The sequence below is a fragment of the Poecile atricapillus genome, chromosome 1 (genome assembly GCF_030490865.1).
Source record: "Poecile atricapillus isolate bPoeAtr1 chromosome 1, bPoeAtr1.hap1, whole genome shotgun sequence".
NCBI lineage: Eukaryota > Metazoa > Chordata > Aves > Passeriformes > Paridae > Poecile > Poecile atricapillus.
The window spans coordinates 6,870,154-6,937,250 of record NC_081249.1 but is presented as its reverse complement, the minus strand read 5'-3'; the positions used below and the strand labels follow the sequence as shown (position 1 = coordinate 6,937,250).

Genomic DNA, 67,097 nt, shown 5'->3' with positions numbered 1-67,097 from the left:
ATCAAGTTGCTGGATTTGCTTACAGAGAGCACAGCAGCTTTGCCCAAGCGCTGGGGATGGAAAAACACTCCTGTGAGACTCCCTCAGCTTTTCTGGCTCACTCCCCTTGGCTGCAGCTCCTGTCTGTAAAGGCTGACACAGTTGCTCCCCTCTGGGTGCCATCATCCACCCCATGGGGACAGGGACCCTGAAAGAGGATGGGCTGCTGGGTCAGCAGGAGCTGGATGGGCAGGAGGTGCAGAAGAGCCACTGGCTGGTTTTTTAGCACCATCAGCCTAGCAAGGCTTTCCTTCCCTCATTACCTGCCCAGCCCACAACCTCCTGGTTGGAAACTATGTGACAGGTCTGGGGAAGGGCCACCACCCCAAGGAAGCAGTGCCAGGTTGCAGGGGCTCCATGCTTTGGAGCAGGGAATGTGGATGTCCCCCAGGGCACACAGTGGCCCTCCAGTCATGCTCCTTGTGTGAGGCAAGGGGGAGGCCTGACAGACACACCCAGGTTGTTAAAAAGGTACATCCAGCCTCAAAATGCTGAGGGACAGGGTGCCCAGAGGACTCAGGCATGCCCCATTCCCGGAAGTGTTCAAGATTTCCTTGGATGTAACCCCAAGCAGCTTGTTTTTGTCATAGGGGAATTGGAACAACAGGATCTTTAAGGTTCCTTCCAACCCAAAGCATTTTGCTGCCTTCACTTGGTCTCTTTCCTAGTCCTTCACCAGCAGTATTACTCAATTCACATTTCATTCAGCCCCCAGGTTCATACTTGATCTCTTTTTCCAGGATCAAACATACCTCCCAACTACTGGCAAAATTAGTATAATATATTTGAACAAAAATACCGCGCAGGGTGATGTGCCAACACAGTCTGACACATCTCAACATCCAGGTTTCCCACCAGTTGGTTCCCATGTCCCACTGACCAGGACTCTGCCTGACAGCAAAGGCTTTCCTCAGCCAGAAACAATGCTGGGGTCAAGCTGGGAACTGGTTTTATGTTCTCTGCACAGAGTTCAGCTCCCAGCTCCGAACATAGAACAAACCAGACAGTCCTCTACTGTGGAAACATGGCTATAGTCAGTTCTCTTCCTTGTGGGCTGTCTCTCCCCTGCAATAGTTGCTTTTCACACACACACACACAGAAAAAGGAAATTTCATCTTGGTGAAAATCCAGGAGGGGAAATCAAATGCGCTCTTTGTGAGTGAACTGTAACTTTTTATTTTCCCACTCAGCTCCTGCACTTGCCAGCAAATGCCAACAAATGCTTCAGGCTCCAGCTGCAATTCCTGTTCTGCTCTTTGTTTGTAGCACTTGGCTTTCCAGGTTCCCTGTTCCTTGCTCTCTTTCTTTTGGTTTTTTTTCACTCATTTTACACAACAAAGACAGAATAACCCAGGACACACAGAAGGAGCAGGGGAAAAGTTTCCCAAGCGAGAGCCCTTCATGGCTGAGAGGAGAGGGAAGCTTTAGCAGTGGTGCTGGCACCTTGCTGGGTCAGAGAAGTCAGCAGTGCCTTCAAGCCAACAGCTCTTCTTCCAGAGTCCCAGTGATGTGGTTTTCCCTGGTCTATAATGAACAGATCAGACAGGGGCATGAATTTGCACTGCCTCTAACCTTATCAAGCACAAGAAAATATAAGACAGATGCCCTTTGCCATCTGTTTCTTCCCACAGTTCTTCTTTATGAAATGTAGAAGAACTGCCACTCACAGTACAAGAGGACAGCTGCCACTTAAGATGGGGTTGAAAATGGAGCAAAGGATGCAATTATTGTTTGTGTTGGCATTTGGACTTCCATGACCAGACCACACACTTAAAAACTCCTTGGATTATAGCCTGAGCCCCATATTTTCATCAAAACCTTGGTTAAATCCAGAGCACCTGGCTGAATTCCAAAAGGCAGAGGCTGGCATTTCAGGACTTCCGTCAGCAGCCACCAGCTGCAGACAGCTGAGCTGAAGCAAGGCCAGCTCAGCAGCATGGCACAGCAAGGCTCAAGCCTGAAATAAAGGCTGTCATCTTCTGGGCTACCTCATAGCAGCTTTTTATCACTTCATGAAAAAAAAAAAGTGTCAGGAACTTCACACTTTGGCTTGCAGAAAGGTCTCTGTGGGCATTTCTGCACTGGTGTTTACCCTTCCTGTCGAATTCTGGAAGAAAAGCACACTAAAGGAAAATGATGCAAGTCCCCAGCTTTAAGCATAAGTTCTCAGCCTTCTCCAAGCTCTGATGTGCCACACTGGAGGAAGCAGAGAAAGGCAGGCTCCATCCCTGCAGCCTCTGCCTCCTGGCTCTGGCCAGTCCCTGGCAGAAATCAGGGCAGTGAAATGGCTGAGGCACCATGCCCCTGCCAGCACTGCAAACCTTCCTCCAAAGGCAACTCGAGCTGTCCTGCCTGGCAGAATAAAGGAGCTGGAAGAACAGGGTGAGATCAGATCCCCTTCTCAAAAAAGGGAGTTTCTGTGGAGGCAATTTGCTTTGCAGAGATGGATAGAGGTGGTGGATCAAATATGAACGCTCTGAAAAATTCCTCTGGCCAAACTCCATCTCATAAAGAATTATTGGGAAATAATACAGCTTCTAATTAAGTTAAATATTCTTGTTCCACTTTGGACTGAATTGGCAAGTGGAGGCTGGAGTAATGTCTTCCCTTGATTTTGATTAAGTACAAGCATGCATTTCAATTGTTTAAGATAATGACTGCACAGCCTAATGGGACACCTCCCTGCCTCAGACCTGGAATAGAAATTTCCACATCTGAAATTATAATGTAATTTCTGCTAAATGCAACACTGCTGTGCAAAGTGTTTTCTTACAGCTTGGAGCATATGCAAATTTGGCACAGCCTGAGGGCTGACAAGGATGCCTCAGTGCATTATTGATATGTTTCCTTTTCCCTGCTCCTTCCCAGCCAAGCACCAGAGCATATTCAAGTTAAATCCCAGCAGGGAGAGGGGCAAACAGAGCCACTCGACAAACCAAATCATCCAAAGGCTGGTGTTTCTGCTGGGTACCACCTCCTCAAGTGCTTCTTGGAGTCTCTGCTGCTGCAGGGAAATGGCACTCAGAGACACTCCCCCTCTCAAAGGTACTACTAAAATTCAATGACACCGTGTCCTTGAGCAGACGAGGCTGGTCTGTGTTTGCTCAGCCCCTTTCTGCTGTAGGTCAGATGAATGGATCACTTAGAGTTGGATGGGGCTTTTTCTCCCCCAGAAAGCTGGAGGGATGGTGGGAAGAAGTCTGCAGAGCCTGTAGATGTCAAGAGTAAATGGAGCTGGATGCATATGGATTATTTTGTTAGGGTCATTCTGCTAAGAAAGGATTAGAAACATTGCTATCAGAAAATTCACTGTGCACACAGCAAAACCAGCCCTGGAAAAAAGCTAATACCCTTTGCTTCTAAATTAGAAATGGCATCTCACCTTCTGTAAAAACACACAGAGACCAGCTTGGACTCAAAACAACTTGGTTTGCCTCTTTCAGCAGTGCCAGGAAGAGTGGAAAACTGGGATGAGCCAGCATGGCACTGGGTACAGTCCCAGTGGATGAAGCAGTGAGTGTTTCACAGGTATCTGGACAACAGGAAAGACATGGACCTGCTGGAGTGGGTGCAGGGGAGGGTCACTGAGGTGATCACAGGGCTGCAGCACCTCCCCTGTAAGAGCAGGCTGAGAGATTTGGGGCTGTTCAGTCTGGGGAAGAGAAGGCTCTGGGGAGACCTCAGAGAACCTTGCAGTACCTGAAAGACCTGGAAAGGGACCTTTTAGCAGGGCTGCTTGTGATAGAACAAAGGGGTTAAAACTAAAATAAGATAGATTTAGACTAGATATAAGGTGAAACAATGGAACTGGTTGCCCAGAGAAGTTGTAAATTACCTGTTCCTGGAAATGTTCAAGGCCAGGCTGGATGGGGCTCTGAGCACCCTGGTCTAGTTGAAGATGTCCCTGCCCATGGCAGGGGGTTTGGACTAGACAACCTAGTAAAATCCCCTTTCTACACCCCCTCCAACCCAAAATATTCTGTGATTATTTTTTAAATTATTTTTTGAGCTTTTCCTAGCCTAGCTTCAGAACAGCTTATTACTGCTGACTGTACAAGTCATGCACACTAAAATCAGCTTATAAAGTCTCTTACTCAGGTGTACTTTTTTTACAGCTTATCTTGGCATTAAGCTGCTAACTGAAGGCTTTTCTAGAAAACTCTGCTAATATTATGACTAGAAAATCATGGTTCTCTTTCCAATGACAAACAAATCAATCTCTAACCTGCCTGGGTAAGGGACATCTGTGTATTAACACATTAAATGTGTGCAGCTACCTATTAACATGCAACATTAACTTGCAACGTGTTAGATTCATAGAGCCCACATCATCCCTGGTGCATTTCTTCACCCCAAGAAGTACCTAATTGCCATCAGCAGTTGCTGGGAGGTAGAAGCTGCCTGGTTTGGTACCCAAAGATCATCTGTGCCACAGGGCAGGCTGGTTTAGGACATCTTTCCCTTGGGCCTCTGGAAGAGCTGCCTCCTATTGGGACAGCAGCTGGAGGCTGAACAAGGTGCTCTAGAATGTCTGAGAGGCACAAGGCAACTGAGTTTTGGCTCATGAATGGCCTTCCAGGTGGGTAAATATGTGCTCTTTGCAGAAAAAGTGTGATGCAAGAAAATTCCATCCAATAACTGAATTTCAAAATCCCACCCATCCCACTTTTACAACCACACCACAGTGCAGAACCAACCTGAGAAAAAAGTGTCTTTTTTCTAGCAGATACCAAATTGAACTTTGGTCCCACCATCCGAGGCAAATATTTCCTATCATTCTTGGATGCTTTTTTTTTTATTTTTTTCAGGCAATTCCACAGGCTCAGGGAGAATTTATCCTGTCTTAACCCAGAAAGCAAAACTCACCAGTCCCTCCAACATCTTGGGATTTACCCCAGATGAGCAATTGGTATAATTACACAAGACAAGAAGAAAAAATTATCCTCACCTCTTGTAGTAGCACGGAATTATGCATGATGTAGCCAAATAATTTGCACACACATCCTATCCTCTTCTAAACAATGAGTAGGATTTCTAATTGGTTTCTTGGGAAATCATATTTGTATCTTTTATAGATGTTAAACAAAATGGATTTCTTCTGTATTAATCTGTCCACATTAATTTTCTCTACACTGGACTGATGGAAATAATGAAGTATCTCTTGGCTGAGTCTCTCTGAAATGCACAGTGAAAGCTTTTTAAATAACTAAATTAATAATAATACCATTTCAGTTATGTCCTCTGGGATGCTCCAGGATATGTCTGAACAAAGAGTTAAAGAGGTAGGTCAAATCTGACTCCACTTTCCACCCCTAACCTCTGTGAATCACATATTTAACTATGTAAGAATTATCATTAAAATCTACATCCATCATACAACCTGCACTCACATCATTAAAGCCAACCAAACAAAGCAAGACAGAAATTCCCCACACAAAAATCAAAACAACATCATCACAACACAGAACAAAAATTGGCAATTCACACAAAATCCATCCCTTGTGCCTTCACCGCAATTACAGCAGAAATTCATCATGAACATTCAACACTCTAACATTGTTCAGTCCATGTTTTGCTCAAACTTTCCTAACTACCATCCTTATCTCAAAATCATCATGACCCCAGGTTTCAAGACCAAAAATACTGTGATGGGTTGACCCTGGCTGGATGCCAGACACCCACCAAAGTCACTCTGTCACTCCCCTCCTCAGGTGGACAGGGGAGAGAAAATATAACAAATGGTTCATGAGTCAAGATAAGGACAGGGAAGGATCACTCATCAAATACTGTCATGGGCAAAACAGGCTGAACTTGGGGATATTAATTGAATTTATTACTAACAAAATCAGAGCAGGACAATGAGAAGTAAAAATAAATTGTAAAAATAACTTCCTCCCACCCTTTCCTCTTTCCCAGCTCTCCCTCCTCCCCCCCAGTGGCACAGGGAGATGGGCAATGGGGGTTATGGTCAGTTCATCACACCTTGCTCCTGCCACTGCCCAGGGAGAGGAGTCCTTCCCTGCTCCAGTGGGGGATCCCTCCCATGGGAAACTGTTTCCATGAACTTCTCCAGCATGAGTCCATCCCACAGGAAACAGTTCCCCACAGATTGCATCACTGTGGGTCACTCTTCCACAGGCTCAGTCCCTCAGGCACAGCCTGCTCCAGCCTGGGTCCCCCACAGGGTCACAAGTGCTGCCAGGAAAGCTGCTCCAGGGTGGGCTCCTCTCTGCACAGCTCTGCAGCTCCCAGCCAGGACCCTGCTCCAGCACAGGCCTCCCATGGGTTCACAGCCTCCTCTCAGCATCCCCCTGCTCCATTTTGGGGCTCCTCCACGGGCTGCAGGTGGATCTCTGCATCCCTGTGCCCTCCAGGGGCTGCAGGGCACAGCTGCCTCACCCCGGTCTCACCAGGGGCTGCAGGGGAATCTCAGCTCCAGCCCCTGGAGCAGCTCCTGCCACTCCCTCTGCTCTGGCCTTGGTGTCTGCAGGGCTGCTCCTCTCATGTTCTCACCCTGCTCCTCTCTGCCTGCAATTACATCTGCACTGGAACTTGTTTTCCTTCTTGAATTTGTTATCCCAGAGGTGTTACTGCCTTTTCTGACTGGCCCAGCCCTGGCCAGCAGCGGCTCCGTCCTGGAGCCATCAGGGATTGGCTCTGCTGGACATGGGGGAGGCTTCCAGCACCTTCTCACAGAAACCACCCCTGTAGCCCCCCTGCTTCCAAAACCAGGTCATGCAAACCCAACACAGAAGCAATGTTTTAGTCACAACCACTTGCTGGCTGCTTTGAGGGCTGTGAAGTGCATTGCTGCCTCTGACACGTTTCTTAGGGGACAGATGCTTTAGAGAGTGTGTGAAGGATTAGTTGAGGCTCTTTGCTCTCATTGTGTTTGTGCTCCTTTATAACTTGTAATGCTGAAAGTTAAGCCTATACAAAGAGCACTGCATGCTTGATGTTTCTCACATGGATGGTTACACTTTCTCCAGTATTCATGGCCAGCAGTATTGTGCAACTCAGATCCCTTCCCAGGAGCAAATCTGTTCTTCAGCTCCATTATCTCTCTAGTACTGACACTGAGCTAGTGGGTGGAATTAAGTGATCTTGGTCTCCCTTTTCTTCTAAGGTTTTTATGTTTACATCAGCAAACATCAATACCCAGTATTTAATACAAGGTCTGTTTCTTCTTATGTTCAGTTTGAGCCACCTGCCCTACAGTAATAAAAAACTAATTCTTAAGTGTAAGAGAATCAGTCATTATACTACTACCAATGTGGTTTGATTTTTTTTTTTATATAATTGTGTATTTAAGAGGTTGAGTGGGAATTTTTGCACTGTTTTGGGGGGATTGCTTGGGTGGTTTTGTATTTTTTTTTTTCTGTTATACTCTCCTTTTCTTTACAGAGCTTTCTTTACTAAGAAAAACTGAAGTTACCTCACAGGTTTCAGTATGAAATGCAAAATGCTGTGTCAGTAAGTAATACCACTACAACCAAGTCAAAAAGGCTTCTACAAAAGAAAAGTCTCGAACAACACATGTGACATGACAATATTTATTGATTCTAATTAAGATTAAAAAAATTTCACAGCGGTCAGATAAAAATATCTGCAGAGCCTATTGAAAAGGGAGCAGAAGAAGGAAACCAAGGGAGACAGTCACCACAGAGGCACTTTAGAAAATGCTACGGTTATAAAAGGCACAAATTCATCACACACACAGCATATATATATTCCTGCAAAGTGAAATCACTCTTATTTAAATTTTTTTCCAAAACACAGAGGCAGGCACCACGGAGCACTGACCTGCACATGACCACAGCAGACACGCTATAAGCGGCAGTCTATGACTACGCCTAAACAAATTCACCGGAGAGACACTTGGAAAGCCAGGCTGTTTTTCAATCTGTTCTTCAACAGAAGGAAGATCACCTTGATCTTGAGGTGGTGGAGACAGGAGAGGGACTGTTAGATCATCTGAACACAGGTCAGGTTTATTTGTGAACGTTTGTCACCTGTCATTTGAGGGGGTTTGCTTCTTACCCAAGAGCAGTGGCAGATCTGTTATTTAATCTTGACTCCCTAATACTTCTGGAGGTCACCCAAAAATATTACTTTTTCATGTCTCAAAAAAGGTGAAAAAAAAATCTTAAAATTTCTGCACATCTGTAAAGCCTACTTCAGTGAAACAACAGTCCCACTGTGGAAGCAGAAAGATTTCTTTAAGCCTCATAGTTTCTTGTTCAGGCCATGGGTTCCACTGATGAAAAGTGCTCAGAGAGGTACTTAATTACCTGATTAATGTCTTCTTATTGAGAGCAGATGTGCTATTTGGAATCAGATTTTGTGATTTGGAATCAAGATCTGCACTGGGGGAAAAAAATGCACAAATTAAATGGAAGACAAGGGGGCTGCCTCAGATTGCTTACATCCTTGTTATTGTTGAGTAGTTTATACAATTAGATTTCAAGTACTTTGGGGTTAACACAGATTTCTATGCCATGACCTGTCATTCCTTGCAAAGTACAGTGGCTATCAGAAGAGTGTACAAGAAAGTAAATTTCTTTTTTTTTTTTTTGTAAACTCTTAAGAGCATTACAAAATATGGATGGTAACAGTTCAGTTTGTAAGAGACAAATACAATTATTTCCATGGTTGCTCCTACAGTATATTTTACAAAGCTGGTAAACTCTTGGAACTTTCATGATACCAGTTGTTTCATCAAATGGGTTAATAAATGAAGAATACAGCACAACTGGTTATCCATTAAAACAGACTTCATTCCTCTCTTCAAAGGGTTGGCATGGATTTTAATTTCAAAAATGTAAGCCAGTGCTAACAGTTCCCTCTACCCATAGGGAAGCAGCTTGATTCTCTGCCTCAATTCCCTCATCACACTGGCATCCATGTACACAAGGTGCTGTGTATTCCTTTTGTGTGGAAAATGTTGAGAAAACAGTGGCAAATCCTTTCTTTAATCCCATAGTGGTGGCAAGGTCCTCAGCACAATCGCAGCAAGACACGGCTGTAAAGACAGAGAGCTTTCCTAAAGCTTTGGCAGTCTGCAAGGAAGAACACAGAGACTTTAGAGTGTTAATACAAATGTCACAATTCAGACCTCCCACCTCCAACCAGATTTGATTAGAAATCTCAGGGAATCCAAAGTTATTTGGAGATTCCTTGCCTCTCCTACTGTGGCAGAATAAGATGAGAAATGCTCTGTGGGATTGCTTTATCAGTTTTTCCATTTCTCTTTTGCTTTGAAACTAAGAATAAGAAAGGTAAGTATAGAAACTTTTTCAGTTGTTTTTTTTTTTTTTTTTTTAATTGGCCAATCTCATGAAAAGCTTAGGTTATGATTCAGTTCAGTTCTAACTATCTAATTTCTGGTTTTGATTGGAATTTCTCCCCCTGTGGCACACAACATGATTTTGTTAAACTGGGAAAAATTTCTACCAGATTCAGGAGCAAAGAAGAGAGAAATGCATTTTGAATGTTAACAAAACTGATTTATCCTCATTAGTTTTATGAATTTGCTCCCCTTTAGAGAATGTGGAGTATTTCTAGGGCAGAAGCAGGACCTGAATTCCAAGCAGTTTTGGCAGAAAAATCATCTGCAAATGCAACAACTCTTTATATGTAATGTATGCATTCACTATGTAGCACTTAAAAATATTGGGGCCAAGAATTTAAAAATGCCTTCCCGAATTTAGGTTCCTGTGTTTATTTCTGGCCTGAGAATTGTGTGAGTTGCAAAAGCTCTGAACTTCCCATTCAGTTTTCAGTTCCTAATTCATCTAGTAAATAAATCACAGGGAGAGAAAGCCACGCAGAAGCTCTCTGCAGTAGGCAAATGTCCCAGCAAATTAGAGCTCGATGTGATACAACGAGAGAGGCCATATGTACACTGCTGCACTCTTCTTCTGCCTTAAAGATCTTTATGCCTGAAAAGTTCCCCCATGCATTTTAAAAGGCTGTTATGAGGCTATTCATTTGTGATAAAATCCAAGCTGCTGCTACAAGATGATGTTTAACCGGCACATCAAGTTAAAAAGAACAAAACCTAAGGGCCAGAAAGCGAGGTGCTGCTCACAAATATTATAGCTTTCCAAGCAGTTCAGTAAATTTCCATGGGACTACTTGGAGAACAAAGTACTGCTCTACACAAGCAAGATCAGCTGCTAGCCCAAAGAGTCTGCCTGAGACTGGTGATACAGCTCCTCCACCGTCTGCTCACACCAGTTGCTGAATTTATTATTATACTTCCCTCCACGGCTCTTCACTGCAATTCAATATTTTTTACATATAAATTGCTACTCCTTGAAGGGAGAAGTGCAGCAAACAGGCTTTGAAAAATTCCAGACATCTCCAACTTCATGTGCACCAGATCTTGTTCTCAGCCATACCTGTGTCTTCCTGTTTCATTTTGTGCACAGGTAACACATCAGAAATATCTAGAACAAGGTACCAACACGCTGACAAGCAGGCCCTGAGGTTTTGGAAGGTGGAATTTTTTTTATTTTTCCCCCCAGCCCTGCATACTGCCTTCTTTACATCTTCCCTTTTTTTTCCTTCCATTGTCTGAACAGTACCAAGCTATGGAGAGCAGAAGCACTTGCATGTGACTCTGGAATCCACAGTTCTCTTTGATCTCACTACATTAGATCCCTGATTATTTATCAAAAGTGCATCGCCAGTGCAAGCAGCAGGCAGAAGTGGAAGTGCTAATCCCATCAATATGCTTGTTAGGAAAGACCAAAACTCTGAGTCAGCAAATCTGTTCAGCATGAAGGAAGAGTCTGGGGGCAGATAAGTTAGTGTTTTGTTTTGTTTGTTTTTGTTTCATTTAGTTTGTTTAATGTTAACACTACATTTTCAAGCCCATTGTGCCCTAGCAGGCAAGAGACAGCCTCAAGGTGCTCGCAGGGACAGACCCCACTGGACAGGAGCTCTGCTGTGCCAGGCAGCTGTGAACACATCTGGGGAGCCTGAAATTCACCCACATTGCCAAACACTGTCTTTTAGCTCACTGTAGGACATATATGGCACTGGAAATGCCAGCATCCTGTGGTTGCCCTTGCACGGTTCAGATGGATAAATTTAGCCTGGCTTGTCCCTTATGTGCTCCCTGGGCTCTGGACATCTGGGTAAGAAATAAAAACACTAAGAGCTTCTTACCAGTAATTTGCATGAACTATCTGGTTATTCTGTAAGCTATGGATTTCTTTTCTCAGCCTACCACAGAGGAAGGCAGAAATCCTTTGTTTACAACTAGAGATTTTGTTGTACAGTACAGTACAAACAGGGCCTGTGGAGATGTGGAGTTCAGGGTCTGGTTCTGATGTAAAACAACCAGAAATCTCATCAGAATAGGTTTTAGGGAGGTATTTCTTTCACTTCTGTTCTGAGATCTGGAACAAGACCTCAAGGTGATAATGCTTGGTACCCTGGAAATTCAACAACCAAAAAGGTATTGCTAGAAGTAGGCCTGGACTCTAGGGGTTCTTTTTCCCTTTACTATATCCCTTCCCTCCAGCCTATTTTCTCTACTGTTTTCACCTCTTCCTCACATTCTGGAGACAGAAAATACATGACAAAATAAAACCTCTGAAAAAAAATAAAAGAAAATCCCTCAATCGTGAGGCTTTGAGTCGGCACCTTTTTTCAGTTTCGAACCAGAAGTCCCTTTTTGTAGGCAAATAAGCCAGCTGCAGCCACAGAGGTGAAGAAAGAGGAAAATCCAATCAGCTTTAGCAGTCCTGGCACAGATGGCAAGTTCCTCTCCCAGAAGGTTGTAGTGATGGGCAGAGGTGGCACGTCCTGTGGGGAGAGCATCCATTACCCACATAAGATCTCCACTGTGAGAGGACGGATATAAATGGAGAGATTCTTGCAGCAGGAGCAGAACTGGGCTGTTATATCTTATCAAGAAGAAGCATATCCAGATTTTCTGCTCAGTTAAAGGGAAGAACAAACACATGGAAAGGATTCATAGCCCAGTTAAGAAGTGCAGATCTTTCTAATCCTGCCTTACAGATTTGTCAGGTGGGTTTCTAAACTCTTCCTTTTTCAGGGAAGGGTGATTTTGGTGAATAAGGAGAATTTTATTGTGGCTTTGATTTAGTGAACTTATATAAAAATAGACAAAAAACAAAACTATCTCATCATCAAAACAGCAGAAAAAAAAACCAAATCCATTTTATCTTCATAAATACTTACAACTGATTCCGGTTCTGGCTTCCAAATTTCACTGTCTGGGATTTTTCTCATAGCAAACAGTATCTGAAAATAAATGACATTCTCAATAAGTACAACTGATTCTTCAAGACAGAAAAAAACCAACCTGGCTTCAACTGTTGTTTAAAAATGGCATAATGATTGAGCACATAAATCACATTCAAATCACATGTATTCAAATTTTAGAAGAAAACTCAACCGTTTAAAACTTATTTCTGGGGAGGGCTGATATTTAATAAGACCTTCCTCCTAGTGGAACATAGAAACAGTAACAGAAAAATCTCTTCATGCTCAGTTAGTCCATGCAAGATACTGGAATTTGGCCAGTCCCAGGGGAACAGGATAATGTGGTTATGACTAAGAGTTAAGCAGACACTCATGGCAAAGTGAGGCATGAAGACACCAGCTACAAGGAACAGCTTGTTTTTCAAATTTTATCATGATGTAGGAAGAGGAAGAGCACCCTGGGAGGGATGATAGACCACTACTCTCAGACAGAGAAAAGCAAAAAACCAGAACAAAAACCTTCACAATGGGAAAATTACCAAAGTATCAAAGATAGCAGAGATGACTAGCAAAGACTATTTGAAATTGTATTCAGGGAAGACAGCAAGATTAGCTGCTTCTACAGTGAAGTAGAATGGAGATGGTGATAATAATGTTTTTTCTATTCCAGGCACTTGTAGATTTAACATCTTTTACGAGGAGCTTTTAGTGTAGACAAGATTCATGGACCCTGTCAACTCTTCAATGAAGGAGAGTGAGAAGCACCGAATTTTCAACATGTTTTCTTTCATAAGTAAACGAGGAAAGGAAAACATCAAATTTTTTACCAACCAAGTGCACTTATCTACTCCTCTGCTGAGGCCTATGGAGGCTCTGCTGTAATGTCCTTACATTAGAGAAGTCATGAGGCCTCTGGAGCTTTTCACGAGCACCTTAGGTATAACTTTCTCAAATGGGATCATTTATGAACAGTTGATCTCTGTCTCTTGGGGCAGGGGTATGGGCTAGATGAACTCTCCACATTCCTCCCAGGATAATTTGTGTTCCTTGAATAGTTTTTAACCACAAGGTTCCCTTCACCTCATAAAACAAAGATCAAATTTCTTTTGCTGCTCAATAAACTGTAATGTTCCTGAAGATACTCGGGGAATTGGAATTTTCTCAGAAGAAAAATGTCTAAGTCCTTGTTCAGTGACTCTGTGTTAAGGCTGTCTCAGTGGAACATGACTGTTGTGTTGGAAAGTCTGAGGAAGGGCCAGGCTTGCTGTGCAGCACTGAGCTGTTCCCATGCTCCATCAGCCAGGATCTCGCAGCATGATGATTCATAGATATGGGAGAAAAATGACTGGGGTAGAATTTGGGATTTTTGAAGAAATTATTTAATCCTAGAAACAAGGGGAGAGTTTGACAAAATAGCCAGAGCCCTTCTTAACATTCCAAATCTAAGTGCAAAACCTTCATCCTTGTTGAAGTCAATCCCCTTTACAGGGATTTACATCAAGATTCAGAACACCTGAAGCTGTCAACACTTCTCATTTGCCCCCCAACCACAAGATCTTTCCTTTTCCACAGGACATTTTACAGTGTCCCCTGAGCATCTGTACCTCTCTGGCTGCTCTTTCTCCAGCCTGGACAGCCCCTTCCATGTATCCACTCCACTCAGTGGCTGTCTCAGTGCCAGCAAAATAGATCCTGCCAACGGGCTGCCGAATGATCCTGGAGGGGGACAAGCAGAAACTCTCATCAGCTGTATCAGGAAAGAGCTGAAATAGCTGGGTTAATGTTGGTATTAAAGTGTTTTAAATGACAGCAAGCACTTGAAGATAATAGCACAGGCTGAGTGGAGCTGGAGGAGGAGTCTGGGTTGCATTTAATTTCTTACAGTGAACACACCAGTGTTCATATTTTTTAATTGTTTACACTGTTCATAGGTGAAAATAACAACTGTAGGTGAAAAGGACAACTGTTTTGAGATGAGATTTATACTATCCCACAGTTCCAGCCCATGGCATAATACCAATGCCAGGTATTACTGGCACAGTGCAGCATTCTGAAATATATCCCCATAATATTTGAAGTAATAGGTAAATAAACAAAAAAATATTGTTTTAACTCTGTTTTTGCCAGAATCTGCAATAATTATCATTTTAATTACTTCAAATACTGAAGCCTCCATAAGATCTTTGTCACAACTTCTTTATTACTCTAAGTTACTCTTAAATTATAAGAACTTAAACTTTGAAAGTGCAGCTCTCCTACCACATTAAAACTTGTGCATCTAAATCAAATCACCAGTCTGAATTAAGTGTTTTTCTTCTTGGTAAATCTTATTTTCATGCAAAAACTTGAGTGGGAGAGGACTGTATACAACAGCACCCTGATCAGTATATTAAGCTTCCACTGCTAAAAAGAAAGGTCCAAAGAAATTGCTCATTACTATCAATGCTGGCAAGAACTAACTCTCTGTCAGTGTTTTTAAATCAGCAGCTAAAGGCATGCTTGAAATGGTTACACTGATGTCAAACACCCAAAGCCATTTTTGTAAGCAGGCTTGGGAAGCTTCCCAACTCCCTTCCCAGAACCTCCTCAGCTGAACTCACCCAATAACAGGAGTGGATAAAAGCTCTAATGATACTGTACTCATCCATCATAAAGCCCAAAGGAGACAAGTGGAAGGTTATCCCATCTGTTTAAAACATCCCCCAGTGATCTTAAAGGTATAAAGCGAACAGTGACAGAGGATTTATGACCCTTTCTGAGGATATTTATTAACTTGGTCTTATCTTACCACTCCAAAGCCCACTATAAATAGACACTGTACCTTCCATACTGAGTCATTATGCCTGGTGGGAAGTAGGCTGTGTAGCAGCCCCCGGAATACTGCTCTTCACACCAGTTCTTCTCTTCATAATGCACGGGCTGTAAAACAGAGATTAATTCACTCAGGGAAAGGACAAAATCACGAGAAAGTTAATAACAGAACTGAGGAGAGAGCAGAGAAGAACAGCTCATCATTTGTTGCATTTCAGTGTCTGACAAGATGAGCACATTTGACAAGTCTCTTAATGCAGCATGAATGCAACACAATAAGCCCTAATTTTTTAAAAATAGGAATACACTGTCTAAAAAAATAGTTAATCTGGCCATTGTAGAACATAATCCTCTTAATCTGTCAATGTTAATTTATGCTTTGTGCACACATTTATGCTTCAAGCCATGTGAAGCAAAATTAATCTCTGGTGTATATAATTGTCATACTCATAATGTATACATTGGGTACAAATGTACACAGTTAAAAATGCAAAGTGTGACATTGGGTACAAATGTACACAGTTAAAAATGCAAAGTGTGACATTGGGTACAAATGTACACAGTTAAAAATGCAAAGTGTGACATTGGGTACAAATGTACACAGTTAAAAATGCAAAGTGTGACATTGGGTACAAATGTACACAGTTAAAAATGCAAAGTGTGGCACTTGCATGGTTCTGCGTACAGTATCGTTGTGTGGAAAAATCATGTGCTCTCCAGACTGGTGTCTACAACTTTTAACCCTGTAAAATTGTTCTTAAAAGTATAAGTGGCGTTAATCACATAATCCAAGTGTGAGATCACACAAACCCTAACTGTCATTTACATTTACAGGGAAGAGAAGGCAAGAGAAAGGCAAAAGTAAAACAACCCAGCACATGAAGCAGTGGACCTTAACAACTAGTAAGAAAGAAGACACAACACGGACAGAGAGGGAAAGCAAGCCTGTCAAAGTGTGACAGCAGCTGAAGTTTATGGTGGCAGGCACTGAGAATCCCACCCAAGGACCAGGACAAGAATATATCAACAAAAACATCTTTTAATGTTTCATCAACGTTTACAATGTTCATTCTTATCCTCACTGTCAAACACAGCACGAGGCTTGCCATAATCTTCTCTCCACTCCTCTAGTGAGGGCAGCAAGTGCTCCCATAGCAGGTACTTTTTCCAAAGATACCTTTTCCAGAGATTTTGTGCTTACGTGTAAAGCTTCCTCTGATCCCAGCACCTTTGCATAGAGCTCACACAGCCTCCTCTTCCTGCGAGACAAATGCAACAGAAGACTTCAGTGTGAAGAAAGAGAAAACAAATCACTTCTAATATACCCTACTTCTAAGAGGACAAGTATTATATCTGCTAATTTGAGGTTCCAGCTTTTTAGGATCTATCCCAATTCATCAGCCTCTGGATCACTAGAAATAACCAAAGCTCCTGTGCTGCATAAGTGCTTGTTTTCCAGCAGTTTTACAAGCTGTTCTCTTAAGATAACTCCAGCAGCCCAAACCCCCAAATTAGCCAAATGGTCTCCAGGCTGTCAGGAAAAAAGTAGTAAGGCATTGCATTTTTTTTTGTCCTGGCACATAGTCTAATTTACAGTCTGTTCCTGCAAAGATGCAGGTCTTAATATACTGTGGCTCTCAGGGAATCAGGACTTAATTTCTGTTTATATAAAATTTCCTCAGTTTAAAGTTTAGGAGTCTATCAATCACTGAATATACTTCACTCTGTAGCCAACCCAAAGTGCAATTAAGTTTATTCCTACAAGCCCTTGGGTCTTACTCTTAGCCACGCTGCACCAATTCCCAAAAGATCAGGATGAAATAAGCATTATGGAAAACAAACACAGCTCTGGAAAGACATTTACTTGTGGAAGAAAATCCAGTGCTCCACAAAAAGCCATGCTGGGGACAGAAATACAGGAGTCCAAGCTCTGTAACTGTGAGGGGTACCCTTTCAGCTATAAAAGCACATGAGGAAACCATACATAATTGCTGTAAGAAGCAGCCCAGCTCTACAGGAGCCCAGCTATACCCATGAGCAGCTGAGGATGAGGGGAAGCAGGATGACTTGAAGGTCTTTGAAGGTGTCCTCACATGCAGGTTGGAGCTTGAGCAAGAAAGTGAAGGCTGCTACAGTTCAGGAAGAGCCGTGGCCCTGGGGTGGTTTTGCTGCTGGCAAGTGTCAAGCTCAGCAGAAGGGGGAAAAGGAAACGATCCCTTCCTTTTGCCCTGGGGCAGAGGACAAGGGCCAGCCTGCTCCAGGAGCATTCATGGGCTAGGAAGGCTCAGAGAGCTCCAGGATCTGAATATGAACATTCCTCTGCACTCAGGGGTGACACAAATCCAGCAACTGCCATAAGGAAAAGGATGATTTCCCAATTTCTCCCTAAGTGTGGTGAGCACTGTGCCCTGCAGATCATCAGCACCTAACCAGTGCCTGAACAGAACAAAACCATTTCAACAGCAGGATCCAGCCAAGCCCCTGCTGAGGCCTGCCCACAACCTCTCAGAAATGCCACCAATTCCTCCTTTCAGGACAGGACAGAAACACCACAGGGCTCCACAGGAAAGCGAGTTATCCTCACCTTGGGACCCATCTGCTTCTGCTCCTCCCAGCACCATGGCAGGGATGAGAAAGACCCCTCTAGACCTGCCTGTGCCCTGTCCTTTTTTCACAATGACTTGCAGACTCTCCAGGGAGCCTGGAAATGGCTTGCCAGTGACAGGCAGGCATTGTCACTTGTGGCCAACTGCAGGGCTCCACAAAGGTGCAAGTTCACAGCTGTGTGCTGAGTGCATTGCAAACACAGAATACTTAGTTTAAGATAGCTGTGCAAAGGAAAATATTAAGCTTCAAATCAAGGGCATCTTCAGACTCTTAAGAAGTGTAGACATTGGAAGGAATTATTCATCAGTAATGGGGTATTATTTGACAAGAAAAAAACCTAAATGAGCAAACAAAACAAAAACCAAACCAGCAGTTTCTAAAGGATTGAATTGTATCAAGATAAATCAATCACTGAGGACATTACCCCTAGAAAGAGCAATCTTTGCATCTTGCTGGTCTCCCTGCAAGATCTCCACTTTTTTCCAGAGAAGTTTAAAGAAATTCTTATTAATGGACTTATAGTTAATGCTAGCATGGAACATAATAGTACTACATGAAATATACAGTGAGTAAAATCCTCATTTCTTGGCTTTGGGCTCAGCTGTGAAATTGCTACAAGCACTAAATAAGAGGAATGTTATTCCTGGAGCTACCAAAATTGGGTCCTGTCAGGAGTCACACTGTGCCCAGTGTGGAATAAACGCACATGCAGACACAGCTCTTTTCTTGGTCTCTTACTCCACAGCAGTGAGAGGCAGGGCACAATCTCACCACTGGCACCTGGCCTGGGTAGACCAGCTGGAAGGCAGCAGTGAAATTTACTCCCTTCAGCCTGGCTTAGCTGTAAAAAGATTTCCATCCTCTCCCACAACTTCCAATTCATGATTTAGGATAGCTGCCACAGACTCTACATCCTACTCTTCATAGCCAAGGATTACCAAAACCCTCACCCTGTCCTCAGCACAATGAAGGGAGAGCCCAGCTTGTGTTGGTAGGTGAACACAGCACCTCAGCAAGGTACACCCTCTGCAGGGTGTCACAAGAAGCCTGTGCTCAAAAGAGATCCCTCCCTGCACCACAGCCCTCTTCTAAATTACACAAACTGGTTGCACCATGGGGAGAAGGTCTGGGTTCATGTTCTGCCTTCTTCTGGACTCCCAATTCCACTGGAAGGAGAGTTGTGCCCTAGGGGAGCACAGGAGCTGCAGGTTCCTGCCTTTTCTGGCTGTGGCCAAGGCCACTGGAGCCAGAGGCAGCCCTGACCAGGGGACAGCCAGCTATTTCAGAACCATCCTTTACCAAAGCCCCTCCTAGTCTAAGGTTTATTCTGCTAGAGTTTAAAACTCTTGTGTAAAACTTGGCTGTTGGCAGCAGCAGAGTCAGATAATTGTGGCAGTGCTTTCAATGCCCAGGGAAAAGGATGATGCCTTGCAAACAGACAGGACAACCCTAATTTCATAGAAAGAAAAGCTGTTCTCAAAGACTGCAAACACTCAGCTGCATCGAGGGTATTCACATACAGTGTAAGACACCATTTGGTGTTTAGGATGGCTCAAAATGCTGGGCACGCTGGGTTTCAGAATACCTATGTGACTTTTATTACCTGGCACCTGCTGGGCCTCTGTCTCAAAGCTTCAGTTCTTGTCCACTCCTGCCAAAATTAAAAGGGCTCTGTGGTACCAGGCTGTTGTTTGAAAAGACTGGGACATGAACAGCTCCATTTAGAACCATTATCCACAGACTGCCAGACTATCTGAGATGACTGCATCTTTAGTTAGACCAGCTATTACTATAAAAATGTTTACTTGGGCTCAGTGTTCCTTTATCATATCTCAAAATCAAATGCATTTTCTCCCTGTCAAACCAAGGCTCTCCTCACAATCCACAGTTTCTACTTGCAGCTTTGATTTAATCAGATACAGTGAATCAGTGAGATGGAAAATAAAAAAATCATTACTTTATAAATTCTATTTCAGTAATATACCAAAGAGCACTACTCCATGCAGAGATGCATTTCAAGACAGTAAAATGACCTTCATCTGTGCCTGAAGGGCATTTTTTCCCCACACTGAGGGTGCAGAGATGGAGGCAGCTTTCTGATCCCTTCATGATGCTGAAGTTTGCTCATGGCAGCTCCAGGTTCAAGTTGCATTAAGTTACAGATACTCAAAGGGCCCTCCAGGGTGAACAGAAAAGAAAGATAAAATCAAACACAGAGGGCAAACCTTTCCCTTCTGACAAGGTTTCCAAGAGCTCAGGGCACCTGCAGGAAGCCAGGGAGACAGCAGTGGAGGGAGGAGGCTGGTCCTGCACAATTTCCAGCAGAATATCTACACTACTTTCATATTCAGCACCTTAGAGCTGTTCCTTAGCAAGAGCCACATGAACAGAGAAGCCTTGTGGGAAGACAAGAACCAGGACAGAGAGTTTCAAAAGGGCAAGGGCTATGTGGGAATTCCATGGGTTGTTCATCCAAAACCAAGGTATCTTCTTCCTTAGTGTCTGCCTACTGGCACAAGTTACAGACAACTTCCTTCAAATCAGGGCATTTTTTTTCCTGATCTGGTCATTTTAAACAAAATTTTAACTTGAATTCCACACACATCTCCAGGGTTTGTACTTACCTTTCTTCTCTTGTGAGACCTGTCAATCTTCTGCACTTCCGAGCAGGAATGAAGCTGTAAGACCACAAACAATTTATCCCCATTATGCTCCTACATTTCCTGCATTATTTAAAATGCCAATAACTTATGATGAGATGCTGTGATTCACAGTAATAGCTTTAGGTTCTCTAATAAAAACATCCATTTCACCTCTCTGCATAATGCTCTACCTGCTGCTTGCAGGACTCATTTAGGAAGGAACCACTCTGAAATTCATGTTAGAATATTTGCATGAGCTGTTTCCCAATTACTTTAATTTTATCCAGCCTTGGGTGCAGGCATATAGCAATGATGTGAAACCTGGGATTGAGCTGGAAATAATTTTTTAATAAAACTTTTAAGACTGATCATAGTCTCTGGTTGCTAAAATAACCCAAACAAAATAAAATTTAATTCTAGAAAACAAATTTTCATTTAAAGAACTGAAGTACTTGGAGAAAACTTTACATTTTTGCAATCATTCTCTTTTTTCTTCTCTTTCCTTTCCTCTTCTCCAATTTTGTACTTTGCCACACACAGAGGCAAAAGATAACGGTGAAAAAAGGAGAAAGAGAGAATTTAATTTTTTAAACTGGCAATGAAATCACAGAGGAAAATTCTAAAGTAAAACAATCATAAAACATCACCATGCCCTGAGAAACTCAACTTTTAATTATTTTTAAAGTATTTTCTTTCAAAAGTATTGGGTTTTCTACTTCAATTATTTCCTCTAAGACAAAATAAGAAGCATTAACTAGACAAGACATTTTCTTTGTCCTCCCTTACCCTATTATGGCAGGAAAGCTGCCATCAGGCTTAGTGTCATCAAGTGTTAGACTAATTGCGGCATCTTCATCTTCAACGATCATGGTACCACAATACCCTGGCAAGAACAAGGTGGAAAAGCAGTCAGGATCCATGAATCAAAATGCAGGAGCTTACAAGAAGTTGTAAAATACTCAGTCACCTCCTGTCGATCCATCCCAAGACTAATAGCCAGCACATGACAGGATCCAGAACCCTCAAGTTCATTTACAAAGATGGGGGTGGACTATATTTGTAGGCAAACAGATGTGGCCTCATTATAGCCAATAATGAGAAGTGGATGCTACTGCATTGCAGTTTGCCTTGGATTCAGTAAATTCCAAAGAGGAGTCATGATGGAAGCATTCAGCATGTTAGAGCAGCCCAGGACGACTAGGCCAGCTGGGGATGGCTGTGTGAAGACACCTTCAATCAATGCTCACCAGTCCATCCAGAAAGCAGAATTTTTACAGATCTGGCCATCACACATCACTTGTACCTTTACATCCCTGTACAAGTGAGAGAGGCTCATCTCATACCCAGGTGCCACTCAAGGAGAGGACAACAGAACAACCAAGGCAATAAGCAACAGGCATGAACTCTCCCTTCATGACTGCTTCATTGTTTTATTCCCTCATCCACCCTCTCCTCCCAACCAGTCTCTCAAGTTTCTCTCACAGGGGAAGGCAAAAATGGCATAGAAGAATATGAAGTCTCCTTCTAAGGCTTAGCATGCTCTGAACAGAGTCTGTTCTGTTGCCAGGTACTCTCTTCCCTCTCTCTGTCACTACTGTTCCTTTCAATTAAAATGCAATACCCTTCTTCCTCCAGAAAGTTTCCTTGTAGTACACGATGCACTTGATGACTGAGCCCATGGGGAGTCTGTTGATGAGCTGGTTCCTCATTGGGGGCAAAGGTGGGTTGAAATGAATCTTCAGACAAAGAGCTGGGGGAATGGCACTGATCACATATTTGCACTGGAAAAGAAATTATCCATGAGCCAAATACGTTCTCCCCTACTTCAGCACAAGTATGCTGCTCTAATGGTCTTAGCGGACATCTGGGGAGGCTGCAGGGTGTATCTTGTGAAGCAATTTTGGCATTTAGCGTAAGAATTGCAAAACTAAACCCTCAAAAAATCCTGCTCATTAGATAGCAAACAATCATTACATAAACAGCCATCTGTTCCAAAGATGGGCAGCTGCCCTTCCCCCGGTGTTTAAAAGAAAGTGCTGTGCCCTAAGAGTCCACTTGTCTCCCTTCCATCTGGACTCTGTTACAACTTGGAAACGAAGCTTGCAATGTTTTTCACTGAAAGTTTGTTGCTAAATTACATTTTACACCTTACAAATTACCCTCTAATTCAGAAGGTAACTGAACACAAAGAGATGCCAGGAAAGGAAAAGTCTGAATCCACACTTTGCTTTTCCGCATCACTTTAAAGCTCCTACACTACTGTTACTTCAGGACAATGAGAACGTGTGACTTTCTGTCACAGTCACTTAAATCTCTGCTGCATTTTCGTACAGGACTTTGGAGAAGTCAAAAAGGAGAAGCCAAAGGTTTTGTAGCCACCCATTCCACCAGCAATGATTTCTTAGTGGACATGCCATTACCTCATATATCTCATGGTCCAGGGTTTCCACGATGACGCTGTCCCCTGACTGGTCGATGCGCACCACCGGCTTCTTCAGCCTCACCCGCCCCCCCAGGCGCTCCATGATCTTCTCACTGATCTGCCCAGAGCCCCCAACAAACTTCCTCTCCTGAAACACAAAAACAACAGCACAGCAGAGCAGTGCTTATGGAGCATGTACCACGACAAACATTTCTCTTGGCATTCAAAACACACCCCCTTCTTCCATCGTTATCAAAACATACTTGGGAATTTTTGCACTCTCACCTGGAAATGTACCCATTTTACTTTCTCTTTATATCAGCTTCTCACATCCTTCCCATATCTGAGCACCATTTGAACTCTAGTCAAACTAAAAGTAATAGTAACCTCATAAGAAAATCCCTTCTCCAAATGTGGTCTCCAAAAAGATTCTACAGGCCTGTGTGAATCAGCAAGACTTCTGAAAAGTGCTTAAACCTTCAAACCTTTCTCTGAGTTCACTCATCCCTGCAGAGCCCTGTGCAGCAGAAGCACGAAACCTGATCTTCATAATAAATAACAAAATGTAAGAAGTAACATAGCTCACATCAAAAAGTCTGCTGCAGTATGTAATTCAACCCAACTTAAACTCAAATCATCTCTAACATAATACAGAATTCAAATAATATTTAATTAAACATACTTAATTTATCTACAGTAATTGCTTATCTATGCATAATTATGCATTTTCATATGGTTAAAGTATTTGCATTTTTATTTATGATTAAATAATTAGCATTTCTAAAAATATATCTTTTTCTAACACAATTAGTGAAATTTGCACTTCTCAAGTAGAAGACGGTTAACAGTCTTTACTTTCTTCAAATGCAAAAACAGCTCTAATGTACCAGATTGCAAACATTTCAAAGCAATACCATATTTAAGCAGGGGTGTTAATTTTCTTTAGACTGATTTTAAAATCTTAATGGTGTTAATGTTCAGAAATTTGCATCTTAGGAAACTAGCTCTGGGCTACAATTTCAGTATTAACTTGCAGCTGACATTGCCATCTCCATTAAATGCTTCTGCAGTGCTAAGGATGACTTCAGCCCCATGACAGAAATAAGCATAAGTCAAGTTTTCTCTTTTCAACGTGGATAAATATGTTAAGCACATGTTTTAATCTGTATCCAAAAAAAAGCCAGATACAAATCCTCTGATCCCTGGGGACAATGCCTTCAGTAGGCAGCAATCTTCAACACTAGTTTTGCAAGATCCTGGTTAAAGAGGAAATGAATAAAACTAGTTATCAATGTGCTACTGTCTCAAAAGTCATGGATGTCTCTGGACTGAAATAAACCAGCAAAAGGATGAAGTTAAAGCAGGGCCTGCCAAGAGCTGCAGGAGGTGACAGTATGACAGTACCTGTCCCCCGTTGGTTGTTGAGAATATTCTTGCTGTGCCCCCACACTGCTTCACGTACCACAAAAACCAAAGGGCAGAGACCTCATGGGGTTCAGAAGTGACATCCACATTCACAAATAGAGTTGCAAAACTCTTGGCAGCTCTGCAACAAGGACAAGAGAGCTAGTTAATCTAAAAACAGAATAATGCTGACAAGATTGTTCTTGAGTAGGCAGGAGCCTCTCTTTGGCAACCTTCTCTTCCACTGTGGGGGCAAAGGATTCCTTCAGCTGAAGTGAGGAATTATCAATTCCTTTTATGCAACATTTTTCAAGTAATCCTGAAAAAAAATATTAATGAAACACTCCTGTATTCCAGAGAAAACAGGGCATTGAGAGACACAAAAGCCCAAGATTATATCACTTCATTCTATTAATTCAAAGTTAGGCTGTCATCCTAGCCTCAGGATTAAGCACAGCAAGCCCTCCTGTCTTCACTGGACTCCAAAACCACCCTGTCCCCAGTTCCTGGGTCACAAGCCAGACCTACAGCTCTGTCTGCCCCTGCTGAATGCCTGTCCCCTCAAGAACATAGCACAGAGTTATTATTCAAAACCCATCAGAAAAAAAGTTAGAGGTCTTTTCTAAGCTAACTATTATTTAAAAATCTATGGATTAGTCAGCATCTGTTCACTGCCCAATCCTCTGCTGTGCTCAGGGAGAGTTTTGCAGCTGGAACACAACAAGGAAAGAAATATAAGTAGGAAACCATAGCAGAAGAGACATCATTCATGCCAGAGTCCAGAAGAAAAAGGAAGTGAAAGGATAATTTTGGTGGCTCAACTCAGTATTTTAAAGTGTCCAGTGGCAATGAACACAGAAGCAGAAAGTTGATCTGTGTCTGAAAAGGGATCACTGCTTTATGTCCTGCAACATCTTTCATAGCAGCTCTACTGTAAATTACTGTATAAGCCTCTACAAGATTTTGGGGTGCACTAAGACAGAGTTAATTCATGTTCAGGGAAATATTCCTCCTGTTTCAAATAAATACCTCCCTCTGCCTTCACTCTGAGGAGGAGTTTAAAGAGACATGAACAGGACCAGAAGCTGCTCAGTTTAACTGCATTGTAACTGAGATAGGGATGAAGATTCTACAGATAATTCATGTGTAAGGCATCAAAGCCAGTGCAGAATTCACTTCTGGTTGCTTCTTTCTTTTGGTTAAGTCTTCAAACTTTTTTTAAAAAAAAAGTAACTCTAATGTGGTATTTCAAAGAGCTCTAGATCTATACAGAAAAAAGCATCTTCTTTCTTTCCAAAAAATGCAAAGTCCCACTCAAGTACAAAGCCGATCCATTTTCTGAAAAATGGGTGCATTCTGAATTAATTCTTGACAGCCAAAAATAATACAGAAATTTTTTTATGAGTTTTTCATATGTATAAACACATACTGTAAAAAACTCTATGAGATGTTTTGCCTAATGTATGTAAATGTATAATTAATGTATTTATTAATATTTTATAAGCAGATGCTATTACGTTGTGGTTACCTTCTACCAGATTCTGCCACCTTCTCCCACTGCTTTTCAGTTCCTGATGTTTTATCTAGAAATGGCAGTATGATTTCAGCCAAGAGCACTCAGGATATTTCCAGCACACAGCTCTAGCCAAAAGCAAACCTGTACAGTCTGTTAGATAAGAGGAAAGAGTAGAAGATTGCCCTTCTGGATCATTACCTGCCAGGGTGGGAAGTTTCTGCAGCATGTTACCTCAATCTTGAACAAACCAAGCAAATCAAGCCAAGATGCACATATAAAATCTGAAAAGCATCTTCAGCTGTTGCCAATATTCAGGTAAAATGTCAAGTCTTATATTCCATCAGAGCTGGAAAAAACACGACTGGGGTCACATGAGCTATTGGATACTGAGTGAGCACCAGTGGGTGGTGTTTTGCTCCCTTGCACAGTGCTGCACCCTGTCTGAGGCTCAGCACAGCTGTCAGCACACATTTCCATCTGGTTTTAGTCAGAATGCTCCATGGTACAAATGAGAAAGGTTTTCTGTAGGCTTCTGTGCAATTGTCACTCTTGTGGAAGCAAAACTCTGAACCAGAAGATTCCAAGTGTTTGGACAACAGCCTGTCCCACACGAACCACAAAGGCTGTGTTGCTCTCCAGAGGCTGCCTGAAGCCATAAAAATGCCCCATAAAAATGTCACTGGCTGCACCAGCTGTAGTGGGCACTGACAGGTTTCTTCACCCAGCTCCAGCTCCTGGCAGACCTGTGCTGGGTGCTCAGCAATTCTGAAGAGGTTGCTGTAGAAATCAATCTGCTCTACAGCAACCAGAATTAATGGTTTGTTTTTGTTTTTTGGTTTTTTTGGGTTTTTTTCCCCCCCTTCAGTGAGACGAAAAACACTCAAATTGCTCTTGAATGGCAAGTAAAGAAAAATTGCCTTGAAGTATACATAAAAACAGGAAGCATTTTCAGTTTCCCTGGGTGGTATATAGTGCAACAGCTAAACAATAGAATGATGAGTGCTAAAGTGATTTAGTGCTACTGAAAGAAAAAAGGTTATCTTTATAGCACCTTGGTAAAATCAGCTGGCCCAGCACAGAATAAATGTGCATTGTTCCATCAAGAGTTTGATTCAAAAACCTGCTGCAACCATAACATTTTTCTCTTAAAGGCTAAACACACAGTAAAGAGCAGGGAAGTGCACATAACAGATTAGGGTACTACCCATCTCTTCAGAAATAACCCTTCCCAAATATACTTTATTTTTATTGTTATTTTTGTCTAAAAAGTTAAGGAAATGTATCAGAATCTACTGAGTGTGCTGACAGGTGTCGTGGTCCATTATTGCAGCACTTTCTCACCCCTTTTCTTTAAAAGGGCTGTATTTTGGTGATAGCTATACCTGTTTGCAAAGCAGTAATGCTTATTTGGAGCTCTAAGGTATATAAATTAAAGCCATTCTATTTCATATAAAAAAACATTTCTTACTTTGTCCAGCATATTTTATCTATGAAATCTTGCATAGTCATTTTGTCCCATTCTTCTGCACGTGGAGCCTTCCATGGAGCTTCATTTGGAATCTAAGGAGAGATAAAGAAAAGCATTTATCAGTAAGTGAAAGAGTGGCAAAGAAATAGAAATAATCTTGTCTTTAAATGCTAATTCAGCCTGAAGATTTCTGGCAGGTAACGCAGTGAACTTAACAGAAAATGCTTTCAGGGGAGGGGTTTTTTTTGTTTGCTTGTTTTAACATTCTTTTTTTTTAGATTAAAAAATAGAGAACAATTTTAGAGGTAAGAAATGTCTCTAAGTTATTCCATATCTCTCATATTTATCTCGACAAGTAAGAGTCTCAAATTTTGTAGCTCAGTCAATGGAAAATTTGTAACAAACTAGAACAGACAAGTTGAATTTCAGGGTAGAAAAGGGCAAATGTTTAAGTTCTGCAAGCCTCTTAAAACATTAGTTACAAATCATCAGGAAAAGCAGTAAAAAATCCATCACAGGCATAAAACCTTGACATTCCCATAACCAGAAAAAACAAAGGGATGTGTGCAGACAGCCTCAGCAGCACAGGATTCAGAAGAGCTTGCCAGGAGGCCACTCTCACGATGTGCTCTGGCCATCAGTGTGTACTAAAACGTGTGGCTGCTCTTGCCAGCACTGGGTTTGTTTGAGACAGAGCAGCTTTGCCTGTCTGCACCCTAATCCCTTCCCTCTGCCCTCCATGGACACAAGCTGAGCTGATTCAGCTGCAGTGCCTCATGCCATACCTCCTTCCCCATTTCATCCATGGTCCTCCATAGGTTGTTGTAGTCCAGGTAGGCCAAGGGATTCCACATGGGAGGGAATGGGCCTTTAAAGGGGTAAGATTTACCCTACAAGATGAAAAACAAACAAAAAAATCATAACACACCCCCAAAAGATAACCATAACCATGGGTTCCAGGAGTGGGAAGCGGCACCAGAAGGCTAAGTGTTCACAAACAGCACAAATTTAATCAATCCATGTGACAGCTTCTGATGGGCCATGGTGTGAGTATGCAGGACACAGGACAAGGGGCAGAAACTGAAACACAAGACTTCAGAACATCAGGAAACGCTTTTTTACCGTGAGGGTAGCTGAACACTGGCAGTGATTGCCCAGAGAAGCTGTGGGGTCTTCCATCCTCAGAAATACCCAGAGGTTACCTGAACATGATGCTGGGAAACCAGCTCTGTGTGGTTATTCTGATTATTCTGGATGTGCAATTTAGGTGTGATGCACAACTGAATTAGCAAGTCAGACTTTATCAAGTCAGTGCAGAACTGATACTTTGCCTTTGAAGCCTCTTATTCAGCACTTCTGGGCAACCAAACTAACACCCTGCAGAAGAGTCACAAATATCAGAGCAATAAAATGAGATTAAACAGCACTGTTTGACTGATGTCAAAAAAAAAGAGCAAAAGAAATTGTCTATTTGCTACTGAAAAGGAGATATTTATTTATTCATTTATTCATTTATTTATTTCCTTTTCCCTCCAAACTTTTCACGCAAACACTTAACTGTTAATTGCATTTAGCAGTTTTGGGTTTTTTTTTCCTTTTGAAATCAGGCAAAAGTAGTTGTAATAAGCTTTATTGTATGCTAAAAAAAAATAGTTTCAGGTAACCTAAAAATTACTAGCCCTGCAGAAAATGTAGCATTTACTAATTAGACTTATTGTTCCAGCCCAAGACCCCTAGCTGTAAATTAGGGTGGGGCACTGTGATCAATATCAACATCCTAATTACATAATTCCATATTTAATAGTCAGACTTTTTGTATCTAAATCTCCATTACTAGATATTCAGAAAGTCTATCTTAATTAAGAGTGGAAGACAATAGGTAATTTGTAGAGCTGTTTTATTTACATGGGATTTCCCTGGCTGACTATATGGATGGCAGCCTAATAGCTTTAAAAATTCACAAGGAAAGGCTCGTTAGCTTTATGTGGGTACTTTTTTTTTCACAATGCATTGTGGAGTCCATAAGATAGATAACTAATAAAGGCCATATTGCATGCCACAGCTGATTTTTCAAAATTTATATTAAATTATGCATTTAAGTGTGCACTGTGTGAGCATGAATGTCAAACAGTAGAAGTACTAACTTTTAGTAGATATTTGAGGCAGTGCCACACCAGTCCATCATTAAAAAAGTATTTACACTGGCTTAACAAAACCATACTGCACCAAGATTTAATATTTACAACCAAGTAACAACAACAACAGTGTCTTTTTGAAGTATCCAAAGACCACTTACTCAAAGAAATGTCAGGTTTGATTTGGTCTCTTTATTAATACAGGGAAAGAAGGGACAGAGAGCACATTATTCAAATTTTCAGGTGTCTGCAGGGACCAGAAAATACAGGAAAAGGGCACAAAGGGATCCTGAAAGACTCAAAACTTGGTCTGGAAATAACAAAATGAGATATAACTTCTAAAAATGCTGGCTAATACCTTTGAGGACTTTTAATTCAAAGAGAAGGATACTCAGAATCAGTAAGAAAAACATCAAACCTATGAGTAAGAGAAAATTAGTATACAAAATTCCCAAACAGGTCAGAGAAACTGAAGAAGAAACTGTTTTTTCACCTATTCTTTATGGACAGAAGTCTCCAATGGAATCCTTGTCAAAAACACCAAGGCAATGAAAGTTAGGAAGAAAGCAAAATGGAGAGGAAAGTATTTAATTCTTTGGTAAATGGACAAGAAGTAGCTACAAGGCAACAAATGAATTCTGCAGTGCTTTGGAGGATAAATTATGTTTTTCACAATGCCAAAATCAAATTTTTTTAAGTCTTCAATCAGAAGTTCTGTCACAGCTAGAGTACATCTCCAGCCACTTCATGTGCCAGAGGCACCGAAGCTGAAAACCTAGCACTTCCAATTTAAGGATGGGCATTATGGCACATGTTCACCCAGAAAATGGAGGCTTGTCTTTATTTTTTTTTATTCAGCATGAAACCAAAGTGCATTTCTGCATCTTTTGTTCTCAACTGTATGAAAATATTGGAGTCAGGAAAACAAAATCATGAATCGGGAAAATATATCCCTGTAGATGGAGATGAACCGAAAAAGTTTGTTTCACTAGAGGCATTTGGTCCAAGCATGAACATCTGGGTATTATTATGGAATCTCTTCACATGTAATCAATTTATACCAGGGCATACATCAATTCATATGTGGCTGCCAAAGGGCTGTGAGAGAAGAGCAAAACCTCTCCTGCCCCAGGTGATAACGTCTGAACCATGTTGGAAATTGCCTTTTGGGGCACATTAGAATTCCATAACTGGGCCTGTGGCCTCAAGAAGTCAATTTTACTGTGGCTTCTTCTGAACTCTGGAGCCTTCATTATAAATATTCCAAAGCCAGAGCTTAACAGCTTGGCTTCAAGTACCTGCTATTTCCCAAATTTAGGTTTATGAAACAAACATACTGCTGTGCTCAAGAAAACCAGGACAGCATCAGAATGGGTTACTCTAATTATTGATTTTGTTCTGAGCTTCCTGGTCTGCCAGAGGCAATCCTAAGCCAGTTATCCCCTCTGAGTTAACTCAAGTCCTGTGAATTCCCAGCAGTGCTTCCTCATGAGCACATGGCTAAGAGACACACAGACCATATTTCTGTTTTACTGCTCTTCTATTTCACTGCATTTGAGCTGCCAAAAGGAAAACCTTGGGTATGTCTCTTGTGTAGGAATCTGGGGTGGTAAGTCTCATAAAGAACAGGAACAAACTTCTCCCTGAAAAAAAAATAAAAACAGCCATCAAAGGTAGCGAGCTTGCTGTGAAAGTTACATTCAAGAGCTCCTAAGGCATCTCCTAAGGCCTGATCCTTATTTCTTGCACAAACAAAACTCCAGGAGCTGTCAATCAGAATTTTGTTTGAGAAGAGACTGCCAGACTAGGCTCTACACAGAAACAAAAATAGCAGCAGCAAAGAAAGACTACAGATGGCTCTGAGTAGCTAGCAGCAAACCAAAACATTTCAGCTTCACTTGTGCTGAATTTGCATTTTTGCAAACACAAGAACTTTTCTTGTATTTGGGCAAAATTTGCTTATTTCCTAGGAATAGCATTCTCTGTGCCTCCTGGTGGTGTGTAATCTCTAAAGAATAACAAGGCACTTGCATGCCCCAAGATGCACAAAACATTTCCTTTTCAAATATTTTTATACCTAAATCAGAGCTGTATAAAACCGTCAACAATAACCATCCCTTCCAGTCATTTGACATGCTATTTCAACACCAGTCCTATGATGCTCAGAAGTATTTCTTGCCCTTTTTTTATTTGCATATAAAATTTCAGAAATGGTTTCATGATGCCACTTGTACAGCTTCAAAAATCCGCAACAGCAGCATCAGCACTTGCACATCTGCCTGCCACTGCATGGATCACTCACTGCTCACAGAGGCTGCTGCTGCAGTGGGGCTAAAACTCACTGAAGAAGCTGAAACTAAAGAGGGGAAACTTGTGCAACCCAGCTCTCCCAGGAATAAACCAGCAGGGAAATGAAAAACCTGGTGTTTGTCACAAACTTTACAATTCCCCATAGATCTTTTCTCAGCCATCTGTTCCACGTCAACCAACACTTGGCTGAGTTATGATGGACCTGTGCAAGTCGTGTAGAAATAAGATTTCTTTGTACATCAGGTCTGTTTCAGGTCACATAGCTGACATAAGAAATGGGTTATTACAGGGGGAAAAAATCCCACAACATGACAACTGAATATCAGTAGCCCCTTGAATATCAGCCCCAGCACTCAGGAGGGCACAGGGACCAGATCTCATGCACCTTCTCCCATGAATGTGACAGTGAGGAAATGCTTGGCTGAGAAAGGACTGCCAGGAAATATCAGGGTCTCAATGCAGAGTGGGATTCTCAGGAGAAAACCTGCTTTTGCAGGCCCAGGACAACTTCAGGCTCCCCTAAACACTACGTAGCCAGGTAGTGCCAGAGTGAGATGCAGCATTGTGAACTGAAGCCCCTGCTGACAATGATCCATGCATTTTTCATAGCACAGTATAAACATCTTATAAATAAAGTCAGCTCTCGCTGAGCACTGATATTCCCTCAGCTAAACCATCTAAACCCTGGGCTGATGCTCACTTCACCGAGGCTGTCAATGCATGTTAATTCACATCCACACAGGTTTATTGGCACGTAGTGCCCTCTGCTGATTCCCAGCACTGGTACACCTCACACCCCCTGTTCTCTCAGTTTAAAATCCCACTAATGTCATTCACACAAAGCTCTGCAACTGTAAGACCCCAAGCTGTGACAAGGAAAATCAGAAACAGAAAAGCATCACTTCAGCCTGTAATTCTGTACCTGTCTCAGATGCTGTTTCTCATCTGCTGCCTTCTGTAAAAGTATAATTTTGGTTTGGTTTTTTGGGAGGTGCTTTTTGGTTTTGTTTTGGGTTTTTTGGGGAGAGTTTCTTTGTTGTTTATGTGTGTGTGTGTGTGTTTGTTGGTTTTTGGTTGGTTGGGTTTTTTTTTTGCTTTCAGTTCATAACATCTAACAAGACATTTTTGAGACTAAGCCTCTTGTATAATCATAATTCTCAATTAAAAAATGGCAAGTAGCTGGATCAAAATGAGAGAGATTTTACAGCCTACTTAGAAACTGTAACAGAGCTGAGCTTCATTAAAGCTCCCTTCATTGCAAAATTGTTCAGGATTTCAAATGCTTGGCTGGTTACTATACTGACAGATACTCTAAAGGTAAAAAGATCTGTAGGTTAGTAAATATAATTGCAGCAGAAAAAAAACCCTAACATATAACTGATGGTGCAAAGCTAGAACATTTAGACATGCCAAAATGTCCTCCAAATATATTTCAATATTTAATTTGAGTTCATCAGCTGTGGATGCCAACATGTCTTGGGAATTTCATTAAGAAAACTAATTCCATTTAAAGTATTGCAGAGCCAGACACAGTGGCTTGGAATGCATTCTGATAAGGAAAGGAGTTAATTTGGAACAACTTGTTTCTGTTGTATTATGGAAATAAAGTTCATCTTCACCCTGCTGCACTGGTCATGACATCTGTTAAATACTTGTCATCCTTAAAAAAAGCAGAATTAGAGAAACACTACCAAAGTGGTATAGAGAGTGAAACTGAGGATCTCGAGGATCTGCTCTGAATTTAAAGTCTATACATAACTCTATATATACATAACTATTTGTTCCAATCAAGCCTGAAAATAATTAACCAACTCTACTTCCTAGTATTCTGAGATTTATTTTTTTTTTTGTTTTCAGACACAAAAAAACACCTTTAGAAAAATAAGGTATCTTATGAAGCACAGATTTATAGAGACTTTGTTTCTAAATACTCTTTGATACTGGCCTTGCATGTGGCTTTCAACACTTGAATTAAATCAGTCAACAAAACGCATAAAATCAGTTGAAAACTTTTCAAAATTTCTAGAATTAGTCTTTAAAAAAAAAATCTTCTTTCCCTTCTAAAATGCAGATAAATGGGGCAAAAATAAATGAAAAAAAAAAAAAAAAGAAAAGTGAAGCTTCATTTGAAAGAAAGCCTTTGAAAGAGCATCTGCCCACAGCATAACTGAGCAGACACGCTGTCACACAACCAGAACACTGGGTTTATGTAGAACATGACTTTGGGGTCACTAAAAATATGAAAACTTACATAAAATTTTACAGACATGTGAAACCCAGTATGCTCAGCCAGTTGTTCCAGTATTAAATATACATTTCTCTAACTCTGTTTTCCTGTAGACATTAATCATCTTCTCAAGGGAAACAAAAATCAGTTCTACAATCAGATGCAACTGAAGCTTTTCTGCCAGCAGCCTCAATTAAATAATCTAGGTGGGAGCACAAGTCCTTTTCCTTGTCTCCTCACAAACAGACTGTGGAGTCTGGGAAAACTAAGACTCAGGAAGATATTTTCCCCTCAAATTTAATTAAGAAATGCATACTTTATTCATAGTTCATTTTTTCTTACTGCTTTCATCCTTATGATACCATTAGGTCACAGCTTCCAGCCTTCCATTCAATATTCTTCCATCAATAAACATCCTTTGCAAGACCTTGCTTTATAGCTCCCCTTGACAGAGATCGCTTTGCAGATTTGCTGCCCATAATTGCTTCTTTTAAGCTGCTGTAATACAAATATCTATATTTTAATTTAAAAAGTCCTAATTAGGAAATTTCTTCTTGCAAATACTGCCAACTGGCTGGCACAGAGAAAAGAGAAGATGCCCCTCTATTTACAGGGCAGGTCCAGTGAGATCAAAACAAGTCCAGCTTTTCCTCTAGTCCTGCCAAAGCTGCTCTTCATTCTCCATCTGGAGGATATCCCTTCTGGGGGTCTGGAAGATGCTTTCACCAACCTGAGCCTGGTCAACCTCAGACTCACTTTTGAAGCTACAAATGAGTGTGATAATGACACAGCATCTTGTGGCAGGAATGTCTGCATCCTCATCTCCAGTAAAGAGTTAAAATAACACAGATCTGTGTTCCAATAAAGACATGTGAAACTATCCAGGCCCTGCAGAAATTTAAGTGTCTTTGAATTTACTTGGCTCCTCTTTCAAGACACAGATTCCCAGCTTCTCCAACATTCAGATGTCTTCTTCTCAGTACCCCAAATTCTTGTTTACAAATTGTCAGCAGAAAGGGAAGAAAATAAAGGACACAGGGCTATTTCACCTCACTTAAACTGATAGCTACTGAGAGTCTCACAGTCTTTCTCTGACTGCAGTCTAATTGAGATATACAAAGAACAATGAAAGCACTTTTATCTAGTCGTTCAAAATCCATTTAAGCAGTTATGTTCTATACTACAGACTATGCCAGAGACACTGCCCTTAGACTTGCAGGTGAAAAGCTTAAATAAATCATATTGCTTAGCTTCAGTGCATATATCACAGGTATCACAGAAGAAACACCACTAAATTCTGTAGCTTTAGATACAGCAGTCACTTATCCAGCTGCTAATTAAATCCCAATACAAGGCAACCATCATATTTCTAATTCATGAACAAGACCACTTGCAAACTGCATTTTAATAAGCACAATAGTGATGAAAAAGAATGACACCCAAGAGGGCTGTAAAATTTTGTTCTGCAAGTCTGCTGTAGATCAGTAGTTAACCTGGCAAAATCAGTGCAGATTTGGGGTCCTGGTTAAAGGCACTGTGTGCATAGGATTAAATATTCACCTTCATGAGGTGCTGCAGGCAGGGCTCACGTCATCACTCTCCCCAGAGCTGTCAATTATTCACCCTGGTATGAAGGTGGTGCCAAATTTCACATGGGCATGAGATGCATTCAGACACCTCCAGCCAGCACTGCTGGCAGAGGGATGAGCATGAGGAAACTCCATCCTCTTACTGAGGATTTAACTGAGGCAATGATGTGGTGGCAAGCTGCTGTCAAGAACTTATCCAGTGACTGGGGAGGGGATGCTTCATGTCTCCCCCAACATCTCAACCTGAAAGACCCCCAGGATAGGTGCCATGGCAATGGGGCCTTTTTGGTGCTAAAGAACCAAGTCCATTATGACCACATGAGGAATGTTTCAGGTGCAACAGGCTGTGAAAATAGCCAGGTACATCAGCCAGCTGTTAGTGTTGCTGTGGGATTTCGGTCTCTTCAGGGCTGAGCCCTTCTGGGATACCCTCTCAAAGGGGAGTTTCCCTTATCTCAGTTCTGTTTCAGAAAGGATACTCCAAAAGGCTCGTTAGCTCCTTGTTTCTCGTGTTTATTAATATATAATTAAAAGACTTGGCAGGTCCTCCCCAGACTTTCTGCACAAGTTTACCTACCACAGCTTTGGCTCAAGTTGGCTCATATGGCACAAAATGGCTCTGAACTATGCAGTCTCTTTATCTTTATACTAATAAATTATTAAACTAAATTATTTTAATCTAATTAACAATAGACACATATATTATTTTTCTTAGTGACCCAATGACCCAACACCTGTGTGCTGCACTGTGGAATTCTCTATCCAATCACCTATTACTACCCAAAAACCTCTAGAAGAAGATGAAGAAGAAAGAAGAAGGAAAAGAGACAACACCTTAAATCCTCTGTCTTGTCTTCTGTTTTCTAAACTAGCTTATACTCCAAACTTTAACTTTTTTACCCAGTGTCTTAAGAAAACTCTCTAATCTACACACTTACACTTTTAGCTTTTCTATTTAACAGTTATTTTCATGGTGCTACATGAAATTCAGTGTTTTCCTGGATGTCAGAGCTATGTATCAGAGACAAGGGCACACTCTATGCCTCAGACTCCAACAGTTAGCACTATGCACAGCCTGCCCTGAGACAACACAGAGATTAGAAGGAACACGTGTTTCTACCATTTTTTATAGTAAGGAATTTCCAGGAAGCATCAATGGTATTATCCCATAAAAAGATCTGGTAGAAAATAGGATCAGAGGACGTAGATTTGGCACCGCAGCTGGACAAAGTGTGGATCATCCTCACAGTACACAGAGGAATTGTGTAAAAACGTTCATTGGGCAAACCATTCATATAAAGAAATGTTTCCTCACAGAGATTGAGGATGGCAGAGCAAACCAGTTCCATGATTATCTTGGACAATGAACCTGCATTACAACTGAAGATGTGGAAAATTGGTGTTTTAAAAGGCAGAAAGTTGGCATGGCTAATGAGACTCCACAGAAGTGAAGCACAATTTGAATTAACAAGGAAAATTTGTTAATTAAACCTTCACAATAATTGGCATGCTTTCATATTTCAGTCTTTCCAGAGACTGTTACCTGGTAAAAATTACGTGCACTACATGCTCTTAGCTTTGCTTTTTGAAAGACAAAAGCTGTCATTTGGTGAGGAAAATAAACACCACTAGTCAAAAGTTTCAAATTTGCCTATCTAAGGTAGGACCCTGAATCCTCTGCTGGGCAGCTAAGATGCTATCTTAATTTTAGAAGCATTTTTACAGATTTTACGTCTGCCTACCAGTCCAGTGGGAGAATTGTTAGGAGATGATGACTTCTCAGCTCAGCTTTTGCTTCTTAAAACTGGATTTATGAACCTAATTTCAGTTAGGCTATTGAAAAATCAATGGTGTTCAGGCAGCAATTTGCCTACCAAATACTACTTACAGAGCTATACTTATTTTCTCACTAAGGCTGATGAACTGGTATTTACAAAAATGAAAAGAACATACTAATCTCCTTTCAAAGACCATGAAAAAGGCTGCTTAACAAGTGGAGGGAAAAGAAAAAAAATGTAGGGCAAGAAACATAATTTTGACTTTCTGTGAAGATATCACACGCAATATAAAACCAAAAATAATCTCACAATGGAACCTGGCATTAAAAAAAGATTAAAGGAGAAAAGAACCATGCAACCCAATCAAGTTGGTAACACCTAATTAGCAGAGACCCACCCAGAGATCAACAAAATGCATTCTTTTCATTTTGTAGTACAAAGAAGCTGCATACATTACTTGTATTAAAAAGCCTCTAAAATGAATTTAATTAACTATGAAAGGCTTGATTTTGCCTTTGGGTATAAGTTAAAGCAGAGGCTGATTTTACAAGATGCACTGTGATGCCTGATTTTTATGTAGCAAAAAAAGAATTAAAACCTTTAGGTTTCATTGCCTCTCTGGGCTCGGATAATTTTGTGGTCCAGAGTTTAATTACATTTGGCCACAGTCACCAAGCTTGGGTCAGTGAGTGAATTCATATTCACACAGGGGACACAGACTTTTGTGTACTTTGAATCTACGACTTGGGAGCAGTGCCTAGATTTCAAGGAGCTCACAAGCACTGTACATTTTCAGAGAAACCATGGACAAGCCACATGGCTCAGAAAGCTGTGAGGAATGTTTTGAAGATACATGAAATGCTGAAGATTTGGCCACAAGACAGTGGATATGTTTATTCTACAGTGCTCACATGCGGATTATGTAACTGTGAGTAATCCTTCAACTGTGTTAATGTTTCCCTACAATTGTATAAACACAGAAGAAAAATGGAAATAAAGGATTTTAAATGAATTAAATTGGGAAATGCAAAGGATGTGCTATTGTCTGTGGAATTATCTCTTCTCTTTACGCCTTGTTTGGCTACCAGGGAGTTCTGGCACCCAGTTCTCTCCTTCCTCTCTTCAGGAACTCCTACAGGCAATTGAGCCTCCAAACTGTCTCCATACAACCTTTAGGCTCTTAGTACAGCTTGGGAGTACTCAGCCAGCAGCTGGGATCTCTGTCCTTGGAGACTTTCAACACTTGGCTGGGAACAACCCCAAAAAACTGTGATTTCTGGCAGTACTTTGGAATGCCACCATGCTTGGAACGCAGGTTGTCCTGACAAGTTGGGCATCCTGACTGGCCATATCAAGTGTTTCCCCTTGTGACATGACTTCCTATCACTGCTGGGGAGATTTGAAGGCCAAACACTGTGAACAGAAAATTTGGCTTTGAAGATGATGGCAGAGGCACACAAATCAGAGCAGTGTGGATGTATCCATTAGTTCTACCACAGAAATGGTAAATACAGACAGTCACCATATCAAATCACTGAGAGAAAACTCCTCTTTTTTTATAACAATTGAGTGGAAAAAATAATGGAAAACATGACAGGACATCTTTTTGTTTTTTCCCAATCTGTAAATGTCTTCTTTAACATTTGATCAAACACCAACTACAAATATTTTGCCAGTCATTGCACCATGGCTTTTCCTAATGAAAATGGCTTTTCCATAATGAAACCCAGAGTTGACTTCCTTGGGTCTAACCAGGAAAGTTTCCTTTCTGTACAAATGCAACACTGGTCTATATCAGGAAACAAGAAAGGATGCTCTTTTGGAGAATGACTACTGAGAATACGTGGGTTTTTTTAACAGCTTTGCCATAGCTGTTCTATTTCAGACCATGAACAGATCCCTCAGATCTGCCTCCACAAGACTGTCTGATTTCCAGAGCCTTTTGCAGTGACTATTTTGCTACTCTGCATGTTAAGTCTCCCCATCAGCAAAACCAGACAAAACCTCTCACATTTCTTTCCATCAGCATAATAATTGTCACTGGTTTAGGAAGCCCATCCTGACAGACTTTCAGCCTGCTTGGAGATACATCCAGGACAGCTGAAAGGGATTTTCAGACACCTTGGGCAGTGCATATCAGAGCTGACCTGCACAGAAGAGTCACAGTTGCACCATTCATAAATTAGGAAATTTTTGAGAGCTTTCAATTTAAGTGGTGAGACCTGAACCAAGGCATGGGCTAACGGGATGTTCCCACAGGGCACACACACAAATGTGTGTGCTTGTCATAATTTGTACTAGTATAGCAATTTGTTGGTGATTTCATTATCAACATAATTTTTTTTATAACCAACTCAGATACTGCATACTCAAACAGGTATTATTTGAGTTTGCATACTCAAACAGGTATTCACCACTGCAGGAAGAGTGGAAAACAAGGAGAAAGGGCATCACTACAATGTTCATGTTTACAGCAGCAGCTTGGGAGCGTCTCTTACCTTGACATGGTGTATCAGGTGCTCAATTTCATTCACTTTGTACGTCTCTATTCCCAACTCTTTAGAGAGCCGCAGGAGACGGTTCTGAGTTGGCCCCACGTAAGCCCCTCCAAGGTCCACATATTTAACTTGCTTATTCTGGTGTTTCACACACAACACACACAAAAGGGAAGGAAAAAAAAAAAACAAAACCAAAAGGGATAAGCCCTTTGTAAATAGCACACAAGTTAAAAGAGCAATACAGAGGAATGAAATGAAAATTAAATAAAATACTCCCAGAGCATTTTGGCTAAGATTCTTCTCCCCATGGAAAACAAATTCTTTGGTAGAGTTCTGGTGTGGTGATTACTGAGTTCATAACTAGCATATTGATTACAATTTGGAGTTCATAACCAGAATAGGTGACCCATTGTTACATTACAGCCTTAGAAAGAGGAAAGAGCCCGGATGGCAGAGAGAGGAGAGAGTCAGAGACATCTGTGCAGCTCTTGCTCAGCCAAGCATCTCAGCAATGAGCAGTTTAGAAATCTCCTTCCTAGGAAGCAGCACAGGCAAGGTTTTCTAATGGGCAGAGTGAGAGGGGTGTCCCACATCAAGACAGCAGAAGAAGGGAGTGAAGTGAGACAGGGTGATTCTAGCTCCCAGGTTCTAGCAGCCCTGACACTCCTCTGCCCTACACCATGGGCATGTCACAGTTCAGCTCAAGACTTCACAGCATGGTTGGTGTTTCTTCCACAGAGATTTCCGCAGTGTCTTTCCCCAGGAAATGATTTTGAAACTTAGCTCATCACATTTTCCTTCCCAGCGGGGTGACTCCAGAGCCCAAAGACCACAGAAATATTATGTGCCTACCGTCATGCCAGTCTTTCCCTGCTCTTACTGGTACAACATCAGGAAATTTCCCACCTGCTGGTACTCTGGAAATTTCCCCCATATGGCACACACTGTAAGTATGAATATGTAGTATATAAATGGCACTGGGGATAATTACCCTTACGGTGAAGGTTCTTCCACCAACTCTGTCATTGGCTTCCAGCAACACCACATTCAAGCCTGACTCAGTCAGTAGCTTGGCTGCTGAAAGACCTGAAAGATAAAAAAGGAAAGCAATTAAAGAATACTGCTGTATATGTGCTGCACAGCTTTTGTGACTTGATAGGTAAACACTCACATAGCTGTCCATCCAAATCCTGAATTTTTTATTCAAATGCTGCCAGACTGGTGAGGTCATGGAATTAAAACCCTCAAAACCCAATAATCATTAAGTGGAACCGAAGCCACCTAATTAAACAGTTTGTTGTCCAGTTTTACATGTGCTGAGCAAGTTTTGCACCACATGCTCAGGAATCCTGATGCATCAGCCAGCACTTGGTACAATGGTCACCCAGCCAGGCAGAGAACTTACAAACTTTATTGTTTTTAAACAGAACGCTGTCCTCCCAAACATTTCATTTTTTATAACCCCAACAACAACCAAAAAAGGAAGAAGTATTATTAGGACTGTCCTAAATTTGTCAAGTTTTCCTGAACCCTTGTTCTATGTCTCTGTTTTCCAGTTCTGAGTATTTTGAAGTACTGTAGCAGAGTTCCCAAACATCAGGTCACAGGTTTCATCTCCAGAAGAACACATGGTCTGACTAAGAAGAGACAGAAAGTGCAGCTGTGTGTGAAAAGAAGAATTAAAAGTATGGCTAAGTCTACCCCAAAATATTGCTTTGTTCCTCATCCATTTTTTAATACATTTTATTTCCATCTTGTGACTCTTGAAGCTGAGACATCCAAGTGAAGGAACAGTAAAAATAGTCGAGGCAATATCTCTTTTTGGTTGTGATGTCATAGATCTTCACACTGGCAGTGGAAAATATCAGTGTCAAGCCCTGTCAAGCTGCTGTGGGAATGAAGGGAACTAGAAAGGGTGCACATGGAGGGAATCCAGCCCACAACCTCTCATTCTCCCTAAGATCATCTCTGCCTTTTAGTTCAGAGCACAAACTTAGATTTAAATAAACCAAGATGCTTACTTTGGCCACATGTGAATTTCTAGTAGGGCAAGAGTTATATTCTAGCAGGTTGTATCATCCTTTTGAACCAACAGGATGTGTTGAATAAAGTTCAGCAAGAGGCCAGGCTGGAAGCCACACTCATACATCATAATTTATCTATCCTTTCTGGCTCCCTGCCTTGTTACCATGAGAATGCAATCAGCTCCCTCTGTGTGTCCTAGTACATGCAGTTTTTGAGTTGTCAGCCAAGCAGATTGTTCCAAGCAGAAAGCAGCCGTGGAAGAAATGGCAAAAAGCACTGACAGCAAAAACAGATGGTCCAAGCTAACATGGCAGGACTGAATGAAACGAAAATGAAGAAAATATAGCAGTCCTGGGGAGAGGCTACAGAACATTCTGGTCACCAACTCATGGACTGGGAACAGGAGAACCCAATCCTGTTCCTAGCCCTGCAGAAACTGCTGTGATGTGCTGCAGTTAAGCTCTTTCTTCCCCATCTGAAAAAAAAAAAAAAAAGAAAAATAAAGGAAAAGAATGTTGCAATAGTGTCAACCTATCTATCTAAAGAATTTGACATTTTCTGAAGACAAGCTGCAGATGTTTCCATTAAAACATCATACCCCCCTGCCTTTTTTTTTTTCTTTCCTAGTTTCATGGGCTTACTTATCTTGGATTTTCACATACATGCTGGTGAGAAAACCAGTAATGAAACTGATAAAGGTCTTTCCATACTTCCTGCTGAGGAAATTATATTGCAAAAACATCTGGCTGGATCTGTGATCATGACTGCACTCAAAAACATTTGAAGATACCAAGGAAGAACATAATACAGAAACAGCCATGGTATGTAAACATGGACAACCCCTCCAAACAACTTGCAATGAGAGATTGGCTCCTGGAGGAAAAATAAGCAACAAAACTCCTAAATAAATCTGACTTATCTTTTAAAGAAAAAAGAAGTTACTCCTCTAAAAATACAAATATTTCATCAGTTGGGAGAGAATCAATAGCAGTTATTAATAATTTACAGAACGAATGCATAAACTGAAGGCTGTTGTCACTGAAGGTCTCTGCTGGCTTTTCATGCTAACAGGTATTGAGTAATCAATTAATAGCATTCAGTTACCAACACTGATTAAGGGATATGAGATTTGACTTTCTTTATTAAAATCTAATGAATAAACATTTCAGTGCAGCTGGGAACAAAGGCAGTTTATTCCCAGGAGCTGAACCAACAGAGAAGTTTGTGAAAAGATAACTATCTGGATTCCACTGAAACGCAGCTGATTCACAGCCTCCCTGTTTCCTCCTGCTTTTTTCATCCACCTGATTGCACCTACCATTTATTGCCCACTGTTTATTTTGGGGCATGTGCCACCTTTCCCCCACCCCCTGCCACATTCACACATGGACCTGTTAAAGATGGACAAGATTTTACTCTTTCCTGAAGCGAAAACAAAAAGCCAAAACAGTGTTGAGGGAAGGATCAGGCTTGTTAATATCTCACTGGCCCATCCATGCTCATCCTCCAGCAGATCTGATCTCTGCAGGGGGAGGAATTGTGTCCTTGGGGCTTGGAAGATGCAGTCTGCAGGGTTCCCAAACTGAGCATCACCAAGGAGTAAGCATCAGTTCAAGGGCTGGTGGTCCCCCCTTCCTCTCAGCCACATCACAGCTCCGCTCTGGTCCCAGGTTTGCCGCAGAAATCGTCACGAACACGTAACAGGAAAAAGATGGAAGAAGCAAAGGCAGCGGCTCAGGAGGTCAGAGGGCACAGCAAAGGACCAGAGTCGGTGTCTTAGCACACACAGAACAGGATAACTCAAGGCTGCTGGTGACAGACACCACATTACAGTGCAAGTGTCAGGTGGGAATGTTGCTGGATTCGGTATCTCACACATTGGGATCACAGTACTGCCACACCACTCCATACCTGTTCCTGAGGCTGCAGCCAAGGCCCCAAATGGGCTCTTGGACTGTCAGTATAATAACAGTGAGGGGACTGGGTGATGTGGAGGGACAGCTCTGAGCCAAAGTGGTACAAGGGCAGGTAAGGCACTGGGAACAGCAACAAAAGCATATTAAGATGGAAATGAACACTAGAATGTGAATACTGGGGCATGAGGTTGAGGTTTGCTCTTCAGAAACTAACAACTGCTGCAGAAAACCCCACAAACCACAACCTTGTTTCTGGACAAGAGTCAGAGTGATCTCCCTGTGCCCCAATTGCTGCAAAGAGAGCACACGTGACACCTGCAAAGAAAATCAGTCACACATGATATAAGGTCTCCTCTTGCGAAGTTTAACCCTTCACATTTCACATTCCAGCACTTTCTCTGCCTTACCTGCCACTCTAACACCTCACTAACAAAAGGCAGATCTTTGAAATTGCTCCCATTCCTCACAGATGAGGCAAAGAGCGCATTCAAATGCAAAAGCCATCCAAAACTGTGACTGATGATATTATTGCTCCTATTTCATGCACGGTGTTTTGCCACTCAGAGGCAGCTTTCCCTCCACCCCAGGAGCACGTCAGTAGAATCAGATCTGAACTGCAATATATGGGCTCAGCCAGTTTTGCCACCACTTCACAGAAGACAGAAATTGGGTTCAGTTTCCAGCACAGGTCAGCTTTCTCCAAGGGGACACAGAGAGCCATATACAAATATATAGAGAGGGATACAGCAGAAATCAAACAGTTAAGCAGCCTCACCTGCAGTTCTACTTAAAGAACCAACAGGCAGATAATTAATGCAAACAACAAAGAAGCAAAGATGAGTATTTGAAGCCCCTGACTGAAAATACCACCGGGTTTGGAGGATGCTTAACCGGGCAAACCTCCATCTGTTACCATGGCAACCCGGTACCCAACGGCAGCCACCCGGAGATCCTGGTGGGAGATTGCCTCCCCCAGAATCTTATAATGCAAGTTCAAGTCACGAAAATCATTTCTTTCCCCATCGTGAAGCACTCTGCATTCACACAGATTGAGCTCAAATGTAATCATCACAGTAATTATTTCATCTTCAGCTCCAACTTATTTCTTTCTTGTTTGATGTCTCTGTATCTACTAAACACCGTAAATTGCACCATTTCACTAAACAGCTTCATTACAGCCTCACTTCCTAACATCAGCAGTGTTCTTATCCTGAGAGAATGACTAATTCAGATTTTTAATTTTTTTTTTTTAACAGAAAATCTTAAATATTTATGCTAGGGCAAAATCCGAACTGCTATTTCATTGAATTGTAGAATCAGTAAGCTTGGAAATATCTCCAAGATCATAGAGTCAAATCTTTATTACATATGTTTATAAGTTTCATTTTTCATCTGACCTCCATGTGCTTTACAATGTGGCCCTATGATCAAATATATTTGACTATCTAAAGAGTACTTTAAAGTATATTTTCTAAAAAAAAAACTGATTGAAATTTAGTAACATCATTCTATTCTACCTGGAATCAGCAATTTTACTGAAACACCCTTTAATCTTAGCATTTCAACAAAAAGAAACATTAGAAAGGACATGACTGGAAGTCACACCTCCAAAAAGCTGTAAATTTCTGAAGATGTTCCTATTGTACTTTCTCTGTATTATTCGCTACCCTACCACATGTTCCTCCATATTTATTATCTCCTTTCTAGGAAAAAAAAAATTGCTTCTCTCATTTATATAATTACAAAAGTCATCTACAAATTCTAAATTTTAATTCATGGAGGGAGCAAAGAAAATTCTAAACCACAGGGTTCAATTAACAGCTTCTAAAATGGCTGGCACAAAGAAAATTTGTTCACCTTATCTAAAAATTCCTCCCTTTGACTAAAACTGTACATTGAGGAGGAAGAAATGCTGCCACAGTACTTGTGCTGTATTAACTTGCAGGTCTTACTGCAGAACTTCCTTCAGTTCACGGAATTTGCCAACATTTTCCTCCCCGTATTTATTTTGACACAAAAGATATGTTTGCAAAGGTTTATTTATATTTATTTTTTTTCCTGGTTGTCAGCCTGTTCAGGCACATCTAAATCAATGAGTCTGCAGAGATGTGGGGGAGCAGATGCTGCTTTACAGAGCCAGTGGGCAGAGCAGCCTTGGTGCAGCCCAGGGCAAACACTGCAGCAGGCTCAGCATGAGGACGTGTCCCAAACTGCACCTTGGAAATGGGATAACACTCAGCCTGCAGAGCAAGCACCATCCTCTGCCCCAGGGTTCATGGAGAAATTGTGGGATGCAGAAATGTTTCACAAGACTGACTGCAAAAAAAAGGAAACATATTGCCATTGAGTATATGCAGACAAGACTTCAGGTTAAGGTAAATGAACTCAAGTATTTTTAACTGAATTATTAAATTATTTAACAGATGGATTCCATGGATATTTAACACACTGAAACTGTTATTTTAGTAATCTTTGTATTCTTCTTCTTGATCTTGAGTATAAGTCTCATTTTAACCAGAGAGGCTATGAACTTAACTTCTTAATTTAAGTGATGAGTCTCAAAAGAAAAGAGAAAAAAACCAAAAAAACAACAAAAAAACCCAGAAAAACAAACAAAAAACCAAAAATAACCCCCACAAACCCAAATAAACAAATTTGAAAATCCCCACCTGAAGGGGGATTCAAAATGCTAAGGAAAAAGAACAGAAAATCTGTCAAAACCTACAAAAAGTTACAGAAGCTGGTATTGCTGTGGGATCACATGGGAAATACAACTTTCCTCACTATTAGATGCCTTTGTACAGTATCCCTGAACTACCACCTTTGATGCTTGGGAATACTTGCAAAATACACACAGGAAATAAATTAATTTGGCCAAAACTGCTGCACTGCACCCAAAGAAACAAAATCCATCTGTTAATGCTGCAGAAGGACATTTGGGGAGAACACCACCATTTGTGGTCAACACAGTTGAAGTGAATGAGGTCAATAAGAAGAAACTCAGAGGATTATGCCCCAGGCAGGTGAGGTAAATTGTGGGGGAAAGAGGAAAAAACACTCTCTCAAACAGGAATTAAGTTTCTAGCATGTAAAAATTAGATCAGTTAGAAGAAACCAGTTTGCTGTTGCTTAGACCTAATTACTCAAAAATTTAAATAAATTATTTATATTCAGGGCTCTCAGACCTCCTTCTAAGAAATGTCCCCACAACATCCCCTAATTCAGTGCCATCAGCATTAGTTACAATTTCCATGTCACCATGGCCCTGGACCAGGGAAAAAACCTCACCCACAACCAAGCTGCCATTTTGCACCAGTGGGATTTCTCCTTCGTGCCCCACAGCTTCTTTATTGCATTGCTGCGCTAGAAACTGCAATTTAATAGCATTGTTTGTGCTCTAATGAACACAATCCAATTACTGCTCCTCTGCTGAGAGATTGAACCTGGCGCTGGTCACCTTTACCTCTGTCACTCATCATTAGCCAGCTAAAATGTTTTAATTGAAATAATGGCTTGAGAAAATAAGGCCTGCAAGGCATTATAGATAAATATTGTAAACAAAACAAAAACCAAGATAACAACAGCAACAAAAAAGCAAAACCAGTGTTGGCTCAGGGTCTGGGTGAGTTAAGGTGGTACAGGATTGATTTGTAATCTTCCTCACATTATGGAAATGTTGAGGAATTTTGGTTTTGTGAAGAATACCCTACCTTCAGTGTGAAGGTAACCTTTTAACTTCTCTTATTTAGTCCATCTTAACAATGGCAATTTAAATATATGACTCCATCTCACCAAAGAAAATTGAAAAATTATAGTTCAGACCCTAAAACCATGGCAGAGCTGACCCAGGGTAAATTGTCACCCTTGGTTATGCCTTAACTTCATGTCCAAACAGTACAGTGAAAATTAGCAGGGCAACTCTTCTTTGAACCAAGTATTTTGGCCATGGGGGAAAATACTCTGTTCTCCTAAATTCTATCACCGTGCTGCAATTAATGTCATTAAAATGAATATCACTCACCTAAGAACATTATGGAGCTTAGGAAAACAACAAAATTACAGTTTCTGAAACCCCAAGGAGCAAAAAGAGACATTATCAATCAGACTATCTGCTTAAAATGTACATTTACTTCAAATATTTGTAGAAAGGGCCTAACATTTCTGCCTAAGATATGGTACTCTATGAGCAAATATAATTTATTTCTATTGGCATTTCATTGTCCAGCCAAGGCATTGAGTTTTTCTGTCTGAGCTCTAATTCTGTAATTTTGTCACTGAGGTCAGTATGAGCACCCCCATGAGTTAATGGGAGCATAAACTCTAGTCCCAGCTTTCTGTGATCTCTTCTTCCTGCAAGAGCCCCCGGATGATCCATCCACGGTGCAGGGAGCAGAATTTATTAAGCATTTATGAAGTTTTTAAAACCAGAATTGCAAACATTCAGCCTAGCCTTGTCCCAGGCATTGCAGCTGGTGAAGTGATACAGAGCCTGGGGAGATATGAGTGAGATGGCCAGAGTTGAGGGGTGCTAAGCTCAAGCCCTGCCAAGCATGGGATGAAGACAATTTGTGGCCTTTGGGTGGAAACCCAACACCTTTGGTAGAGTGGGACCCAGGCTCAAGCACTGCAGGCACAGCTGCTCTGCCCAAGGCTTCCCTCATTTCCACTTCACTTTTACATCTGGAGCTCCCCTTGAAACTTCATGTTGACAAAGCTGGGCACTCCAGATTTTCAAAAGCTGAATATTTCTAGTATCAATCATTTACTGTGCTCTCTTCATTTAATGGACTTGTCAGGAACAGCCATGCCCACCTCACACTTTAAAAGCCTCTCAGAAGTCTTCTAAGCTTCACTCAGGTTAAAAAAAAAAAAAAATCTGCACAAAAAGCACATTCTTCATGTGCTTTGTTATGGATCCAGGATACACTGAAAAGCTAAAGCTAATATTAATAATAATATTAATAATGTAATTATCATTTATACTCTGATATTATTACACACCCTCAGTCCCAGGGCCTCCTTTAGTTTAGGTCATCCCTTTCTTCTAGTTTACAATCTGGGCTGCCTCAAAACACAATAGACACAATAGAGGAGGAAAAAAAAAGGGCAGAGAGAACTGAAAGTGCTTCAGCAAACAGATCATAGCACTGGATCAAATAAAGCTGAGCACAGTGAACTGGCTGAGGGTCTACACAGGCAGTTTCCTAAAAGCATCCTTTTAGGCATTACTATTATGAAGACATCTACAAACAAATAAAACACCAGCCAGATTTACTCTGAAGAATAATTTTGCCTTCCATACACAGCAAGGGGGGAAAAAAAAGGTTAAGCTGTATCTGGAAAATTCAGCAAAATTATGCAACAGTTTCCTCAGAAGGGAAATGCTTATCTGTTTTGCCAAGTCTTGCTTGTTCTCAAGTGAAGAATTAACTTTTTTAGGCCTCTGAGAAAAGTAAATGCTCAAAAACCACAATAAACTGGAAGAAGTAAACTTCAAAATTAATCAGACTATCATTTTCATATCTTGACACATTAATATGTAATTTCCCAGATTTCTCAGTATCTAATGACTCACAGGTGTTCACCTAGGCCAGGCTGGGCTACAGCAAAGCCCAGCAGACCAATCATGTCCCCAGTCCATTTTGTTTCACATTTTAATTGATCTTCAGCTAATGATTTTCACACAAATAGCACATAATAATTCCAGATTTATATTGAGCACCTCTCTCAGTGTCATTTCCAAACAGCCATGCTCCAGAGACTCTTTGGAAATTCTCATCATAATCACTGCCCACAGGTAGGTGTGTACACACACACACACACACAGGCTAAATTGTAAAGCCTACAGGGATTTGTGAACATTTTATTTATTTGAACAACCGAAAAATTAAGATGAGCCCTGCTGAAAGCCCAAACCATTCCCCAGCTGAGATACAAAAGACTGAGAATGTCATACATGTCATCCAGAGAAGCCCAAAAGAGAACCACTAAATAAAATTACTTGTGATTTCCATCCATCCAAGTGCAGCCAGAAGGAAGTTTGAGCCAAACAGTTACTAAAACATAAAACATCAAAAATATAAAAACATCACTGCTATCAAAGAATAAATGCTGCCACTAGAATTATACCATAAATTCTGATAGAATGTGTAGGGGCAAAAATAGTAAAGGAAGCATAGAAGAAAAGATAAATATCTAAAGTGGAAAATAAAAGCATTTACACCCTTTCCTTTCCTCATTTGTGCTCATTATTTAGCATAAATCACTGATTCAGCCTCTGGCCAAGCTACCTCATAAAAAATTAATTCATATTGGAACAAAAGAGGTGTCTTGCTCCAATATTTAATACATTCAAACACAGATTTATCACTCAAGCAAAATGAGCCCAGTTTATACTCAAGCTACCCAGGTAATCATGATGCACACTATGAACCTGCTGTTTGATCAGCTGTTGCTGTGTGCAGTCAACTGAACAGACTCAATTCAATGTTTTATATATGAATTATACTATCAAGATAAAGACCAGCTGCCTGGGAGGCAGGAGGCTACAGGGGCATCTTTCCTCCCCACCCTCCTCACTTCCAGCTCTGTGGAAACTGAAAAGCCTGAAAAAGTTGAATAGTACAAAGTAATATAATGTGAGATGAGCAGGTTTAAAATGAATCAAAATTTCAGGGAACTCTGTAACCACCTGAAAAATTAAGTGCCAACAGGTCACCACTGTAACTTAATCTCTGCAAGATGCCCAAGCCTCTAATGGGCCACAGCCAGACTCTTCAGTGGTAAAAATCAGTGCACCTGTGATTTATCTGGCCAGATGTGCCAGCTACTAGATGTAACCCACCAGGTCTCAGACTCTCTAGACTAGATCACCCATTTTTCCAGGGATGGTTTTTGCTTTTCATTCCCCCATCCTATCCCTTGCTCTCCTCTCCCCTGCCCTCCTTTCCTGTACAGAATGGCACACAGACCCCCTACAAAAATCCCGATGCCCATCATTTCCTTGGGCAGTTCCCTGCTCTCCATCCACTGCTGCTGCTCCTGATGCTGTAAAGAGCCCACAGAACTCACACAGTTGAGTCCTGCAGGGCTGTGGGTGGCATAGGAGCAGAAACCTGTTCTTCTCATAAATAGTATTATCACTGGCTTTTGACTAGGTCAATGCAACTCCTCTCTGGCTTGATAGGCACTTTTCAACACCTCTTTTATTACTAACTTATCCAGAAATCAGGGTATCCCCAAATAATGAGACCTTGATGACCATTCTTCTTTCTCTTCCCTTCCAGCCCCAAACCAAATAATGGTTTGTGGAGAAAATGAAATTTTCCAAGTGACTTTATGCTGATTTTTCTTTTAAGCAAGCTGTTTGAACAGAAAACTGACAGGACAGAGAAAGTTGTGCAAAATACAAGAGCATGGGTGGGTTATTTAGAAGAATGCTAGTCATTCATGGTTTAAATGGCCTGTAGTGCAGCCTCACTGACCACTGAAACAGCAAAAAAAATGTTAAATGAGAATCATGTAGCATCACAAAATTATAAACCTTGACACAAATCAGTCCACAAGGAAAAAAAACAAACTAGTGGATTACATGAATGATCACATTTTGACCATCTTTCAAGGCAGAAATAATAGTAATAGTAACAATAGTAATAGTAATAATAGTAATAATAGTAATAGTAGTAGTAGTAATAATAATAATAATAATAATAATAATAATAATAATAATAATACTATCTCACATAAGTTTACAAGGTTGAAATAGTTTATCAGCCCAGAAGGATAATCACGTTAAGTTGAAAAATGGCTATAAAAAATTAAATGATCAAAACTTTAATGAGATGAATATAATTTCCTCAAGAAGCCAAAGCCTGGCTGAAGCCCTGGGGTCCTCACCACAAAAAAGACAAGGACCTATTGCAGCAGGTCCAGAGGAGGCCCACAATGATGATCCAAGGGATTGAACGCCTTTCCTATGAGAAAAGGCTGAGAGAACTTGGGTTGTTCAGCCTGGAGAAGAGAGGGCTCTGGGAGGACAGTAAACAGCTTCCAGTCCCTAAAAAGGCTTATCAGAAAGATGAGGATGAAATTGTTAGTAGGGTCTGTCACAATAAGACAAGGGATAATGATTTTAGACTAAAAGAGGGTAGATTCAGATTAGATGTAAAAAAAGTAATTTCCTACAATGAGGGCAGTGAAATGCTGGAACAGGTTGGACAAGAGAGGTGGTAGAAACATTCAAAGCCAGGGCTTTGAATGCAACCTGATCTAGTTGAAGTTGTCCCTGGGCTCTGAGCAACCTGCTCTGGTTGAAGATGTCGCTGCTCATTGCAAGGCAGCTGGAATACATCATCTTTAGAGGTCCCTCCCAGCCCAAACTGTTCCATAACTACAATTTCTCAGGAATGTGACTAATTTTAGAATCATCCCTGAGTGCTTTGTAAGTCCATCAAGACACCCTCAGCAAAGGAAATCCAAAGGAAGGTCTTCAGTAATCTTGGGCCCTGCTCATGGTTTATAACCCTGATAAACTTCACTGCTGTATCAGTGCACTGTGTGAAATAACTGCTACAGAGCAGAGACAGAACACAAAGGCAAACAACTCCTGTTTTGGGAAGGGGCAGCGAGACAACATGGCTTTTTATCATGAAATAACGTAACTGTTTAATTACAGTTGTCAGTTGTGCTATGGAGAAACTGTGGCAGTGGGAAATGTGCCAAAATCCCCCAGATTGTTTATACAGAATAATAACTTCTGAAGAAGAAAAGCCTTCTGAATTGATTAAATTAAGCGTAAAGCATAATTCATTGTCATTAGCTGCTATGTAAGATATGTAAATACAGAGCAAAGTCTCTGCTGGTTTATAATAATACAAGCAGCACTGGAAGTTTACTTCTGGGACTATCAGGGCTGTGTAAGCCCACATTGCTCAGGCTGCCTACTTAGGCAGTGCAAACATGAGTACACAGCTTTTTGGCACATCTCTCCAGCTTTGGATAAGACTACATACACACACACCAGTTGATAAGAGCTCCTCCAGCAGTCAACAGCATCCTTGTCAACACACTCCTGAGATCATCTCAGACAGCCTGAACACTCCAGGATGGAGCCAGAGCAGCAGGCTGCTCATCACAGCCACTGGGACCACAGGCACCAGTGTTTAACCCAGACCTGTGTCACTGTGGTGTCTGACATCGTGTTACTGGCTGACACTGATCACTCATTACAGCAGGGGAGCCACAATGAATTGCACTTCTCTAAAGCAACTCCTGAAACTGATGGTGCCAAGGAGTAAAATGAGCAAATCATGATTTGTAAGTATGCAGAATGTGATCTTTTGGCAACCTCTTGATGCTGCAAGAAAATGAAAGAAACAGAAGCAGGCAAGAAGAAAACAGAGAGGATGGACATGGAGGATGCAGGTGCACATCAGCAGTGATGACCAAGTAAATAATCTTTAACTGTGTCTTCTTGGAAGGAGGAAGAGCACAAAATTGAGATACATACTCTTTCCGCATCACTATCTTTGATCAGGGAAACTAAGTTTCCCAAGACAACAAGCTGGCAGTGTCTATGTAAAAAAACAGTGCAGAACATCACACACTTGATCTGAACCAACTCCCTAATGCAGACAAACACCAATCACCATCTACAGCATGATTAGGTTCCAGTCAAGTGCTAGACCAAACTCTGACAAATCTCACCAACTAAAAGCACCCACCAAGGTGGCTGTCCAAGCAAACAATGCACAGAACTTGCTTACAAACAACTTTCAGTCTCCCCTGTTTCCAATCTTGTTTGCCCATTAAAAAAAACAAAAAACAAAACAAAAAAGAAATAAATTCATCAGCACGGATTAGAAAATCCTGTGGATTAAATTTGTAAATTTAACACCAACTGCTGCACATAGACTTTGGTTCCCTACCAGTTATTTCCATAATAACTTATTTCCCATAATAGACATAACAGCAATTCCTTTCCCAAATTTTTGCCATCCTAGCTTACCTTTTTTCCCCTTCCATAGTAGTTTTCACATTTTGCTGAACAGACTGAATGAACCTTCCCTAGCAACACCCTTTCATAATGGTTAAATAAGCTAATGGAAAATCTTTCCTTAATGACACACCACCCAGAGCCTTGTAAGATGAGATGGCTCCTGCAGGTAGCCTGGAAAGCTTCTTATCAAATCAAGTCTCAGACAAATTAGGAGGTCTCAGACAGTGAATTATAAGAGCTGTCCCTGCTGCCAAGGCTACCAAACTATTTCACATTATGCAGCTGCTTTCTGGTCTGTTTACTGTGCATTGCCAAGTTGTTTTTTTTAATGTGAAATGTCTAGAAGTCAAATGTAGGTTCCCTGTAACTGGCTCATACTGCTTTAGCCATGAGAGTGGTTGAGTGCAAAAGGAATAACTTCCTGCTCTCAGATACAGAGACAGGTGACAGAAAATGTGAACCAAGAGTTTCATCATGTCAACTGACAGGAAAATATCCTGGATTGCCTTTGCCAGAGTGCATCCCAGAGAGGGTGACATTCCCTGGAGAGGGTCAGAGTCCTCCCACTGACTGATCCATTCTGGCTCTTCATGGACCATGGGCTATTTCATACCCTTATTTTGGTTTTGTAGGGTTTCTTTCTTCTCCAAATGGACACCTAGCATAGGACTCCCAGACTAGTAATGCTCTCCAAAAACATTGTCTTGTTTGGTAAACCATCTTGACTGAAGAGGAGTATTGAGACATTGTAATTTACTACAGGAGGGCAAAATAAACGAGCATCTACTGAACATTATGTATTTCATCTGTAACAGATTTGTTTTAAAAAAATCTGTCCCAGATTTGTTTTAAAAAACAATTTTTCCCTCTGCATTAGTCTATTTTTAAACAGACAGAATACCATCAGATAATAGCCCTCAAAACACCTCGTCTGTTTTGGTTTCATTTTTATTTTTAAACTAACTTGACAGTGGTTCACAGATGCAGTGAGAGCTACTGTAATTATACAGCACATTAAATTGTCACAAATTAAAAGTGAGGCTTAAGAAGAATAGAGAGCACAGTGGCATTTCAATAATGCAAAAATAGGTATGGAAATATTTTTAAAACCCAAAGTAATAATTGAATTATTTTATCTTACAGTATGTTTTGGTTCTAGACTTACAGGAACATGACAGGTTGCTTGTGAACAGCAAAACACCAGGCATACTCCAAATAACACTATAAATAAGAAAATACTTTACCTTTAAGGAAAAAAAATCAATTAATCTCACTTTGATTGTAAAATCTGTGCACTAGAAATTTAAGAGAAGCATCTCCTTAAGTAGGACTGGTATAAGATTAGGATAAAATCTGGTATTTGAAAGCAAAACAACAAAAGCAGTTCCCAAGGCAAAAGCAGGGACAGGAAGACACTTTTGAAAACAAAAGGAGAAAGTCTAGACAAAATCTCTGAACCGATTTCAAGGTTTTGTTTGAAGTAATTGGTGTCTCAGTTAAGAAGATAAACAACTTTGATGAGGTAACTTCATAGTTTTCTCATAGTTGTTTTAACCCTCATGCTAGAGGAGCCCTTCAAAGTAAAAGAGAGGACTCCAAGCAAAGAGAAGAACCTGTCACAATGCACATTTCAGCTCTAAGAGGGTCTGTTGTGCTTCTGATCTAAACATTCTTTAGTACCAGGCATACTGCATGCAATGTGTGGCTAAGTATTTTCATATATGCTTTTTGATTCTGGGAGATTTTATTTTAAAATATTTCTTTTTAATGTGCACCCTTTGCAAAAACTTTCAAAGACTTTTGCTGAAGTTTTACCCATAAAACCAAATCTACCCTTAGTAAATCCTCCTGTTCCTCAAAGGTCTTCATTATCATCAATACCATTGGGATTACCTGACATCTTCAGGAAAGCCACAGAACATTACTTTGTCTTGAAAGAAATGAAGACTAATTTTGAGTAGATTTTTATTACATAAAATTTAAATTGGCCAGTTCCTTAGTTTTATTCTTCCCTTCTATCAAACCTGCAATAAATGACAGTAAAAACAACTCAGCAAAGGAAGTGGCATCTTCAGATAAAAGAACAGAGATTGCCAGGGTTGTGAAGGCCTCTGCACTGTTATTTCATTATCAGCTTTTCCCTCTTTAAATTTTAGACCCTACTAATTACATCAGGATGAAAAGATGGGCAGAGCTGCTGCCAAAGGGGGGTCTGCAAATGGGCAGCTTGCTTTAGCTAAAGAAATAACCAGCAAGGAGATATCTCTGTGACATTGTTTATTTGCATCCCGCTGCTGGCACAGCAAGTTTTGTTTGCTCTGCAATTACCTGCTTGGCTGAGGGCTGGAGTGGGTGGCTCGGGCACATCTCAACGTGACAAGAGCCTTCTGCTGCTTTTCCAGGCAGCAACCATGGTCAGAAGAGCCTCAGGCAGCTCAAAAAAATGAGACTTTCTGTAGGAGCTCACACCAGTTGTGGAGCAGCAACAATCCCGGTCTCCAAGGAGTGCCTCATTTTAAAAGTCATACACTTCACTCTCTGGTGCACCGCAGATCAGGGGTTTTAAATCAGTGTTAGCAGGGTTAAATCAGTGGAAGGAGATCTAAAACCATAGTTTCATCACCTGGCCGCAAGTTCAGAGATTTACAGGCAGGTGTGAATCAGAGGTGAAGCAGGAGCTGTACAGAACAGCTAAAGGAAAGTGACTGAAGAGAGGTACACAGTCTAAAGCAATTTTTGGGCCTGCATATTTCCCCAGCCTTTGTGGGAAGACAGGAGAAAAGTTGCTACAGCATGACACAGGAGCATTTTGGTGGGTATTAAATAATAAGAGAAGTAAATAGAAAACTGGTTCCCCCTGCCACTTGCTGCTGTCTGCTGATGGCAAAGAGCGAAGCACACGATTTGCCACAGCTTAGCACTGCTTCCCTGCCCTGATGCTCTTCCAGAAAAACCTAAGAGGGCTGGGCAGGCCTGCCATGAAAATATTCCCATGGTAACCAGGAATAACAAGGGTAGTTTAAAAGCTGTTACACTGACTCTCTCACTCCGACTCATTCAACAGAGGGAATGTAGCACCACTGCTGTACAAAACCATGCCACTGCAAATGTTTTGTTTACAAGGCATGAACAGATATTTACCACGGACTAATTACTTTAATTGAGTTTCTCTATGATACTTGTTGTAAGTTTAAAATTAGCCATAACACTGTGTTCAGAACCCACTGTGCTTTATAGAAAAGCAGTGGTTAATTTTTTGCTGTTTGTGTAAACGTACTTGAAACATTCAAACATTATTCAGCAGTTTGTTATCAGAGAATCGTTCTCAGGAAATAATGTCTACAGTTTTGTCTCTGCGTTTTGTGTATCATTCAAATTGCATGCTACACACCTTAGCAAGATGGTTAAACAGACATCTAGAATTATACATAAGTAAACAGTGGAAATTAAAAGTCATGAGGAAAATGGATGGACAAAATCACATTCTGTAACAGATCTCAAGTAATTGTGGTTTGGAGGAGATACTGCTTGGATCTGTGGACGTGTCACACTCGTCATGCTCTGAGGAGATCACCACATGGGACAGGAGCTATCATTCCGTACCTTCCAACGCTAAGGGGCCAAAAATCAATTTTGTTTGATATGCCAAAGGCATAGGGAAAAAGAATCTACTACCCATGCACAATTTATTTGGCACGTGTATTTCAGAACAAAATGCTCAGGGGAGAGATTCTCTGTGGGCAGGCACAGGGGAATTCCAGCCCAGAGTGGGTTAAAAACAGCTGATTGTCACTCAGGTGGGTGACTCTGGGCCCCCAGAGCCATCTGTCCATTCTGCCAGGCTGCTCCTGATCTCAAACCCGTACCTGTGCTGAAAGGGGAGCTAGAAACTTCCTATTCATCCAGCTGATTTCAGGCATTTTTCCTTTATGCCTCTACCTGAGCTGAACAAAAGGCAGCCAAGGATTCAAATTAATCACATGTGACCGAAGGCCTCTGCTTAACACCCCTGGAGTGGGTGCAGAGGATGGCAAGTGCTTCTAGCCTTGCTTGTCCAAAAGATCCAGGTGTACTGGAAGGATTGCACAGGTTCAGGGGATGCCAGGACTGGACAGTGGAAGAACCAGAAAAATAAAATGTAAATCTATAGGATAAAATTGAATTAAAAAAAAAAAAATAGTAAAATGAAAAATAGTGGTAAAAAGTAACAATAATGGATATAAACGATAAGGAAAATAAATTATTATGAAAATAAATTATAATAGAAATAAGTAATAATGGAAATAGATAATAATAAAAATAAAGAATAATAAGAATTAATGATAATATAAATGAATAATAATAAAATGGATAATAGAATTAATAATAGAAATAATAACATAATTAATAATAGATTTAATAATAATAGAATCAATAATAATAGAATTAATAATAATAAGATTAGTAATAATAAAACAAATAGTAAAGTAAATTATACAATAAAAATAAGATAAAAATAACTAAAATAACACTACAATTGAAATTACGAATAGTTTATACCAATAAAATACTGCCTGCACCACACGGCACTCGGCCCGAGGGACGGGGCTGTGCAGAGCCGGCTGTACCGAGCCGCTGGGGACGCGCTCGGATGCGGGGTCTCGCATCCCCCGCCGCGCTGTACCCACCTGAGATGCCGCCCCCGACCACGAGCACATCGCATCTCTCGGCCATGGCGCTCCGGGCTCGCTGCTCCCGCCGCGGCTCCGGCCGGGCTGTGCCGCTCCCGCTCCGCCGCTGGCACCGCCCCGCTGCGGGAGCCGCCCGGGCCGCCCGACACGGCTGCTGCTGCTGCTGCTGCTGGTGCTGCTGCTGCTGCTGGTGCTGCTGCTGCTGCTGCTGCTGCTCCTGCTGCTGCTCCTGCTCCTGCTCCCGCTCCTGCTGCTGCTGCTGCTCCTGCTGCTCCTGTTCCTGCTCCTGCTCCTGCTCCTGCTGTTCCTGCCGGTGCCGGTGCTGCCCCGCAGCCAGGGACTGCCGCTCTCCTGGCTCTCTCCTGGGTCTCTCCTGGCTCTCTCCTGGCTCTCTCCTGGCTCTCTCCGGGCTCTCTCCCGGCTCTCTCCTGGCTCTCTCCCGGCTCTCTCCTGGCTCTCTCCCGGCTCTCTCCTGGCTCTCTCCCGGCTCTCTCCTGGCTCTCTCCCGGCTCTCTCCCGGCTCTCTCCTGGCTCTCTCCCGGCTCTCTCCCGGCTCTCTCCTGGCTCTCTCCTGCCTCCCTCCCGCACGGCTGGCGGAGGGAATTCACCCCTGGCTGAGCAGCGCAGCTCCCAGGGCGCAGCAGTCGGGCGCTCTCTGCTTGGTTGTGTTGGAATCTGCAGCCGCCCTGGGGCTGCCAGAGGGGACCTGTGGCTGCCGAGGTGGAGACTCAGGGAGACCAGCTGGTGTTTTCCTTGTGAGAGCCCCCCGAAATAAGGGTTGGAAGCTGGTGCCAGCTGCAGTGTGTGCTGTGACCGTGACTTGTGTCAGTGCTCCTGCACAACACAGAGCTGTGTGTGAGACCCACTCACCCACAGGACAAGGACTGGCTCATCCGTTTGGTGACCGTGTCACCAAATCCACCGGGATGCTTTAGGCTGGTCCTCCCCACACCCAGCAGGGCCTTCCATTGCTCTGCTTTCTGCTTTACCCTGAGGGTGGCACCAGGAGAACCGGCTTGGGGATGGTCAAAGCAGGGAGATAGGTTTGTTCTGGTGTATCTGTACGGATCCAGCAGTCACCTCAGGCATACCTGACCTCCCACTCAGCAGGCTCCAGGCAGGAGGTTCCCAGCTCCAAGACATTCCTAAGCCAAGGACAGTTGTTCAGTGTCTCTCATTCTCCATTTCCTGGAGTTCTACATTGGAAAATCATGAGAGTCTGGAGAGGGTTCCCTGTCCCTCCTCCATTATACCTCAAGTGAGAGTTTATGGGGTTCAGAGATAGAGACATCTGTGATGGAAGTCATAAATATTGACTGCAGTGGGTACAGTCCTGCATTTTTAGGCAAGATAGGAGGGAAGAAAATTAAAGGGACAGGAAATAGAATGAAAGTAGAAATACATACTCTGATTAAAAGACTCTGATTAAATCAAACTCCAAGACCTCTTTATTCTGAGAGAGACACAATTATCAAATTATCAGAATAATGGCTGCAGAGACATTTCAAATCCCATATGAAACACTGAAAACTGGGGAATGCTATTCCAAAAGCAGAAGTGGATAATTTTATGGACTCTTGTCAAGGGTAGCTATTGTTATATTTATGCATTTAATGCCAGGTGCCACAGCCTCCTAATGTTCCCAATATATAACATTATTTCTGGGATTCTTCTGGTTCCTATTTTTCTCTCATGGCTCTAAGAATTAATACATTTATTTTCTTATTTATTTATTTTTAATGTGAGTGTTTGAAACAGAAGGCTGAGTTGCCTAGATTGGAGGGTATGTGGTGCACACCCTAGAGTCACATGAAGGTCCATGGGAGTGTTGGAGGGCACAAAGCCCTAAAAGGGCTCCTGTTAAGACAGTGAATAAATCTAGTACTGCCTAGGGCAGGCCAAACCTCTCCCAAAGCCAGGTTGGTGTTTTCTCCCTCTTCTCTCCTGCAATAAGTCTGGTTCAAGGTTCATTTTTTTCATCTCCGTAGCTTCTGAAATGTTTACACCATGTGTGATGATAACCCCAGCCAGTACCAAAACTAGCACACCATGGCACATTTAAACAGTTACACTGTATTCCCTTCTTTGTTTGTCTGTTTGCAGTGTTATGATGCTTGTCAAGCACTTTAGGATCCTCAAATATTTGGATACACATCTGCTGATCCTGATAACAATTTTATACACAGGTCCCAGTCCAAAAGTCTCTGTCCTCAGCAGGTATGAGCATAATGGTGTACATAAATCTAATAAAGCCTCTTTGAAGGCATAAAGATGATTTATCTGGGGTTTTTTTGGTCTGGAACCCTCACATCTAACCACATTAGGATTCAGTTTCTGGTTTTTATGGTCCCATTACTTCTCTCATCCCATGTGGTTCTAACTAATTAAGTAGATAAAGTGTATTCTGCCTGGATTTTGGCACATTATCCTTTGAATGTGTGATGTTTCTGTGAAAGCTCAGCAGCTGAGAGTCTCCATGTTTTCTCACCTCAGACTAGACCTTTCTGAGATAAAATGCATTGTTTTCATAAATTTTCTTAGTCTCTCTGACACTGTGGCAATGAAATGGCATAACAGCTATGCTGTCTGGTAGGTAAAGGACTGACAGCCATGGACTAAATTTTGAGGACTTAGTGGAAAGTTGATGGAATAGGGGTCAAAGCCAAAGATCTCCACATTTACAAAGTGTAAGAGGTCGAATTTAGGTGCATGATTCATCACTGTCTGGCAAAACCATTGGACAGCTTTTTAAATTACACATCTTCTCAGTTTCTACTCCTTAAATAGCAGTGCATTTTTAAAAACCCAGTTTTTCGTTGTTTGCTGTGTGTTACAGTTATTCTTCAACATGTTATGGGGAAAGTCTCTTCTTCAGGACAAGCTGGTTCACATCTCTGAAATTTCCTGCTGTAGATGGATGTTAGCATCACCTTTAGTCAAAGCATCAGAATGGACTCCTCTGTTATCTGCAGGCTATATTGGCACCTGCTTCAGGTGCAGGGGTGTGACTGAAGCCAGGAATTATTCTAAATTCCTGGTCTGAATGAAACTCCCATTGTGCCAGCTCCCTGTCAGTAATCCCTGGCTGTTCATCTTCCTCCCACCCTTTCCCTGACATCGTCACTATCCTGACATGCCCTGGGACTTGGTGCTTTCAGGTACCCAGTGAATCTGGTGCTTGCGTTCATCCCTGGAGGAGAATCCCTCAAAAGGAGGGATGAACATGGCTTGACACCTCCCTAATCTGCTGCCAGACCATGCTGTTCTCCTGCTCAGTGCCTTTGTGCTTGCTGAGTACTGATGCTGCAGAAGACAAGCAGATCTAAACACATTTTTAAACATATATTTTACACAGGTTCAAATTTCCCTCATGCAGTCAGTGCAGAAATTGGGAAAGCATGTCAGTGCTTTTGAAATACTGAAATAATTTTGAAATACTGCACAATTAAATGAGCATAAGCTGCATGTCAGGCTTTCCACCAGGGGAAAACTGCTGCAAGGTGTCTCAGCAGGTTGTCTGGTCTGTCCTTGCACTCTACAGTGGCACCAACCATGACTGAAATGTATCCTGATTAGCAGTGAATGCTAACTGCAGAGGTAAATGTTAATAGCCAAGAGTATTAATCCAACATATACAGTCTGACATTCATCTAGAGCTAATAAGCAAAAATTGAATATTTTATCAATCAGATTGCGTTCAAAGTAGGACCTGATCATTAAATGTTAAACCTACAAGATTGAGCCCATTAGTAGAAGCCATGAGTGAATGTAAACATTCACATTCTGAGCACACACAGAGCCAGAGCACAAGAACAGAACAAGGGTCTGGGTGGCACTGTGCAGCCAGGCCTGCAGCTGCCTGGGCATGGGGGCAAGGGTCATGGGGACCCCCAAGGGAGGGTGACAGCCCAGGCCTGTCCCACCCCAGGCACCAGCAGCGCCCAAAATTAGGTCCCAACTGATGCTATGATTATTTAATACAAGTGCACAAGTTTTTAGAACAAAATAATTTAATTTTCTTATTATTGTAATCTGTCTGTGTGGACTTAAAGATCTTCCTGGTCAAAAGGGTGTAGAGGCAGCCTCTCATTCAGGGGAGGGAGGCCATGTAGGCTCTAACACAACAAGGAATCAGTCACATGTCCCCTCATTGGATCTCACAGAGAAGCCATTCATCAAGACTGCTTGTGTAATGAAACCCCGAGAAGGAGTGGAAAAATCCAGTGTGATGTCTCAAAGCATTCCAGCTATCCTGCTCACAATCTCTGGTTCCCTTTCCAGCTGTTTGTCCTAATGAGCCCACTTTTACAAATCTGTGACTGGTGTAACCACCGTTCTGATGGAAGGATTAAAAACAGTAATGGTAATCATGCAAATATATGCATACTCACTAATACAACCAACAAAGAAAATACAGGGAAAAACCTTTAAACTAACATAAATTAATTCCCCAATGTCAAGCTCATCTTTGCATTGTGCTAATCTCTTCCTGACGATTAGCTACAGTTCAGGCTGATCCAATTTCCTATTCCTTCTCTTTTTTTTTGCAAAAATTTCCTCCAAAAGAAATCCATTTTCAGGTTTGTGGTGGTGTTCACTATTGTTATTGGCATGAATACCTGCATGCAGAGGTGCTTGGCACTGCCATGGTGTGTGTGATGTGGGCTTGTGCCAATTTCTAAAGACACTTTGAGTTTGTTCATGGGCAATGTCAGTTCCTGCCATGCAGAATTCCTGGGGGATGGGTCCACAGGTCACCCATACAGGCAAGGATAATGACAGAATGGAAAGCAAGGTTTTATGTAGATGTAAAGGAGTTAGAAAAGTTAACGTATGTTAGAAGGTACCATATTCCTGCTTCAGACAGAGACAGACTCAAGGGCAGACTTAATCAAAGGGTGTTGCTCAAAAATAATCAGTGTTTTTAAAGTAGTGACCAGAAGACACTGGTCACTACTTTATGTTCTGAACTGAAAACCAACAGTCTTTGCTATGTAATGCCTGTTCTTTTACTGACCCTTGTTTAGAATCTGAGCTTTCCAGTGACATTCTGTCTCCTACCTCTAAACAGACAGTGTCCTGTGGAAATGCACCCACATACCTCAGAACACTCAAGGAAATGAAACACTTTCATCCCCTTAACAAAAAATCTACCCCGTCCTTCACCAATAACCTAATCTGAAGAGTTCCTGAAGAGACAAATTATGCCTCTCACTCATGTCAAATGTTTTCTTGTAAATAATGGCTGGTGACATTTTATTTTCACTTGATTGTGATGGTCCTGCTGCTTTGCATCTATGGAAGTCACAGCACACTGCTTCCATCTGTCACTTGAAAGATAGTCCACTACAGCCTTCATTATTAATTCATTGCTGATTTATTTCACCTTTATGAGAGTCAAAAGAAGCTCCTAGGTTGGCATTCCTCTGGCTCTTCATTCTCTTTATCTTTCCCCCCCATGTTTCTTCTGCCTCACTCCCTAGTTTTCAGCTGTGGTGAAATAGCCCATCATCAGTAGCAAACCTCATGTTATCCTGAAGGAAAAAACATACAGGAAGATATTCCAGAAGCTCCTACAGTGCAAACTTGGGAAAGAATTAATGAACAGGACACAGGCTATCATGTATTGATAAGGAGGTTTTTGTGCATGTATTAGGTATTACAGTGTGTGTACATGGCAATGGTGCTGTGACTAATGGGGAACGTTGTTCCCTGCACATTTCCACAGCTCGAGATGGCCCTGTATAAATTGGAATTGCTTCAGTGAAAAGCCCTGAAAATAATATATTAGGAAATATGCATGCTAGTGAAAAATCTAAAGAGGAGAAGGTTAAGAGGTTTTCCTTCTTACAGGTGGGATTCATTTTGTCTTCTGCTGCTTATCTGCACTGGCTCACAAGATCCCTTCTCTGGGCTATGGCAGGGACAGGTAGTTCTAGAGACTGATTTATACTGTACTGGAGTAGTTAATCAAGACAGGCAGGACAAGTTTCCTGGGATTCCTGGCTCTCTCAAAGGACACTGAATTGATTTGTGCTAAATAAACTTTCAGGTGATTAGAACCAGTGAACTCAGTCCCACCCCAGGTATGTGCTTGGGGAGCAAAGAGCTACTCATGCAGTTCTCCAGTGAAGGTGACAGAAGTGCTAACTAACACTTCTAACCTAGGAGAAAGGGAGAAATCAGCACAAAGCTTCCCTGGAAACTTACCACTGGGTTAATTTTGCACAGGCTGTAGGATCTTTGCCCCTGAGAAGCAGCAGGAGGCTGTGAGTTCAAGATGGCCTGGATCCTTGCTCCTGCAGGAAGGTTGGGACTACCTTGCAAAGGTCTGTGTTGTGCTGCTCATCCTCAGTGCCCCTCAGTGCCCTGGGACAAAGCTGAAATACCTTCCTGGGTGGGCACGAAGGAGCCTTTAGCATGGGGAGGCTGGGGCCTTGCACATTTTTAATGTCATTGCACATTTTTTCTGCACCCACACACACAGGCAACACGAGCTGTGTGCTGGACCAGAATCAGGTTTTTATCTTGTAATTGCCCTTTGCACTCTGTGTTTTCTAAATACTCAAAATCCCAGCATTGCCAAGTGCTGATTTTAATCCAGATCTTTCTGTGCTAAATCTTGTGAGGTCAGGGCTTGATCCCATTCTCTGAGGCGTGGTTTAGATTTTCAATGCACATGCTATTTTCTTTATTCTATAGACAGTTTTCATTCTTTTCAGGCCTAAATTTCTTCCACAATCTTCAGTTATCCCATAAATTCCAAACTCCAACCCTTCATCAAATTTTCCTTGTATACTTCTTCCTTTAACTCATTTTCATGAACACAAACCTCCTCTAAACAATTTAAAAATTGCATATGCATCCTCTTACTAGATGTACAATAGTTTAAAATTCATAGAATCTGGATCTGACAATAAGCAGGGCTTTTCATTTTCATGCTACTTTTAGTCTCTAAAAGTATTTAGGGCTACCTTTGCTTACTGTCTTCTATTTTATGTCTCCTTCTGATGCTCTGTTATTTTGATGAGCTCAGCTTGCAATGATGCTTTGTTTATATTAGCACTTCTGTACTGGGCAGCTAGGATCACACAAAAATATCTTTGTTTTCTGCAAAATAAAGATGCTGTATTCATTTTATGTTTACACATCTTCTGTTAAAGCAAATCTTCTGGTTTCAGTATAATAAAAATTAGTTTAGAAACATCAGAATTTTAACTACTGTCCCATACAGACACTGAACGATAGTTTTCAAATTGGAATATTATTCTATTTTCTCTCGCATTTCTCATTATCAGTATTTTGGTTTCATGAGGTAGCCAGCATGTAGTTAGCAATACTGTGGCTTTTATTTTACAAATAGCAGATTTTAGAGGAGAACACTACCAGACAGGGTATTCTAAAGTGCTGCTACTTTACAGATGTGATCAAGCAGCCAGACAGAATCAGGGCCCATTCCTCAGCTCAAGGATGTATAGTTTCTTGTTGCTGGTGACTGCATTGAATGGAATTACCAGGGCCAAGGGCAGCTTTCACTATTTCACCTAAAGACCTCACCTGGTCCTGGTTCTATCTTCATGAACTAGATACTTGAACCAGAATATCACCTAGAATCTAGAATATTACCTAGAATCTAGAATATCACCTAGAATCTAGAATATCTACCATCTAGGTTGCAGTGTGAAAACAGAAGCTTGTCATGTTTAAACACCTGACCTTACTGTCTGCAGGCTTGGGAGAAGGATTGCAGCGATTCTCCATCTTCTGGCAATTGTCATTTCATGGCAGATGGAAAAAAAGAAAAGAAATCAAAGTGAGCCTTCTGCATTTCCTCTGTTGGGATTAAAATCTTGGTCCTGAGCCACTGTGTGCATTTTTCTGATTGACTCCTTTCTGCATGCAGTGGCCATTGCTTTCCCTCATGCCTGTCTAGGGAATAGCTGATACCTGATGGGGATGTGTCAGGTATTTGTAAATCTTTGTGTGCAGGCACTTGGCAGTAGGGTACTCTGCAGGGCTATTTCCATCCACTTTCCAGTTCAGACAGTTTTATTTTAAATCTTAGAATTTTATAGTATCTTGAGTTGGAAGGGACCCACAAGGATCATCAAAGTCCAACTCCTGGTGCTGCAAAAAACAGTCCCAAGGACCCCACCATGTGCTTGAGAGCACTGTCTAATGTTCTATCAAAACTCCAAATGATGCCCTGGGATCAGAACATGCACTGATTTGGGTCTGTACTCTTTTTGAAGTCTTGCTTGCTTCCCTAACATCCTTTTGGTCTGTCTTGGTTTGTACTATTTACATCTGGTTCCACATTATTGGCATTCTCTCCTTTTGTTGTGTGAGCCTGAGCTCCTTCAGTCTTTACTCCCATTCCCTGTATCTGCAGCATAAGCACAGTGGTTGGGAAAGCTGCTCTGGTATTTTTCTGAGAACAGTGACACTCCTTTCTGCTCTTGTACTTGTGGTTTGTTCAGCTGAGGGGTGATTCATCCGCTATGTTTCCACCAGTTTGGAGATAGGTCACAAAATAAGTTTCATTGTTTGGATGTTTTCAGTCTTGCAGACTGTGGTGGGAGGGGCTGGTTTGTCTGCAGCTTCTGCCACATATTTTTGCTTGGTATGTTGCTGATCACTGCTGTATTTTGCAATCTTGTTCTGGTGACTGTCAAGAGTCAGTGGAGCGATTCCTGCTGGTGTCAGGGACTGCTTTCTGAAAGCTTCTGTTATGGGTTTTAGTGCTATTCGAAAACAATTGGGTGTGAAAAAAACTGTTTTGCTTTTTGGGTATGATTTTAGA

At 41.5% G+C, this 67,097-nt stretch overlaps 1 protein-coding gene and 1 long non-coding RNA gene across 3 annotated transcripts; both read right to left on the bottom strand.

Moving 5' to 3' along the window:
* Nucleotides 1-7,578: 7,578 nt before the first annotated feature.
* Nucleotides 7,579-58,872, bottom strand: LOC131575735 (amine oxidase [flavin-containing] B-like). 2 transcript variants are annotated; one of them, XM_058831597.1, is made up of 16 exons: nucleotides 58,292-58,872; nucleotides 40,678-40,772; nucleotides 39,687-39,824; nucleotides 27,935-28,039; nucleotides 27,150-27,241; nucleotides 24,166-24,307; nucleotides 22,760-22,909; nucleotides 21,961-22,120; nucleotides 21,126-21,222; nucleotides 20,322-20,375; nucleotides 16,292-16,349; nucleotides 15,101-15,198; nucleotides 13,884-13,995; nucleotides 12,256-12,318; nucleotides 11,695-11,856; nucleotides 7,579-9,098 (listed from the first exon to the last, which is right to left on the bottom strand). In XM_058831597.1, the coding sequence occupies exons 1-15, from the start codon at nucleotides 58,335-58,337 to the stop codon at nucleotides 11,701-11,703; spliced, it is 1,566 nt and encodes a 521-aa protein (XP_058687580.1). In that variant the 5' UTR covers nucleotides 58,338-58,872; the 3' UTR covers nucleotides 7,579-9,098; nucleotides 11,695-11,700. The 2 variants fall into 2 exon arrangements, with proteins under 2 accessions (XP_058687580.1, XP_058687571.1); XM_058831588.1 differs by having other exon boundaries at nucleotides 7,579-9,061; nucleotides 58,292-58,496.
* Nucleotides 43,118-56,173, bottom strand: LOC131575743 (uncharacterized). Its single transcript, XR_009276844.1, has 3 exons — nucleotides 55,953-56,173; nucleotides 55,518-55,648; nucleotides 43,118-45,943 (listed from the first exon to the last, which is right to left on the bottom strand). It is a non-coding gene; the product is annotated as an uncharacterized LOC131575743 (long non-coding RNA).
* Nucleotides 58,873-67,097: the final 8,225 nt, after the last annotated feature.

Bases quoted from the DNA above. Each gene is read 5' to 3' on its own strand.
- LOC131575735 (XM_058831597.1), bottom strand. From the start codon at position 58,337: ATGGCCGAGAGATGCGATGTGCTCGTGGTCGGGGGCGGCATCTCAG. The intron at 40,773-58,291 runs GTGGGTACAGCG...TTTATCTTTCAG, and splicing joins GGTCGGGGGCGGCATCTCAG to GTCTTTCAGCAGCCAAGCTA. The intron at 11,857-12,255 runs GTAAGTATTTAT...CTCTCCCCACAG, and splicing joins AGCCAGAACCGGAATCAGTT to GACGTGCCACCTCTGCCCAT.